Consider the following 72,089-nt stretch of genomic DNA (forward strand, 5'->3'; position numbering starts at 1 on the left):
TCTTGACATTGACATTATTGATTAATTATGTTCCATATTGACTGTTGAAATGGAAATACATCGAGATTCATATTGTGAACGGATACAGATATATATATATATATATATATATATCCAAATACTTGCTGCGCCAGGGTGAGGATTTGGCCTAGTTACAGGCTCGTGATCCGAGGTTAGTTCAGAAGCGAGTGGTACATGGACACCATAGGTCCCCTGCAGGTCATGACTATTAGGAAAACAATACCATTAGCATGTGTGTACGGATGCGATACTATCATTATTGCATTGGACTCATATTATTCCTGTGTTTGGTTGGTGACTGGACTTATAATATCCCCGTGATTGGTTGATGGTTGTACCTATTTGATGATGTTATTTTGGTTATGGGCGATTGTGTTTACGTGTAACTTTATGGCCCCGTTGACTAATGAGGAAATGTAGTGTCGGAGTGATTCCGGCTAGCCGGTTCGGGGAGTTAGAAGTACGGTTGAGATACCGTCATTGGTTGCGTTGCTTTTACTTAGTTTTACTTGCATTTGATAAGTGACTATTGACTAATGTCTAATGTGGGCTATTGTGTTGTTGTGTCTATTTGTTAATTTACGAGTCTGTTAGATTATGGTGGAAAAGGTAAGAATTAGTGGTTCCACTTGGTATTGGTTGGTATGGAGGTTGATGTCTGTTCTTTATTAATTGTTGTGGGTTAGCTGGTCTAGGAGTCTGTCTTGAATGTAACTGTTGTTGTCTGTTGGTGCTTACTTTCTATTGTTGCGTTGACATGGTAAAGGGATATGAGCATGTTTATGTCGAAACTTTTTAAGTATAGGTAGGTTTTTTTTAAAACTGTACTTATCTATTTATTCTGATTGATTCTATATCGTATTGCGTGAACTAATCTTAGTCAGACTTATGTGTGGTGACTAATACTACTCTTGCTACATCCTTTGCGGGGTGTGGATGTGTTTCAGATTATGGCTTGAATGTTTCAATAGCGGAAGTGGCATACATCTCCCTCCAGCTTCTGTGTATCTTATTCCAAGGCAGAAGTTGTGTCATTTTATTTTTAGTTTACTCCTCGGTATTATAGAATCTCTTGTACATGTTTACACTAGGTCCCGGGAAGTTATAATTTTTAAATTTATAAAAGTGTCATTTATGTTTTCTTACTTAATGTTCCTTTCTACTAGTTTTCAAATTGAAAACGAGTTTTAATAGTGGGTTGGTTGGTAAGGTTTCACCTACTAGGTGAGAATAAGGTAGGTGCCCGCACGAGCCATAAATTGGTTTGTGATATTTGGTATCAGAGCCCAGATTACCGGTCTCACAAGTACAAGAGTAATGTCTAGTAGAGTCTCGTGGAATGGTACGTTGATGTCCGTACCCATCCACGAGAGGCTATGGGGCATCTAAGAAATCTTCCTTTGCTATGGGGCATCTAGGAAATCTTCCCTTTCTTCTTTCCTATCGTGTTATCTCGATCACTCAATCCAATTAGTATCTAGGTGATTCAAATTAGTATCTTGATGAGTCCAATTGGTATCTGGGCAATTCCAATTGTTATCTAGCAGTAGCGTCCTGCTGATGATATGTGATTCATGTTTATATGTGATTAGTAAATCAATAAGTTTCGAGGACATAATCTCGCGTGGCGTCGGAAAACGCCACTCCTGTCATTCTATGCGCGGTACACTTTTGCCATAAGCGGGTTGGCCGTTTCTGGAATATCATCCGCCGCGACGGACCCTCGATCTCTTTATCCGCCATCGCGAGTCTTTCTTCGCCATAATGATTTCCGCACAGCGAAAAACACCATTGGCAGCTAAACGCACTTCAGCTGACCGTTCCTAACACGCAAACTTTTTCAACTTCGTGCAATTCAGAAAAACCCAAGGAAACCAGCAATTCCAAAACAAAAATTTCTTTAAAAAAAAAATAATAAATAAAATAGCCCAACGAGGGCAAAAGTCATCCAAATTTCAACAAAACATCCAAACCAAGATACAGAAATCAACAAAAAGCAAATTTTTCAAACATGCCAACTAAATAAAAACCATTATCTGAAGTAAAAGCCCTACAAAGGCAAGGAAAACCATGCTTAAAAAAGGAACCACTATGCCACTGCCCTGCTGGTTGCCTCATCACCTCCGTCAACCAACTGCTGGAAGCATTATTGTTAAGCCTGGACCCGCTCAAGAAGGAGAATTGCGGGGCGTCGCCCTTGGTCACCTTTGAAAGCTTTCCTTGGGGTTCATAGTCTTTATAAGGCCCTTGATTCCTTCCCATATCCTGGCAAACAGCTTGTCCCTAGACCGGCTCTTTTTCTTTTCCTTATCAAAGTCCTTCCAGAGCTCCCCATAGGCCTCAGACATAGAAATATAGATGCCCTGCAAGGTGTCCACTGATTCCTGCATCCTTAACTGAGCCACCATCTACTTCTTCACCTCACCCGAGTGAAACCACCAGCACCAGCAACAGCACTAGATGAACTAGCCTCCATGGAAGGTCGGGCTAAGTTCATCATCATGCTCTTCATTGATACCATCTCGGTCTCTATCCGCTCAAAAGGGCCCTGAGGTTGTGAAGTGCCGGCCCCGTCCCCTCCCTTCTCCTAAACATTACTGCCCTCATCATCGTAGTCAACTTTTTTTTTCTTGCCTTGGCTATTCGAACCCTTTAGCCTCAACGGGTCAAAGTCAACGTCGGAGTTGACCATAGTATCAGTGGGCTCCCTAGGCACCCCGGCTCACATGCACAATAAGGTAATAAGAGAGGGGAACATCAAACTCGGACCACTCCTGGCTAGGAAACTCCTCCACTCCAGGATCACTTGTCTACCCACGTTCACCGACACACCATCCAAAATAAGGGCCACTACGAGTGCCTGAGGGTGGGTAACGTCAATAGTGTTACTCGAGGGGAGAATTATGTGGGATACAATGCTCAACTACCTGCGGGCGTCAACGAAAAAGTAACGGCTCTTAATCACGGTCAGGCTGTGGACTCAAGTAATCTTGCCTCTCTTTGCCTCCGGCACTAGCATAGACACCAACCAAGGGCCATTCTTTGTCGCAATTCTTGGCGTTCATCTCATCATCTGGATGGTTGTCCTGCTCATAAATCTCATTTATCACCGCCGCCCCAATCTTCACCTTAACACTCCAAATCTGAATCTCCAAGTCTGGAGAGGAAAAATCCACAGTGCGGAGCATAGCATAAAACTCTCTAACCCAACTCGCATTGCATTGATCGAGATCCTCAACCAATTTGTTCCACCTAATAGCTTGTAGGCGGTTGTAAAATTTTGGGGCGAGTTCATCCACCCGATCCATAATAAAGCCTCTCTCTCACAACAGCACCTTATTTTTCTGCTCCAAGAAGCATCTTTTGCATTCAGTGGCGGAGCCAGGATTTTTATTAAGGGGTGTCAAAATATAAAGAAGTAAACACGCGAAAAATTCAACAAAATAAACTTTGTTAATGAAAGCAAAATGTAATTGCATTATCGCAATTGTACGACACGAGGTTTCATCTCCTGAAATGTTTTTACAATAGCATCATTAGAAATATTAATAAATACATCTTTTTCTACATAAGGAACTAAGCAGCCGCTCAAAAGTCCGTCATTCATCTGATTTCGCGGGTCATTCTTTAATAAACTTCATTGCCGAAAACGCCTCTTTCAACGGATGCAAGGCGGGCAAGTAAAAAACTTTCACTAAGCGGAATACGAGAGGAAAGTTTAAGTGCTTCTGAACTTGTTTTCTTGAGAACTAGTTTTCTTGGCAAACCTTTCATCAATATCACAGACATCAATAATGTATGTCGCAAGCTGATTCTCAAGAGAACCCATACTAAATTCATTAAAGTCATCAGGATATAATTTTCAGCCATTCTCATTATCTTCCTGATGTTAAAACTAGAATATGAGTCAATTGGATTCAAACAAGCAACTCCATGAAGCAAATCAGTAGTCACCTCGTTAAAACGATCACTGAGTTCTTGAAGTTGCCAATCAATAATTTTATAGAACATATAATAACGATAATGATGTAAGACCGTATGATCAGCAGGTTTACGCCATGATCTTCCAGAGTTAACATATGGCTCTTCAAAATTAGGAATCAAAATGTTATACTTTATACAAAATGTAGATACCTTATCAATAAGCGCATCCCAGGCATCCTCCCTTAACGATTGCAACATTCTCTTTGCTACTTTAACGAGTAGCATAGCATTTGCAATATCCTATTATTTCTTTTTTAACGATTTATTAAGCTCATCTGTGATTCCTAAGATATCTCTCATCAAATGCAACATAAAAGCAATCTTAAATGTTTAACAAGCTTCAAGATATCATGTTGCCTTAGCACTTTCATCTGGAGAACATGCATCAAGAACATCAATAATAGAGGCAAACATAAGAATAAAATTACAAAAGGATTTGTAGTGAGATCCCCAACGAGTATCACCAGATCTTATAAGACCAAGTTCTTGATGCAAGCCTCTACCTGTTGTAAGTTCACCCATATCTCTTGAATTCTTTCTTTTTAAGATTCTCGAAATTCATCCATACGCTTAAAAGAAGCTCCCAACACATTCAAAACATTTGAAACTAATAATACAAGTTCTCCCACTTGAATACATTTTTTAGAAATTGCAACAAGAGTTAGTTGAAGTTGATGAGCAAAATAATGAATAGAATGTGCTGAGAAACTTTCTTGCCTAATCAACTTTTTAAGGCCTTTTATCTCACCTTGCATATTGCTTGCCCCATCGTAACATTGTCCACGCACATAATATAGACTCAATGAATGTTGAGAAAGTAAATTGACAATTGCACTCTTTAGAGATAAAGCACTAGTATCTTGAACATGTACAATATCAATCAATCGCTCATCACAAATCACTTTCGATCAACATATCATAAACAATGCACCATTTGCTCCTTACGTGACACATCAAAATATTCATCAACTAATAAGGCAAAGTAGTCACCATTTAATTCCTCAATGATAGTTTTGATGATGGTCTCTATCTTATATGCAATCACAATATCTTTTTGAATCATTTGAGAGGTCATTCGTTCATTCTGAGGAGCATGTTCCAACACATAATCATGAATTTTATCATAGTGTTTCATATACCATGAGAGAATTCCAAGCAAATTACCCCAATTAAGTGATGATTTAGATTCATCATGACCCCGAAATGCAAATCCTTGATTCACAAGAAGTCTTAATACATCAATTGAAGGAGTTAAGCGAAGCCAGTACTCATGCTTAAATTGATCAGATTGCCCCTTCCCAAATGCAGATACAATAGACTGTTGTTGTCGACTTAGATCTTCACATCTTCTTTTTGCCTAGTTATGAATGCTATTTGGCTTACCAACATGTGTCCACAAACTTTTCTTTTTATTCAAACTCTTAAACCCTATGGTTGAAAATACATCACCTCCACCTTGATGAATGTTACTATCTTTAAATAACTAACAATACAAACAATCTTTAACGCATCGTTAATTACGTTTATACTCCAACCAATCGGGATATCCTCAAACCATTTAGGATTAAAGTACAAGATATCTCCATAAAAATCATTGGAGGAAAGATATGATTCACGGAGTTGACAAGGACCTTGTCGAATGTATGCTCTCCTAATTACATCACGATTGTTTGGATGATAGTCCAAGATTTGAGTTCTTTTCACTGGATCGTACTCTAAAGAATCTAAATCAATTTCTTGTCTTTGAGACGAATGCAATGGTACTTCCGATTGATTGGCATTCTCTAAATCAGTTTCCTGTCTTTGAGAAGAATGCAATGGTACTTCCAATTGGTTGGAATTTTCTTCCCGATTAGGTTGATTATGAGAGGCCAAATTTGATTTTGTTACTTTGAAAAAATACTTCTTCAGCGATTTTTGAGACTGAATTATAAAATAAAAATTAGTTAGAAGTAGAGAAGTACCAATATAGTAACAATCAACTCAAACAACAAGACCCTTTAAGCTTCATCACTTAAAAGGTAATATCAAACAACACCACAACACTTTCAGAGAAATAAACCAAACCAGATAAGATATTGCACAAGATTGGATAAAACCACAATGTCGATTAACACTTATGGCACAAATCAACTGCAATCAAATCAAAATAAACCGACTACAAAACTTAGAAGTTTTTGTTTTATATGCCAGTTAGAAGTTGGAACTTTTCTTGAATGTGTAGCCATTATGAGCTAGTCAATGTTGGGCCTATAATTTTGGATGGCAAGAAAATCCAAATCTAAACCAAACAGTAGTAAGAAATTAAGATCGAATTAATGGTTTTTTTTTGTTTCAAATTAAACACAAGAGAAACGAAAATCTACTTTGCAGTACAACACATTAGAATAAGCTTTTTTCACTCATTACAATATCACTCACCATGGAAATTAATTAGTGCAAAACAAAACTAACGTCAAAAACAAAAGGAAAATTTGACGAGAGGAGAAAGAAAAGGACAACAAGAAATAAAGGGTGAAGACTAACTTAACGTTGCCATGACGACGACGATTGATCAACGGTAGCCAGAGAGGTATGAGCACGAGCAGAAATTGGGGATTTGTTTAATCCCTAATTCAAACCACGTTTCTTTTCTAGAATTAGGGATTTGTTTAATCCCTTATTGATGCTCAGTAGTCACATTATTATTTTAAAGATAAAGTCTACGTCGTCATTTCAACTCACTTATTTTTTTTTTTTTAAAAAAAAAAAAAAACAATGACGGAAGTCAAAAAAAAAAAACTATGTCGCGAACTGGGATCGAACACGCAACCTTGGAAACCTTTGACACCCCCTAACCACTGGGCTGAGCCTTCAACTTATTACAAGAGGTGTCAATACTAGTACATATATGTATAAAACCAGAATTTCATATACCTATACAACGTAATTTTCTGGCGAAGGGGTGTTGCTTGACACCCCTGGGGACCAAGCAGCTCCGCCCCTGTTTGTACTGTGGGGTGACGAACCTTTCATAAGCGTGAGCTCCTTGATTCTGGGATATGGTGTAGTGTAAATGTATACCTATGAAAATAAATAGCGTTAGTTCAATAGTACACCGAGTTCAATCAGCAATAAGATGTTTACAGACCCAGGAAAACCAATAAAATCAACATAGGTATGAAGTTATTAGTGTTTTGTTTCTACCTCTCTCTTGCAGTGCTATCAGTACCATAGTAGCGAGCCCACAACTGCTACCGTGAAGTTCTCGACCCCTTGCGTTTCCATGCCAGCGATCAAGCGAGCGCTATGTAGGGGTCCGCGCCAGCGGAAGAATTTCCGATGCAGCGAACCCGTCTTCTTTAGTAGAAAACCCTTGTTTTCTCAAAAATGGTGCCTCAAATTTTTTTTCCAAACTTCAACAGATTTCGACATAGATCGGGTAGTATGTTAACATGCATGTCGTTAACACCCCATAGAACATCAATATAACAACAGATAGGCTTCTAATTTTGAGCAAATATTAAAATCCTTCTACCAAATGTACCCACCACCCCAACAAGGTTTTACCCCCATTTTCAAGCAAGTCTTAGGTAGTAAACGATGCTAAGACTTTGTGAACGTTAAATAACATACTATAATTCAAATTCTCCCTTCCCCAAAGTAGCCAAACCATTGTCTCAAAATCCTAAAATTTTGCATCATCCCACATTTTTAGGCATGAGAAATTCAAAATAAGGCTTAAAACCAACTTCTTAGTGTGATATGATGGATTACATACCTTGAAATAGCAGGAGATGGTGTAAGTTTCCAAGAAAGTGACCCTTCCTTTTGCACCAAAATTTTTGCCTTCTTTTGTTATGTGTGGGGAAGTATGGAGAATGAATGGGGAGTGTAGGGGGTTTAAAATAGGACAAGAGAGAAGATTAGGGGACTAAAGGGGAGAATGGGGGGAGAGAAAATCGTGGTGAGTGGGGAAGGAAAATGGTTAAGGAAGAGAGATTGAGGGGGGGAGTGATATGAATCACCCTCCCCATTTTAATTCTGTCTAGGTAGTTCCACGGTAGCGGTAACGCTACGGCGGAAGGCCCATCCGCTGTAGCGGCCCACGAGGTCTTCCAGTCCTCGCGCCCGCGGTCTCAAGTCGCGGCAACAGCTCGTAGTCCGGCCTTTTTAACCGTATTGTTTTGTCTGTGATATGCATTCCAAGTCCGCTTCCTGAACTGTGTGTGCAGCCTTAAAAGGGCTAACAATATTAAGAAAAGTCTGGTACCTCGTTCCTTCCTTAGTTTGGTTGGTCTAGTAAAGACGTTTTCAAGTAGCATGAGGTATTAATGTCCGTTAGTGGGTGATTTCCAGTACGAACTCAAATAATTTTTGGTTATTGTACTGAGACCTGGAGCAAAGATTTTAGAAATCACGATTTTAGTATGAGCCCCATTAAATATCCAACGCTCAGAATATAACCGTTTAATCCCATACCACCTTAAGCCGTTCGGGAATAGTAGTTTAATTGGTATCTGATGTAACGACCCGTCTACTCATTATTAGACTTTTCGCAGCCCGTGTATAAGAACCAAGTTGATTTGTTGTATGGCTAGTCCGTGGGGAAGTTTTACGTATGGTTTTAACTATAGTCGAGTCGGTAAGAGTTTAAAGTTATGTAGTCGAGCAGAACCGCTTCACCGCAGTGGTCGAAGAACCGCCTCAGCGAATCCGCCCCAACGAACAAGTAGACCACTGCAGCGGCCTACGTGAACCAGACCCAACTTGAAAACCTTATTTCGGGATTTGATCCCATTTTTCCATAAAACCTTATTCTAAGCCGTCACCGAAAAAGATTTCTGAACAGAGCACCTAGAGACTTGAGAAAGGTAAACCTTCAAACATCTTTCAGGCTATCTTCTTTAAAGATAATTCTTCTTATGCTAAGCTTTATCTCATATGATTAATAAATATAGGGTCCTTATCATTGTTTCCACCCTAGAAAAGTGTAGCGGGCAATCTTGACCAGAAATCTTGTACTTTCAAAAACTTCACATCGATTCTTGTCTTAGGATGATAAACTAAACACGAATAATGATTCTTTCAATATTTAGAGAATGGATTAAGTCTTGACTTATTGAATTGGGAACATGAAGGGAAAGGTTATTTCCTATAATTTATAAGGACCAGTAATTATGGAGTCTAGACTGTTATGTATGCTTATTTGACTCTCGTTCTCGGGTTTGTGATATTTCTAGACTTCTCCATCATAGCTTTCAATTGGAAACGGGAAAGTGAAGATTCCATGGACGTTCGTGACAGCTACTCGGCATCGAGGTAGGTTATGGTTTACTTGAGTTAAACTTTGATTAGTGAGTCGTATATGTGTTATAGAGTTGATTGGGAGAAAGCATGATTAGGTCTTCGGACACGGAGTTCGGTTGGATATTATCCAGGTTAGTATGAATGTTGTTTTTATGGACTAGTCGCTACTAAATGAGAAGTAGAATCAAGGCATGTATTTGTTATGTACAGAGATGGGATAGTATATATATATATATATATATATATATATATATATATATATAGGTGTGTGTGTGTGTGGCTGACGGTAAGGATGTTACAGGCTCGTGATTCGAGGTCAGTTCCGGAGCGAGTGGTACATGGACACCATGGGTCCTCTGCAGGTCATGACTATTGGGAAAACAATACCATTAGCATGTGTGTACGGATGTGATACTATTATTATTACATTGCATTGGACTCATATTATTCCAGTGTTTGGTTGGTAACTGGACTTATCATATCCCCGTGATTGGTTGATGGTTGTACCTGTTTGATGATGTTATTTTGGTTATGGGCGGTTGTGTTTACTTGTAACTTCATGGCCCCGTTGACTAATGAGGAAATGTAGTGTCGGAGTGATTCCAGTTAGCATGGTTCAGGGTTGGAAGTACGGTTGAGATACCGTCGTTGGTTGTGTTGCTTTTACTTAGTTTTACTTGCATTTGATAAGTGACTATTGACTAATGTCTGATGTGGGTTGTTGTGTTGTTATGTCTATTTGTCAATTTACGAGTCTGTTAGATTATGGAGGGAAAAGGTAAGGATTAGTGGTTCCACTTAGTATTGGTTGGTATGGAGGTTGATCTCTGTTCTTTATTAATTATTGTGGGTTAGCTGGTCTAGGAGTCTGTCTTGAATGTAATTGTTGTTGTCTGTTGGTGCTTACTTCATGTTGTTGCGTTGACATGGTAAAGGGATATGAGCATGTTTATGTCGAAACTGTTTACGTATGTGTAGGATTTAAAAAAAAAAAGTGTTACGACTGTACTTATCTATTTATTCTGATTGATTCTATATCGTATTGCGTGAACTAATCTTAGTCGGTCTATGATGCTTACCAGTACGTGTGGTGTACTAATACTACACTTGCTACTTCCTTTTTGGGGTGTAGAAGTGTTTTAGGTTATGGCTTAAATGTTTCGATAGCGGATGTGGCATACATCTCTCTCCAGCTTTTGTCCGTCTTATTCCAAGGCAAAAGTTGTGCCATTTTATTTTGAGTTTACTCCTTGGTATTGTAGAAGCTCTTGTACATGTCTAGACTAGGTCTCTGGAAGTTGTAATGTTTAAATTTATAAAGAGTGTCATTTATGTTTTCTTACTTAGTGTTCCTTCCTACCAGTTGTTAACTTGAAAACGAGTTTTAATAGCGAGTTGGTTGGTAAGAGTTCGCCTACTAGGTGAGGATAAGGTAGGTGCCCGCACGAGCCATAAATTGGGTCGTGATATTTCCATTATCCTTATCCATTACTTGGTCTCATAACTGAAATCATCACCTAAACAAAGTATAAAAGAACCAGTTGAGTCACTTACTCAGATAAACAAATAGTCAAGTAGTCGAAGAATCAGATACGAAGTCACTCACATAACCAAATAAGGTAAGTAATGAAATGTAATATGCTCCTTATACATACAGAGCTTTGGGGACTGTACAGAAGGTGTGACCCATGGGGGACCGCTAAGTCCATATACCACCCGGAATCATCAGACCTTGCATTATAATGCAACCTGTTGCAGGCTTGCAGCCCGCTTTTCATAACCACATGCACAGTTGAATATATAAGAGCATGAATAACTCAATCTCTGGACTTAATAGCCAATAATTCACATAAGTTCATCATCATCAAACTTAATAGCCACAATTTCGATTTGTATTCATCGACAGGTTTACAAGAGTGTACAACGTTATTAAGGATTTCAGCACAATCCAATCAAGTATAAACACGTAGCATTATAACAATTAATGACCATATGCTTTGGCATTCTTGGTTCACGGCCCGTATCTACAAGTACATTACAACCTAACACAATACACCGGTACTCGAATGCCAAGCAAACATGTCACGAACCTCAAGAGAGCGTCTTTCATTTCCTCAAAGCCTCAGATTGATCCCAATCTATCAATTACATAGTCTACATGAGTATATGAGTCCGTTGACACCTATATTGCTGTAATAATACCAGGAACCCAAAAACGAACCCACAGTAGTCAAACCCGAGCCCGAAGGAAAAAATTGCAATTTTATATTAGAAATAGTTTACCCATAACCTAAATAGTCTAAATCCATAAAATCATGCAAAACTAACCATGGTTTTACCTCCAATTTTAAGAAAAACCCAATTTCAACATTGGGCTAAAACTCCCAATTTTCCAACCCAAACTATGGATTAAATCCTAAATAAAGGAGATTCACGAAGAAACATTGAACTGAGAGTCAGAATCTTACCCTCGAGCTTTAAACGAGCAAAAGGCCTTGAAATCGCCTAAACTGAGCTCGAATGCTCCCAAATTGAGTTATGAACAAATGAAATCGAATTGGAAAAATAAAAGGTATTCTGCCCAGTGATGTCACACCTGCGAAATATCCCTTGATGATACGGCATCACACCTGCGGAAAAACCAACACAGGTGTGGGCGTCATTTAACACCTGGGAAGGAACCTCGCACCTGTGGGGTCGCAGAAGCGATTAGCCATCCGCAAATGCGAACCAACACCACCCTATAACCCTTGCACCTGCGGCCCATCCTGCGCAGGTTCGAATGCACCAGAACCAGCTGAAGCTCAACTTTTCCTAACACCCCGATTTAACCCTCGGAACTCATTCAGAACCCCCCCCTCCCCCCTCCCCCCTCCCCCAACAAAACCAAATATGCATTTCGATCATAAAACATACTACAAACCTGCTCGTACACTCAAAATATCGAAAAGAGGTCATCTTGACTTGATATTGACCGTGGTCAACTCTTAACTTAAAGTTTCACTAGTTTCCAACCAAAAACCCAAATCATGTCCGAGCCTCGCTGGACCCGAACCAACTACCTGACTAAGTATAAAACACATTCCAGACCTAATGGAATCTATGAAACTTCGATATAGAACCATTTACCCCCAATGTTGACTTTGGTCAAACTTCCTCATTTTTCTTAAGGACTTTAAAATTTGCTAATTCTAATTCGAAACTCACCCGATTTTCTCGGGAATCGCGTCACTCATCTCCAAGTCAATAAACACCAAGATGAAACTACTAAAAGGTTATTTGGGGGAAAGAGAGTAAAAAAACATAAAACAACTAAGCGGGTCGTTACAGTGAGAACGAAATTCCATCATTCATTGAGGGTAAGTGATCTAAACGTTGTCTTATGATTATATCTTAATTAACCATTGAATTTTAGTCTTTAACATGGATTTACAAGTGGAATTTGAGGATTTTGACTAACTCCTAAAAATGATAAATTGATGACTTAAGCTAGTAAATGAACTCAAAACGGAAATCTAATAATGGATCTGAACTGGTGGGCTTATGGGTAACACGGTATGCATTTTATTTTGAGGTTTGACTATGTGGGTTAAGGGTTGACTTGTGTTTGACTTTGACCTAGACTGCATATTTTTTTTTTTATCAAGTAAAGTATTTCAATAATAATAACAAGGCCTAGATTGTCATATACAAGATATATACCCAAAAAAGGAGAACCTTACAAAAATGGTTCTCTCCAAAAGATACCCAATCCTCTATACAATTAGGAACTACATGTGCACCAAAAGAAAATAATGGAACGAAGGCTACTCCTCACTTGAGGAAAGCTCAACTCCACCCCTTCAAAATTTCTCTCTCCCCAAATGACCCACATTAAAGCAAGAGGGCTAACATTCGAAGCCTTTTGCCTTCTTCTCCTAGCTCCAGTCTTCCAATTGAACATCAACTCCTTCACGGATCTCGGCATCACCCATGAAACATCGACCCTTAACCTAGACTGCATATTAAATTATAGATTAGAGTTTAATAGAATTATTTGACCCTGTTAAATATTCTTTTGTCTAGAGTTGAGTGATTTTGACGTATTTGGGCGTGGAAAAGCGGTGTTGGAAGGTTGAAAGCTTACTAGGACTGGTATATATTAAGACTTTGACCTCAATAAGAAAATTTTCTCAAACTAATGAGATTTTATGTGCATACATGTGTGGGGGTAACGTATATACGGGAGTGACGAGCATATATACGTGTTTGGGGTAGCTAAATAGCATACTTGATTGTAATACATTACTAGCTTGTCATTTATGTGTTGTGATTATTTGTTCATATCAGACCTATTAACAAGCTAGAAAGCATAATAGATCTTTGTACACGTTGCTTTTCATATATTGAGTATTACTTTGTCATGTATTGTGGTATTTTATCACGATTCCTTGTTTCGTGTTATGATGTAATTGTGGATAAGTGTGATATGGATCTTGAAAACGGAAAAGGGCCAATTATTGGAAAAGGTCCAAATATACCTCTCGTTATACTTTGGGTTCAAATATACTCCTATCGTTATATTATTGGATCAAACATACCCCTCCTCCGTTAAAGTTGTCCAAGGTGGACATGCAATCCTACTTGGCACTTACATTTGATGAGGTGAATGCCACGTGGCATGCCACCTCATCACCCCAAATCCAATTTTACCTCTCCCTTCTATTTGTTCTTCCATCACTAAAAATTCCTTCCCCTCCACCGCCACAATGACTATGATCTTCGTGAGGTTGTTATGGCATTCATAGAAGTTTAAATCAGACAAGATCGAACTTTTTTTATTTTACCATCGGTGATGTTAATTGAGAATTGGAGTAGAAAAGATAAATCAGTGTTGAAAACATGCATTTCGGTAAAACTGGATGACTCTCCCATGTTCCGAGTTTGTTCTTCCTCTTCTTAATTCTTCTCTAATCACAATCGTCTCTCTCCTCGTTACACTCAGCATTAGATTTAAAAAAATACTTTAGAAAAAAGGAAATGGATCTATTGGTTTCTTTTTTGTATTCATTTTCATCAGTTGCCATTTGCTTTAAAAGTTTATTACCAAGTTTACTAAATGGTTGCTAAATAGTGGAAAGATTAAAATGAGAGATAGAATCACCCTGTAACCTTATAATTTACCCAACTGTTGAGTTTGTTGTTGCTGACAACAATACCTTTCATTCAGTGGTGGTAATGGCGGTGGAGGGGGAGGAATTTTTAGTGGTAGGAGAACAAATAGAGGGAAAAAGTAAAATGGGTTTGGGGTGATGAGGTGGCATGTCACATGGCATCCACCTCATCAAATGTAAGTGTCAAGTAGGATTGGATGTCCAACTTGGATAACTTTAACAGAGGAGGGGTATATTTGATCCAATAATATAACGGTAGGGGTATATTTGGACTCAAAGTATAATAAGGGGTATATTTGGCCCTTTTCTAATAGTTCAGGGGTATATTTGGCCCTTTTCCGTATTGAAAATTGTGAATCCGATTGTGGTACGGAGATGGAGACTATTAAGAGTCTAGTTTGATATAGATATGGGGACTATTGAGAGTTTAATTGTGATATTGATGTGAGATTGTTGAGTCCGTGAGATCATTGATATGATCGTGATGTGCACATGAGTAATTAATTGACTTGATACCTCCCTTTTGGTGTGCACACTAATTCTTGTTATGATTGTAGTTGTGTGCACTTGGGTTCTGAATGAGAATATTATTATTGAAATTCTCTCTCCTTCGACTGTATGGTGAAAGATTATGCAGTGTTTGAACATCATCCATGTGCTCTTCATACAGTCAAAACGCTGCATAATCTTCCACCATAAAGTCAACAAATATTGCAAAGTCTACCAAAGAAATCCAGAACGTTAGTTCCTCCGCACCATTAATTTAAAATATTTCAAAGCTTGCTGCAATCATCATTGAAAATGAAAACTCTGAAACTAGTCAATTACATTCTATGGCAATTATTGCACAATCAAAATCATCTCCACTTGCAGGTTGTGGGAGGGTATCATATTTACACGTAATGTCAAATTCAAACCTCTATTTACCAAACCCACAATATAATTTTATTTTTGTTTAGCATAATAACTAAAGACTAAACTATGCAGCGACCTTCTTTCCCACTCATTGTGAATTTTAAGAGTGGACTTCGGAGAAGATGATTGGCAATGATGAACGAAATGGTCGATGTAACTTTTCTGGTTCTCTTTTAAATTCTGATACTTCTGAAAAACAATTCATGTCTACCATTTTCTGATAAGATGGTGTGATTTTATGGCACAAACGCCTTGGTCATTATAGTTTTCATTATTTGAAACTTCTGTACCCAAAGTTATTTACTAGTAATAAAGATATCTTTGTGTTTCAATGTAAATTATGCATGTATCTATGCGAGATAACCAAGAAAAACTTATTCTAACCATTTTTACGATCCTCAAAACCATTTCATCTTGTTCATAGAGATATTTGGGGACTAGCACAATTAGGCATTATAGGAGCAAGGTGGTTCATTACTATCATTGATAACAATTCTATCTGATGAAACAAAAATCATATGTAGTACTCCTATGTTTAAGCAATTTCACAAGATAATTAAAAATATTTTTCCAATCATGCATTTAGATTCTTCGAACTGACCATAATGGAAAATAATATTCCCCACATGATTAGAAGGACTATGTTATTGAGCATAGTTGTTCTTACGTATCAGACATTATACTTAAGACTCCTCAACAATACAGTGTAGCTGAAAGGAAAAATATTCATATTTTGGAGGTTGACCATTAACTTATGTTCGCTTCAATGTCCCTCAATTTTTTTGGTAATCATACTGTGTATTGGGCTATCATTTGATAATAAATTTGATCTAATTAATGTTTTGGGTATTTTAACTTAAAGTGGGGTCAAATTTTATCGAATTTTTTTTTTGGTAATCATACTGTGTAGGAGTTGTTTGGTTGGGAAACAAGTTATCCTGAGATTATAATGATGGAACTATAATACGGGGACTAAATAGTGATGGAATTATTTAGTGGATATATTTTATTGGGAGATGTTTGGTTCATTAGACTAAAAAATGGGATATACATAATATAATATAAAACATGTGTTCGGTGTATCCAGATAAATTGGGATAAACTTTTATTTCCGATTTTAATCTTGAAATTTGCAAAAGACTTTGGGGGAAAAACCTTGGAAAAGGACATCTTTGGGTTTATCTCGGGATTAAGCAATCCCTAAATTATTATCCCGCCCTTAGGGGTCGTTTGGTAGATGATTTGAAAGTGAGTTATGCAGTAACTAAATCATGCATAAGTAATATTACGTTTGGTAATTGGTCAGGAAATAAGTTATTCATTAACCAAACGACCCCAAGCCCAAAGTTTTATAAAGGGTAGGACAAACCAAGCACTTGCTTGGGCACTTGTAAAAAGGACCAAACTTGGCATCTGGCTATTGTAGCAGCGTACAAGTTGCGATAGTTTTTTAAAAAGGGGCAACACTAATAAGAGACTTCAGAAGAATCATTATTTCAACAACTCCAAAGCCTAGTAATCTTCATTCAAGGTAACCCATTTACTCTCTCTATGATTTCTTTTATTCTTTGATGATATATGGTGTTGCTATGTAAAGTTTAAGATGAAAGATTGAGTCTAGAAGATTATTTTGAGTAGAAGACATCACTGCATTGAAGTATTACACAAATCCATTAGACTTGAATGAAGAGATGACGAATAGTGTTTCCAAATTTTAGAAATTAATTGTTTAATGGTATAAATGACCCAAATTAGTATAAATTGGATTGAATTAAATTTGATTTGAGTATAAATTGATGGATATGATCTTCTTGTTGTAGATTGATTGTTTTTGAACGTGTTTGGATGTTGTTTGATTAATTGGAGCATACGTGAGCTCAATTTAAAGAAATTGAGGTAAGTTCAGATGTACCCTTTCTTGAATTTCGTTTACTTAAAGTCATGCCTTCCATGTGTTCATGAAAATGTCCAGAAAGTGAATGTGAGCTTGTAAGGGCGAGCAAACGATAATTCTCCATGTCTTTCATGAAAATTATGATCTGTGCTACCTTGAGTATGTCATGACATGTTTTTATGAATGTTTGAGCTTATGATTTAAATTGTGAAGATAGCACTATATGCCATGTTTTAATCAAGTTATGAACTTGTTTCCAAAAATAAAGAGCACGTTTGAAATAAAAGTCATATTTACTGCCTTCATTTAGGTCTGGAGCTTTGAATTTTGAATATGTTTAAAAATGATTTATTTGAGAATAATAATATGTTGGGTTATTAATTCACTATTGAGATTGATTTTGAGGGTCAAAAGTGCCAAGAAAAAATTTGGGAGTACAAATGGTAAACTGAGAGGGCTTAGGCCTAGAAATTGCACGCCTCAGTGTAGGAGTTTGAGATAGAGAAATACATGTTCCTGGCAACCTTTGATATTCATTCATACCATGTAGTGAGACGGGTAATTTGATCGAGTCGATACCCAAGGTCGGATATGTCATACCATACGTCACTATGGCATGGCGGTTCTTCTAGTCTAGTCGTTATCCAAGACTGGACACCGTGAGTCAGTGAGCTTATGTACTCCCCAGTTATTGAGATACTTTATGATGAGATGAAAATGTTTAAGTTTAAAGTTCCCTATCTGATTTCAAATCTTTAGATGTTTCGGAGATTTATGAAATGTCTTTCTTGATTTGAATTTCATATACATAGCTTGATGTTTTCTTTAAAGTCTTGCCCCAATCTTGAGTTAGGGAGTCGATGTTACTTGCTAAGTACGATGTTGGATGTACTCAGACTTGCTTGGCAATATTTCTATTTTTCCCCTCTAGGTGCAGTTGAGTTCAGGCACGGGGATGCAAGCTAGACATCAGTGCTATCAAAAGCGAAAAGTGCAAAAAGCTCTAAGGTCCTTTGGGGCTTTAAGCGCAAAGCCCAAATAAAGCGTGGGCTTTAATGAAAAAAGATGCAGATGGAGCCAAGTAGTTTTAAAAAATAATTAATAATCACATTGCACAAGCTAATGGGTATATATCAGTAAACAGATGGGGGAAGGGAATTTTAGAAACCATTACTATACAATTGTGAGTGAAACATTTAGGTAGATTAGCACCAACAGGAAAAAGGCTCTCATAGCCAGAGTAACATCTGGCCAACATATCATGACTGTTCCTCAATGCTCCATTTTTCAAGTGATATCATGACTACTTCTGAATGCTCCATTTGCTTGGAGGTTGTTCTAGATAACAATAGGAGATCCATAACCAAGCTTCACTGTAGACATTTCTTTCCTATGGTATGTAACATAAATTTTAAATTTCGCAGATATCTAATAGCTAGAACATAATTGTATACTTCATTCATGTAAAGGTTACTAGATCTGCTGCTTTTGGGGGGCTTTGCTTTATAAAAAAAATTATTTCTAGTTAATCACTTTGTTTAGACTTGTTAATATTTGTGGTGTTATGAACTATTTCAGGTATTTGTTTGCCCAATTCTTTTTTTCGGTAAGTCCAATTTTTTTTTCCTCGTAAATACAAATCATAAACATACAAAAAAGGAATAAAGTAGGGCGAACAAATACCTAGAATTAATAGATTATTTAAAACCAATGATAATTATTTATTTTTTTTAAATCAAATCTCCAAAAGCAGCAGATCTAGTAACCTTTACATGGATGAACTATACAAAATACGTCCTAGCTACTAGACAATCTTTCAAAATTAAGATTTATGTTACATGCCCAAATGAAAGAATGACCACATTAAAGTTTGGCTACTGACCTTCCATTGTTATTTAAAACAACTTCTAAGCAAATGAACGTCGATAAGCAATAAAATATATCACTTGAAAAAGGATTATTGGATACAAGCATTGAAGATGAAGAAGAATCGGCTATGGTGAATTAAGAGTTTACAAGCTTGATGAATGTCGAGTTGGACAAACTAAGCCTTGTATATAAAAAATGAAAGGAGTCAAGACCGAAGTGAGATACTCTAAACACAAACCCTTTTATAGGATATGTTTTAACAACCTTTTATAGATAATAAATCGGAAAAATGGTGGAACAAATGAAAAAACTATTAATTTCAGGATTTTTAGTAAGTCAATAATGGTCATATAGAATCATTTGTTGCAGAAAGTTTGTTATATTACGGAGTATTTATTTAGGTGTCAAGATTTTTTTTAATCTTGGTCCCAACGTAATCATTATTGATTGACCTTAAGTGCTTAATCTGGTGTTAGATTCTCTATTCAAACAATTTCTCAAGTATCTTCATGGAAACAAAAGTTTATAATATTAATAAAGTTATCTTTATTAGCAACAACAAATAGTTTAGGTATCAAACTGTTGTAGTGGTGAGTGAATATTGGATTTCAATTTATTTAAAATTGTTCATATTTTATTTAGTTCTTGCAACTCTATAAAATTATACCGCAATATCAGTCCTTAAATTCTTGGAGTGTTGCAAGATAACTAAAAATTAGTAATTAAGCCTCCAACTTGAGTAGTGTAGTCATGAAAATTACAATTAGTTAAAGATGAAATGGTATCGCCTGTTTGAGGACAAACAAGGTACTTGTTTATTGAAACATCTCTAATGAAACAGTTGTAAGTGTAACAATCCAACCCCTCATTTTTAATTTTAACATCTCATTTTATATTTTGCGTCTCATTTATATTTTGAAGCATTGGATAAGTTGATTTTGTGTTTTGAAAGTTGTTGGTATAATTCGGGTTGAGACTGAGGAGCTTAGAAAAGTTTTGGCACAATTTTGAACTCAAAATAATGTTGGTGCAAATCTAGTATTGGTGCACCACAATTGTGGTCACCGGATTGCAATTGCGGACTTGAGGTGTCTAGTGGGGGTTTGCTTCTACTAGGTACTCATCACATTTTCGATCCTTGGGTCAAACAATGACTATCGCAATTCCGAAGGTTAGGGTCGCTTTTGCTATACTGGTGATCTGGCGGCCTTCGCTTTTGTGAAGCACCTGGCCACATTTGTGAGCCTGGTGACGCATTTGCAATGATTACCCGGGATATAAAAGGCTTTCTAGGGATTTTTTTTAATTTTATTTCTATATTTTTCAGTATTAGGAACTCATCTAAAGAGATTTTTGTCACGACCCGAAAATCATGTCATGATGACACCTATTCCCCAGCCAATAGGTAAGTCAACCCCTACGATTACGATACAATAAAGTATGTACGCGGAAGAAGTAAAGAGAAGAACTGATTACCCATCATATTAAGTCATAATAGAGAATGCGAAAGAAACATTATCCAAACCACCCAAGGTTGGTGAAGAGCCTCTGGAAATTAGGGCAATACAAGTCTAAAACTGCGAATACATCATCTGAACAAACAGAAAAGACAGAATGCTAAATGATAGAGGAAGGAGGGGTGCTGCGGAACAGCCAGGCTGCTAACCACAACCTCCAGAATAGGCTTGGCACTGAATGCGCACCACAAAAAGTGCAGCAAGTGTAGTCTGAGTATGGGAAACACGTGTACTCATTATATGTCATAAACCGACAACAAATGAAGCAGTGACGAAGTAAAGTAGAAAATCTCCGTTTTTCCATTATCCTTACCCATTACTTGGTCTCATAACCGAAATCATCACCCTAACAAAGTATAAAAGAACCACTTGCGTCACTTACGCATATAAACAAATAGTCAAGTAGTCAAAGAATCATATACGAAGTCACTCACATAACCAAATAAGGAAAGTAATGAAATGCAATGCAATGCAGTATGCTCCGTATACATACAGAGCTTCCGAGACTGTATGGAAGGTGCAACCCATGAGGGACCGCTAAGTCCATATACCACCCGGAATCATCAGACCTTGCATTATAATGTAACTTGTTGCAGGCGTGCAACCTGCCCTTCATAACCACATGTACAATTGAATATATAAGAGAATGAATAACTCAACCTCTGGACTTAATAGCCAACAATTCATATAAGTTCATCAATCATCAAACTTAGTTGCCACAATTTCCATTTATATTCATCGACAGGTTTATCAAGAGGGTACGAGGTTATTAAGGATTTCAGCACAATCCAATCAAATTTAAACACATGGCACATAACAGCTAATGCCCATAAGCTTTGGCATTCTTGGGTTGCAATCCGTATCTACAAGTACCTTACAACCCAACACAATACACCGGTACTCGTACCAATGCCCGTCACATCACGGGTACGAGACCTTTCCGTTACGCGCTTACCTCTTTATTAGTCCATTTTTAGCCTTTATTTAACAAAAACATCCCTCAAGTGAAGTCAAGCCTTAACATCCCTCGAATGCCAAGCAAACGTGTCACAAACCTCGAGAGAGCGTCTTTTCTTTCCTCAAAGCCTCAGATCGATCCCAATCTATCAATTACGTGGTCTACATGAGTATACGAGTCCGTTGACAACCATATTGCTATATTAATACCCGGAACCCACAATAGTCAAACCCAAGCCCGAAGGAAGAAACTGCAATTTTATTTTAGAAATAGTTTACCCATAACCTAAATAGTCTAAACCCAGAAAATCATGCAAAACTAACCATGGTTTTACTTCCAATTTCAAGAAAAACCCAATTTCAACATAGGGCTAAAACTCCCAATTTTCCAGCCCAAACTGTGGATTAAATCCCAAATAAGGAAGAATTGAAGAAACATTGAAATGAGAGTCAGAATCTCACCCCCGAGCTTAAACGAGCAAAACCCCCTTGAAATTGCCTAAAATCGAGCTCCAATGCTCCCAAAATTGAGCTATGAACAAATGAAATCGAATTGGGGAAATAAAAGGAATTCTGGCAAGCAACGTCGCACCTGCAAAACTCCCTCGCAGATGCGGCGTCGCAGAAGTGGGTAACCTTGACCGTGGTCAACTCTTAACTTAAACTTTCACTAGTTTCCAACAAAAGCCCAAATCATGCCCGAGCCTCTAGGGACCTGAACCAACTACCTGACTAAGCCATAAATCCCGTTGCAGACCTAATGGAATCGACGAAACTTGGATATAGACCCATTTACCCCCGATATTGACTTTGGTCAAACTTGCTCATTTTTCTTAAGGACTTTAAAATTTGCTAATTCTAATCCGAAACTCACCCGATTGGCTCGGGAATCACGCCACTCATCCACCAAGATGAAACTACGGGAAGATTATTTTGGGGAAAAAGAGTTAAAAAAACATAAAACAACCAAGTGAGCCGTTACAGATTTTGAGAAAGGAATTCGATCATACATTGCAGATAAGTGATCTAAATGCTCTCTTATGATTATATCTTAATTAGCCATTGAAATTTAGTCTGTAACATGGATTTACAAGTGGAATTTGAGGATTCTTAGACGAAGTCCTAAAAATGATAAATTGATGATTTGAGCTAGTAAATGAACTCAAAGCGGAAAACTAATAATGGATTTGAACTCGTGGGCTTATGGGTAACCCAAATATGCATTTTATTTTGAGGTTTGACTATGTGGGTTAAGGGTTGACTTGTGGTTGACTTTGACCTAGAATGCATTAAATTATAGATTAGAGTTTAATAGAACTATTTGACTCTCTTAAGTATTCTTTTTTCTAGAGTTGAGTGATTTTGACGTATTTGGGCGTCGAAAAGCGGTGTTGGAAGGTTGAAAGCTTACTAGGACCGATATATATTAAGACTTTGACCTCAATAAGAAAATTTGCTCAAACTAATGAGATGTTATGTGTATACATGTGTGGGGGTAACATATATATGGAGTGACGAGCATCTATACGTGTTTCGGGTAGCTAAATGAGCATACTTGATTGTAAAACATTACTAGCTTGTCATATATGTGTTGTGATTATTTGTTCATATCAGACCTATTAACCTGCTAGAAAGCATAATAGATCTTTGTACATGTTGCTTTTCATATATTGAGTTTTACTTTGTCATGTATTGTGGTGTTTTATCACCATTCCTTGTTTTGTGTTATGATTTAATTGTGGATAACTGTGATATGGATATTGAAAATTGTGAATCCGATTGCGGTACGGAGATGGAGACTATTCAGAGTCTAGTTTGATATAGATATGGGGACTATTGAGAGTTTAATTGTGATATTGATATGAGATTGTTGAGTCCGTGAGATCATTGATATGATCGTGATGTGCACATGTGGATTTGGATCCATTCCTCATGAGTAACTAATTGATTTTGGTACCTCCGTTGTGGTGTGCACACTAATTCTGGTTATGATTATAGTTGTGTGCACTTAGGTTCTGAATGAGAATATTATTATTATTGAGAGTTTCTCTCCTTCGACTGTATGGTGGAATATTATGCAGTGTTTGAACATCATCTACGTGCTCCTCCATACAGTCAAAACACTGCATAATCTTCCACCATAAAGTCAGCAAATAAGGCAAAGTCTACCAAAGAAATCCAGAACATTAGTTCCTCCGCACCATTCACTGTTGAATAATTTAAAGTATTTCAAAGCTTGCTGCAATCATCATTGAAAATGAAAGACTCTGAAACTAGTCAATTCCATTCTATGGCAACTATTGCACAACGAGATGATATTCAATCATATCTTGCATCATAAAATAATAATTTTTGAGTGGATCCTTGACACTGGTTTCTCAGATCACATGTTTGGTTCTTCAAAACAATTGGAGGACTGTAGATACCATGTTTAAGTGACACAAATGTCATTGTGGAAGATAGAAAATCATCTCCACTTGCAGGTCGTGGGAGGGTATCATATTGTCACGTAATGTTAAATTCAAACCTCTATTTACCAAACCTACCATATAATTTTATGTTTATTAGCATAATAACTAAAGACTAAATTATGCAGTAACCTTCTTTCCCACTCATTGTGAATTTCAAGAGTTGACTTCGGAGAAGATGGTTGGCAATGATGAGGAACGAAATGGTCGATGCAACTTTTCTGGTTCTCTTATAAATTCAGATACTTCTGAAAAATAATTCATGTCTACCATTTTCAGATAAGATGGTGTAATTTGATGGCACAAACGCCTTGGTCATTATAGTTTTCATTATTTTAAACTTCTGTACCCAATGTTATCTACTAATAAAACACTGAAGTCTTTTAGTGTTGCCCCTTTTTAAAAAACTATCGCAGCTTGGACGCTTCTACAATAGCCAGACGTCAAGTTTGGCCTTTTTTACCAAGTGACTAAGCAAGTGCTTGGTTTGTCCTTCTCTTAATAAAACCTTGGGTTTGGGGTCGTTTGGTTAATGAATAGCTTACTTCCTAACCAACTACCAAATGTGGCATTACTTATGCAGGATTTTGTAACTGCATGACTCACCTCCAAACCAGCTACTAATCATTCTAGCCTAAAATGCTTGTCTCCAGCTATTTGAGTTAAAAATTTATCTTTTTGATACATGATTCCTAATATGTTGAAGCACATTAGGCATACAACACTAGAAACTACATTTCCTTAATATTGACCTTCAATATTAGTTCTCTGTTGTTAAAGTAAAAGTCATGGACAGCAAACCTTGTTAGTTTGATAATGATAGAAATGCAAGTTCCCTTACCAATTTTTGAGAATGTATCTTTTTCATGTAATGTTTGTCTTTGGTGAATGCTAATTGCTGGTGCTGTAACCTGACTTTAATGTCCATGAGATATATTTTACAACACAGCAGCAACAACAACAACATACCCAGTATATTCCCACAAATGGGGTCTGGGGAGGGTGGGGTGTACGCAGACCTTAACCTACCTTTGTGGGGTAGAGAAGTCGTTCCTGATATACCCTCGGCTCAAGAAAATCGTTTTTCAGAAAATAGTTTGAAGGAATGGAAGAATAAAAGCTATAATGAAAATAGTGAAGAAAGAAAAGTACTAACAGTACAAATATTAGAGGTAAACGAAGCAACAGTAGTAATAAAATCAAAACATAAGACAAAGCTAGCATAATAGTAATAATACTGGTAAGGGAACAGATAGATGCTCCATACTAGAACCCTGCTTTACCACTGTGAAGGGAGAAAACGTTCTACTACCTACTAACTATCTACCCTAATCCTTGACCTCCAATATTTTACAACTCAATTTACTTAAAAAACCAAGAAGAGATATCACTAGCATCAATGAATTTAATATCCATGGTGACTGGTTCTCTGTAATTTGACATTTGTTCTCTGTAACATGACATGATGGTATCTTTCCTTTATTTTTTTTATGGTTAAAGTTTCTTAGCATCAGTGAATTCCTTGGATAAGTTATGGTGTCCAAAAATTTGACTATGTAGCAGGGCTATAACGTAGCAACAAGGCATGAGTATGAACTAGTTGCATGAAAGACAGTTTCTCTTTTCTTTATTCGTTTCTTTCTCTTAATTGGTTTCATATTTGATACATCTATGTTTCTCTTCTTTTCTCATTCTTTCTTGTGTTCATAGTAAAGGTCTCAAGATTATGTTGTCATGGCCAGTAGAGTTGTTTTTTGCAAAATTACTAGTCGTTTTATAGCGTGAAAGAGATAAACAGTTTTGAATATTCTACTGACTATAATTTGACCTGACATATCCGCATACTCTTCAGTGTTGATGCAGTTTATGTGATGGAAAGTAAATGGTGAATGATTTATACAATAGATGAACAATTATGCAGTTTATGATTTTCACAATACATGCATAGTTTGTATGCATTTCTTATTTCATTTCAGTTGAATCTCTGATGTAGGTAATATTTCCACAATCACAGCAATTGATTTCTATAGTTTTCAATTGGGAAAACTTGCTTCTGGTTGTATTACAGCAAACTGAACTGAGAGGATGAAAAATACAGTGAATGTATCTCCAGAAATCATTCACATACCTGAAAAGCCATCCTTTCTTCCTCACCTCCAACCCACAGTCAACATGCTTGCTGCTGTCATTGAACCCAAAGATGCCAATACTCTAGTCAGGAAGTTGAATCACATTGCTCCATTGGAAAATTTGCAGCATGTGAAGCGTGTGCAGAAGAAGTGCATTGATGGAGGGAAACCTCAATTATCTCTGCTGTTATCTGTGGCTGCTGAAACTGATGTTGTGGTTCTTGAGCTTGTCAAATCGTACCAATTGAGTACTTTCATCACAAGAGTTTGCAAATATGCTGCAACATCAAAAGAAGAATGGGAAGAACAGTGCAAGCTCTGGCCTACTTCGTATCATCCGCCAACCTACAATATCAGTGGCATAACTGGATTTAGTGAAGAGGACTCGCAATCAATTTTCGGTTTCATGAGACATACCATTGATTTGGCAACATCTTCTGTTGTTGGTCAGGTGGTCAACGCTGCTGTTATTGTAGATCCTTCAACTAAGCAGGTAATTGCAAGTGCTTGTGATCAGGTAATATCCTCAGCCAGTCTTGCAAATGAGGTCAGCAAGGAACGTAGCTGCTGTAACTATCTAGAAAATCTCAACCAGCAAAGATTGCTTTTGGACCGTTCAATTGGTGAATTTAAACATATAATCAATAATGTTGCTTGTGTACATCCTTGGCGATGGGCACTGCAAAGCTCTGGTTGCTGGCATCCTTTGCGGCATGCGGCTATTGTAGCCATTGAATATTCTGCTGCCAGGGATCGACAACTTTTTCCTGATTACAAAGCGCTATGTCATTTGGAGTCTGACATCCAAACTAATGGCCATAGTTCTGAATCCCTTAGACCTTATCTATGCACTGGATGTGACATTTACCTGGCTTGGGAGCCATGTGCAATGTGCGCAATGGCGCTTGTCCATCAAAGAGTTAGACGGATATTTTTTTCTACCGCAAACTCCAATGCTGGTGCACTAGGAAGTGTTCACAGATTGCAAGGGGAGCGGAGCTTGAATCACCATTATGGTGTTTTCAGGGTACTGCTGCCAGAGGTGGTAAAGTTGGTAGATTCAAAGACTGCTGGAAGTGGTTGAAGCAAATACTAATCAGCTTTTCAAGAGGTTAGGTCTTATGAGACTTAGTTTAGTCAGATAAATATTAAAGGGCAGCGGGGTGCACTAAGCTCCCGCTATGCGTAGGGTCCGGGAAGGGCTGTACCACAAGGGTCTATTGTACGCAGCCTTACCCTGCATTTCTGCAAGAGGCTGTTTCCACAGCTCGAACCCGTGACCTGGTCACATGGCAGCAACTTTACCAGTTATGCTAAGGCTATATTAACGTGCATAATTCTCCATGACATGTACTCGATCTCCCTTCTTACATATGTGCAAGTAAGGATGCTACCCATATTACTAATATTACGTGTGGATGCAATGATCTGCTCCCTTTCTGGAGTAAAAATAAAAATAAAAAATGATAATATTCTATCCTTCACTATAATTTTCTCAAGCATTTTTTTTAACAAAATATTTTGAATCATGAGCTATATTTGCTTGTAGTATTTATTTATTTATTTATTTATTTTTTTTTGGTGATTTTCCAATATGTAAATTTTGTTTTAAATTTTTTAAGAGTCTATGCATGAAATCATAATCAAAATTGACTGTTCTGACCCTCGTACTCCGAGCCCCTTCACATAAATTGGGACATAGGGAGTAATAAATAGTAGTAATTCATGGTTATATGGTTACCATATTACAAATAAATTTCATATTTTACCTTAGGAATTTATTTTCGAAGAACTGCTGAAGATGTGAATATGTATACCGAGAATAGGGAAGGAAAAGTGGAGTCATGATTATAAAATGTATTGCTTCTTGGTATCTTCCAGCTTCTTGTTTTCTGTTATTTGTTTTTAGCTTTTCCATCTTTGGAAGAAGGATTGGATAGTATAGTGATTAAGTCACTAGAACTGTGAAGGGCATGGATCACCATCTGAGCCCTACAGATTTTTGCTTTGCTTCTTTTATTAAAAAAGAATACCTCATACTACTTCCTTTGGGGCATTCGACAAGGAAAATGATAGTATTTTGTTTATTTAATTGCAATGTTCTTGAATGAGTTCTTAATTATTGTGGAATCTAATTGTTTTCATGTTATTCGTCCTTTAATATCACTTCAGTTCTGTTCTGTTGTAATCTTAAAAAACTAAAGATGAATGGCAAGTAGCATGTTGCCAACAATTCAGCAGAGAATGGTTCTTTTATGGATTATCCTGAGGGAAAATTTACCAAGTCACAAAAGAGAAGAAACTGTTCAAATGAAAGAAAATTGGGTTCGCCAATGCTTCTTCATGTTTATAACATACGCTGAATTGAGGATGAAACTGAGTTTGATCCCAATACAGATGAAACTTTTGAACATTAAGGTTCTATAACATATTTGGATAGTGCATTTAATTGTGTAGCCATCAGATTACTCCGAAGATTTTTTCACCTGAATAGTTTTCTGATGGTTCTGAAGTGGGTGATATTAACATGCATATAAATATTTCACATGTATTGATGTTGTTGAACAATAATATGATGACTAGACTTGTTTGTAGGAAACCAATTTCAGAGAGCCAAGAAGAAGATTGGGAGGACAATAATAATGTCTAGCAGATTTTGGTAACTATATCTTTTACTGGATATTTTTAATGGATATTGTTTGAACAAGCTGTTGGATTGTTTATGTTTTTGTGATGAGGTTAATTATGATAGGCAAATTGCTGTTTAGCTTCCTAATTTGAGCCAAATAAAGAACGAATATGAAGATTTTGATTGAATTAATGCGAGGTGGAACAATAGAAGCATTGGAAGTCACTTTAATTAAGATAATACCATGGATACTTAATCATAGGAGTCGTTATTTTTTGGATATACTACCTTTGAGGTCCAGGTAATAGTAGTTTAGCTATACATCTTATCTTTGAGGGCAAAAGGTAGAACATAGGTAGTAGTATGTAAGAAACAGCTGGGATGATAAGTCTTGGACCTCTTATTAATATTTAGTTATTGTTTGAAATGTAATTGATAAATACCATTTTTTAAGACTGGAAATAATATTTGGGCAAAATATTCCTAGTTAAAACTTGGAACAACCCCAGCACGGCGTGCTGAAATGTGAAGCTTTAACAAATGGAAAAGTGTTGGCGTTTGAAAAAATTCTGAAATTTGGACTGTTAGGGAATGTCTGAAATAGATATCGTGAGTGATTAATTTATTTATTTATTTCATTTAGAGCGTGCGCCTCTTCGGGAAATTAGATGTCACGTCGTTATATTATATATTAATATACAAGTTATCATAAGAGATTTGGTTCTGTAGGGAATGGTAAATTCATAACAAATGTTATTTTAGCTGTATAACTATTTTCACAAGAAATAAATAAAATATAATACATGAGGTTTGTAAAAATAACATAAAAGTTTATAGGATCATTTTGTTACATCTAAGCGGACACAATAGATCATGTCCTCGTCAGCTACAGCCTACACGTCACTCCGGTAAAATTATTTTTCTTCGCTGTAGATGTAACCTCCTGAGTCATATCCCTTTAGAATTGAACCCTTTGGGTGCTTATCAGTCGGTTCGGTCTGGTTTTGTGCATTATCAGTTTCATTTATTGATTTTTAATTTTTAATTTTTAAGCACGCTTAACCAATAAGATATTCGTTATCGGTTTTCGCTTAATAGACTTAGGGTCCATAACGGTTCGATTTTTGGTTTAACCGATAAGAAAATGGTCTATGTTTATTTGATGTTTCTTGTTTTCATTTGTTGATATATACATTGCCTTCATGCATTAAAGTCTACACAAATTACAAGTAAAAGCAAATTTAAAAACATTATTGCTAAAGTAAACTTGTTTTCTTTCTTGTTGAGAGAGGCAGGGAGGCGAGAGCCCTAAATTGAGAGAACTAAAGTGTCGCCTGCGGCAATAGGGCCCTGGAACGAAAATAAGAATTTAGGAAATAAGGTTTGTATTTAAAATCTAAAGCTAATAATATAATTAGAGATAAAAAGGTAATTTTAATATATCTTATTGTGTTATCGGTTTACCCATTTGCTAAAATAGAAAATCGAACCAATGGTTCAATAAAAAATTTACAAAACCGTTTAAAGACCCTTAATCCAATAACACGATATCGATAAACCAATATCATTTTCTTTAGTTGATTTATTGGTTATACTGATTTTTGCACACCAGGGTTGGGGGGGCTAAGGGGGTTGAGGGAGCTTCTAGGTTGAGAGTAGGGTCTTGGAATATTGGGACGTTATCGGGAAAGTCCATAGAGTTAGTTAAGATTCTTAAGAAGAGGAGGATTAATATTGCTCGCGTCCAAGAGACTAAATGGGTAAGACCTAAAGCTAAGGATGTGGAAAAGTACAAGCTTTGGTTCTCGGGTAAGTCGAGGTATAGGAATGGGGTAGGGATCTTAGTAGATAGTGACCTTAGAGATCAGGTGGTAGAGGTTAGGAGGATCAATGACGGGATGATGGCGATTAAGTTGGTCGTTGGAGGGTTCACCTGAACATTATTAGTGCTTACGCGCCATGTCGGTTTGGACGAGGAGGAAAAAAGGTGCTTTTGGGAGGACTTGGACGAAGTGGTGGTAAGTATACCGCCTACTGAGAAGTTATTCATAGGAGGAGATTTCAATGGGCACATTGGGTCTGTTTCGAGGGTCTATGACGAGATGCATGGAGGATTTGGCTTCGGGGACATGAATGGTGGAGGAGTCTCACTCCTGGATTTCGCAAAGGCTTTTGGATTGGTGGTAGCCAACTCGAGTTTTCCGAAGAATGAGGAGCACTTAGTAATCTTCCGTAGCTCGGTGGCTGCGACGCAGATAGATTTTTTACTCCTTAGAAAAGATGATAAAGGCCTCGTAAGATTCGAAGGTCATCCCGAGTGAGAATCTTACGACCCAACATAAGTTATTGGTGATGGATTTGGAGATAAGGAGGAAGAAGAAGAAGAAGAGGGTCGTGGATGACCGACCGAGGATTAGGTGGGGGAGTTTGACTTCGTCTAGTGCCCTAGAGATGGGGGAGAAGTTGATGGCTATGGGAACGTGGGATAGTAGGGGGGATGTGAGCAGTATGTGAGATAGGACGGCCAGTTGCATTAGGGAAGCAGCTAGAGAGGTATTGGGGGTCTCAAGAGGCCGCCGTGGTGGGCACCGAGGGGATTAGTGGTGGAATGGAGAAGTCCAAGGGAAGGTGGAAGCAAAGAAGCAGGCATATGTGAAGTTGGTAGATAGCAAGGACGATGAAGAGAAGCGGACGAACAGGGAAAAGTATAAGATGGCGAGAAAGGAGGCGAAGTTGGCAGTTTCGGCGGCAAAAACGGCAGCCTTTGAACGCCTTTATGCAGAACTAGAGGACAGAGGTGGGGATAAGAAGTTGTTTGGGGTGGCGAGGAGAGAGAGAGGCACGCGACTTGGATCAAGTGAAGTGCGTCAAGGACGAGGCCGGCAAGTGTTGGTACGGAAGCCCACATTAGGCAGAGATGGCAATCATACTTTCATAAACTCTTGAACGAAGGAGGGGACAGAGACATTGTGTTGGGAGATTTGGAGCACTCTGATAGGCGTCACGACTTTGGATATTGTAGGAGTATAAAGGTTGAGGAGGTTAAGGGAGCGGTTCGTAGGATGCGCGAAGAGAGCGGCGGGACTCGACGAGATTCCCGGGGAATTTGGAAGAAGTACGGTAGGTAAGCTTGGAGTGGTACACGATTGGGTTGTTTAATGTCATTTTCAAGACGGCGAAAATGCGGAAGAATGGAGGTGGAGTGCAATGATTCCCTTGTACAAGAACAAGGGCGACATTCAAAGCCGTGAAGAACTATAAAGAGGTATCAAGTTGCTAAGTCACACTATGAAAGTATGGAAAAGGGTGGTGGAAATGAGGGTGAGGAAAGGTGTGTCTATTTCAGAGAACCAGTTTGGATTCATGCCAGGGCGCTCGACTACAGAAGCCATTCATATTATAAGGAGATTGGTGGAGCAAGATAGGGAGCGGAAGAGGGACTTGCACGGTATTCATTGACCTAGAAAAGGCCTACGACAAAGTGTCAAGAGATGTTCTATGGAGATGCTTAGAGGCTAAAAGTGTACCTGTGGTGTACATTAGAGCGATAAAGGACATGTATGATGGAGCTAAGACCAGGGTAAGGACGGTAGGAGGAGACTCGGAGCACTTCCTATTCGATGGGGTTGCACCGGGGATCGGCTCTTAGCTCGTTTCTATTCGCCTCTCTTGGTGATGGATGAATTGACGCGACAAATACAAGGTGAGGTGCCTTGGTGTATGTTGTTCGCGGATGACATAGTCCCGATAGACGAGACTCGCGGCGAGTTAACAATAAGTCGGAGGCACGGAGACAAGCGTTCGGGAGTTCAAAGGATTTAAATTGAGTAGGACCAAGACGAGAATACTTGGAGTGCAGGTTCAGTGGCGTACCGCATAAAGCTGACGAGGAAGTGAGGCTTGGTACTCAGGCCATTCAAAAGAAAGGAAATTTCAAGTAGTCTTAGGTCTATTATACAGGGAGATAGGGATATCGACGAAGATGTTTCACATCGTATTAGTGCAGGGTGGATGAAATGGAGGATCGCCTTCGGAATGTTGTGTGACAAGAAAGTGCCACCAAAACTTAAAGGCAAGTTCTACAAAGTGGTGGTTAGACCGACTTTATTGTACGGGGGCGGAGTGTTAGCTTACCAAGAACTTTCATGTTCGAGAAGATGAAAGTCGCGGAAATGCGAATCTTTGCGATGGATGTGTGGGCACACTAGGAGGGATAGAATTAGGAATGAAGATGTCCGGACAAGTTGGGAGTGGCATCGGTGGAGGACAAGATGCGGGAAGCGAGGCTGAGATGGTTTGGGCATGTGAAGAGGAGAGGCACAGAGGCTCCAGTGCGGAGGTTGGCTATGGACGGTTTCAGGAGAGGTAGAGGGATGCCAAAGAAGTATTGGGGGGAGAGGTGATTAGACAGATATGGCACGGCTTACTTACCGAGGACATGACCTTAGATAGGAGGTTGTGGAGGACTCGATTAAGGATAGAAGGCTAGGTTGCTTATCCTTTCACCATAGTAGTTGTAGTTTTGCTCATTCGTTTATTGCCATTTGATTTCTGCATTTGATTTCTGCTTATATTTGTTGGGCCTTTGTACTTTGATTATCTTATTTATCTATGGTAGTTAATGCTCCTTTCTACCATGACTTTTTCACTTTTGTTATTCCTTGTTTTCATTTTGTTTTTTATATGCTTAGCCCTATTTGACCTTTTGTCTTGTTTTCCTCTTATTTTCCTCTTGTTTTCCTCTCTTGAGCCGAGGGCCTTTCGAAACAAATGTACTCGCCCTACCTTTCAAGGTGGGGGTTAGGTCTCGCGTACACTCTACCCTCCCTGCATCTTACGGTGGGATTCCACTGGGCTTCTTGTTGTTGTTGTACCGATTTTTGCACACTCATAGTGTTATGTATATTGGATTAATGGGTGAAAATCCCAACTTTGCTTTAAAAATCAAAGTGCCCCTTTAACTTTGAACAATAGACATTCTCCCACCTTTACCCTATGCAATGTCTATTTCACCTTGTTATTTCAACCCTCCATTTATGTTATATATATATATATATATATATATATATATATATATATATATATATATATATATATATATTAAGTACATTAATATTATAAGAATAGTACTTTTACGAATTTGTCACAGAATCCAATGCTATTTTTTATGATTGTTATTTCAATATTATATGCATTAAGTATGTATATACGTATGTACATGCATGTGTGTAAATTTAAGTTTCACTTCTCTCTTATTCTTTATTGTCTATATAAATAAATAAGTTTTGATAGTCATTAAAGGAATATTTTCTAAAATTATAATTTAAATTTCATTTACAATATATACAAAATATTTTTAAAGATTTGTCTCTATTTTATTTTTTTTGTATTACCCGCACAGGAATATATTTATAAAGTTATTATTATTTGTTATTTTCACTTGTATAAATAGATATTAGAGTTTGATTATTATTATTCAAATTAATTTTTTTATTCTGCTAATTTATTTCATTATAGAACATTATTAACTTATATACTCAATTAGTATTTCTCATTTTTTTTCTTTGCCCAAAAGATAACATTTGTTTGTTTTATAGGAAATTTGATACATAGATTAAAAAATATAAAAAATATCATGATTTTAAAGAAGCAAAAAAAGAAGATAAAAGTTGATAATGTAAGGGTAAAATAGGCATTTATAAAAGTCAATTAGGATAAAGTGGGGAGATTGTCTAGTGTTCAAAGTTCGGGCCGGGGGGGGGGGGGGGGGGCTTGATTTTTAAAGCAAAATTGGGGGTGTAAATGATTTTCACACTTGCATTAATATTTCCATTTTCTTTTTCTTTTTTTCCTCGTATGATAAAATCTAATTAAAAAAAAACAAAATTCAGCTATTCCGCTAATTATCTCATCCACCATTTAGGATAACAATATAACATTATCTGCACTTTTTACATGGGGATGTATAATTGGAAGTCTAATTGCCACATGTGAGATACTTGACCCTAATTATATAGCGTAGTCAAATTTTCAAAATATAACAATTCTTTTATTGGCTTCAATCGTCCTCATTTTCTCTTCTCCCCTCTCCCTCTCTTTCTCACGCCTCTGTCCCAACTTGAATCACCTTTTTTTATTTTTAATCCAATCATTTGATAATTTAGGCCAATTGGTGTGGTAGAACAGCTAGACCATTCAATCCAATTTTACCGTCCTTCAACTATGAATCAAATTGGTTTCATCCTTAATCTGTACGGAAGAAAAACAAGACTTGAGATTAAAGTCGCACCAAACAAATTCAAACTATAAAATGATAATGCTAATCCAAATTATATAATTATATAGGGTTATCTATAGGTCATTAATTTATTTCTATCACTTTTTGTTGATGGTAGAGAAATATTTTTTGCATTGTTATGATGAAGAAATGATGGTTATTTTTCGGTGATGAGTATGGTGGTTTTTCTTGCGATGTCCGGTGGTGGAATAGTCATATGTTGTACGTATGTCGGGTATATATTATTTGTATGTCCAATGTACTAATGGACATAAAATGACATTTAAAATACATACAACCACATAATTGTATATTTTGTAAATGTCATTTGTATGTTTTTATCGGATATATACAACAACGTAGTTGTATGTTTTGTTTATGTCAATTGTATTTTTTTTACGTGTTTGTATATATATGTTAAGAACTATAACTAATTTTTAAAAAGGAAAAGATGCAAATATACGTTTCAACTTTGCGATTTAGACCAGATATATTCATCTGTAAAAAAGTGGTGTATATATACCCCCGCCATTACAAAATGGAAATATATTTATTTAAAAAATTAAAGAAAGAATTTGAGGGGAAAAATTAAAGACCACCCTTGAATAAGGACAATCGTGTAAATTGGAATTTTTTGTAAAAATCATTTAGCTTAGCCTTAAGTAGAGTTTACAAACACGTTAGAGTAAAACTTTGCCTTGAGAGAAAAAAATACGCTATATTTTTTTTTTAATTACAGAGAAATACAAAGAACGCGAGACATGGTAGAGTTTGAATTTGGAAACCTATATTTACAACAACAAAAAAGATGAGTTTAATGCAAAATGGAAAAAATTAAAGACCTATATTTGGAACATTCACTACATTTATTTGATTGGAAATAAAAATTAAAATCATCTTCCTCACTAATGACCAATAAGGACAATCGTGCAAATTGTCCGTAATAAATTATTGATGGATCACATTGCACGGTTTGTCCTTCAAATAGGCCGGTCTTTAAATTTTGCCCAATATAATGTTAACATCATGGGCTAGAACTTATGAATCGCCGAGAAATCACTATGGAGTTCGTATTTGAAAACTAGAACATTAAGTTGAGTTCCTGAGACTTTAAAGCCCTGGTGGTGGAGATAACTTTGTGAGGGGAAGGAGAGATATCGTGGCAAGAAAGAGAATTATTTTTTAGTGGTTGGAGAAATGATAAATCGCAAATAGAGAAAAATATAAATTTATATTTCGAAAAATAAAGCTACAAAAAAATTAAATGAAAAAAGTGATCTACGAGGGACAAAAATTAAAGACCAGCACAAAATAAGGCATAAGTTCTTTAAAGGCCTCAGCATAACTTATGAGATATCATGATACAAAAATATAAAGTTATATCCTGCAAAAAAGTGATCTAGGAGGGACAAAAATTAAAGACCAGCACAAAATAGATTAAAAGTGCAAATGACCCTATGCCCAACTCAGCCCAAATATAACCCGTGGGCCGTGAGACCCACAAATCATTTCATGACGGACGGGTCCGCTTGAGCTACTAAATTCTTGCCAAATTTTCATAAAAAGAAGATTGATCATATTTTGGTTTTATTTCTTTCCACTCTATTGTAGGGCTTATTATTATAGTTAAATTGATTTAAATTAACTACTTTGACCTAATTACTGATATTTATTAATTATCTGAGATCGAAACCTATTAATTTAAATTAAAATACTGATATGTGTTTTACTTTTTTTCGTAATTGATATTCATTTTATTTCCTTTATAGTAATAATTTACTTGATCTAAATTTCGAAAATGAAAAGTGACAATAATTTGTAATGCTAGGACTCGTTTAAGCCCCCACACTTTCTTTGAAACTCTAGATAAAAGTTGTATATTTCAGCAACAATAAAACCATGAAAAAGTCCAACGAAACTGTCAATCCAACATTAATGAAGTGAAGCAAACAAGGAACACATATGATTTTATTTCCCATCAAAATAATTAGAGTTCCTTGAGGAAATTAAATCGACAAACAACAGAATTCAAACAGTGAAATGCAGATGCTACTACCACAGGATTTTAAAATTAAAAAAAAAAACACTTGGAATGAGCAACTTGGTGAATTATAAAGCGTACTTATCTTATCTTCATTTACCTCATTTTGACTCAAGGAATCTTTGGACGAGTTGTATCGTGAACTAAGTTAATGACTTAACTCATTCAATTTTAATTCAACACACCTATTTACCGGCCCTAATTCAATCCAAGGTTGTTGGGCGCATTGTACGAAGACATTGACACAACTGTTATCAGGGGTGGAGCTACAGCCCACCAAGGGTGTTTAGGTGAATACCCTTCGTCGAAAAATTATACTGTGTATATAGGTGAAACACTGTCGTATATCATGATATATCATATTCTGAACACTCTTGAATCAACTAGAGAAGTTGGTCCAACGGTAAAGGCTATTCAGAAGGTTGTGGAGGGGCTAAGTTCGATTCTCAGCAACAGCAGCTTTACTCTTTTAAAGAGCAAAACTACCGGTATTCACAACATCTCTGTTTGACTTTTCTTTTTTTACTTTTTAATTAATCTTATTTCAAGTAAACAAATCTTAAAAGTCATTTTTGAACTAAATATTGTATAGTTTGAGAATTTTTATTCATCTTACCATTTAATAACTCATAATCAGATCTTAGTAACTAACTATTTGCAACTTGACAATTTAAAACAGACTTTTCAAGTGATTAAATTTAAATATTATTTAATGGATGAAAATGGAAAAAATTTTAATCCGATCCATGTCGTAACATTATTTTAAATCCATTCAATTAGAATTGGTATTTTCTCCATCACAATTATTGTGAAGAGACATCTAAAATAATTAGTCTTGGACGGTTTATTTGTGAAAATGTATGTATAGCCAAAAACGGATCGCCCCTCAAATCGGGTCAAGTTATACTTGTTCAAGTTGACCTCCTTCCGGGGGGGCCCGAGCCATCAGTGAGATACCACTCTGGAAGGGCTAGAATTCTAACCTTGTGTCAGGACCTACGGGCCAGGGACGATCCTCGGTAGGCAGTTTCTATGGGGCGTAGGCCTCCAAAAGGTAACGGAGGCGTGCAAAGGTTTCCTCGGGGAGAAGGAGCCCTTGACTGCGGGGAGGATTTATTCAATCACATAGTTTGGGCTCTAGAGAATATGGCGCCCTTGGGGCTTTCTATTTGATTGTATCGAAAGGCCCAATGAATTGGGATTCCCTATGGTCCGGAGTCATTTCGGGGCAAGCGGATCATTTATGAATAGCTCGACGCCGGGATGATAAAAGCTTAACACCTCTCATTCTTATTACTTTTTCAATATGAAAACGAAAAAAAAAAATGAAAAATCAAAAGGTCGTTTTATTCAAAACCCCAATTGTGACATACCTTCTCTCCCACTTCACACCTCGGAACGCACAGTTTGAAACCAAACTCCTCCTCAGGAGGATAGATGGGGCGATTCGGGTGAGATCCAATGTAGATCCAACTTTCGATTCACTCGTGGGATCCGGGCGATCCGGGGGGGACCACCACGGCTCCTCTCTTCTCGAGAATCCACGAATACGATATTGAGATTTTTTCACGGAACGCGATTGGTTTCTAAGATCACTTCCGGTCCTAGGCTTTTTATTAGTTAGTCTGGTAAAGCCCCCGGGCGGCGTATTTTTTTTTGAAACGAGGTCCTCGGTAACGCGACATAAAGACTCCTTATTCTTATTTCTTATTTAGTATTTCGAATTAATTCTTATTTCTATTTATTTTCTTTTTATTGAATTTTTTTTTACGAATAAACCTAAACTAAAACTAAACTGAACTAAATGAAGCGAAGTTTACCGAAATAGTGTACTTGTACTATTACTATATATAAAGAAAAGAAGAATGGGATGAATTGGATAAATATACAGAACCCCTTCTATTATATATATAATCCTTTCCTGACATAATTGGAAGTTCCTATAATAAATTGATAGCTTTTGGAAAGGGAGGAAGGCGCTATTTTAATATTCTTTGATTCCAAAGGAACATTATCAATCATCTAAAAATTAAAAAATTTGGCGCACCCATTTATTCTTTTCAATTTATTTTTTTACTTGGCTAACTTTGAACTCCCTTAGCAAAGTTTCTGGCTCTGCCACTGACTGTTATGTCCAAAAAGCATAATTGACGCAAAGTTGATACTCCTTGCATTATGGCCTTTGTTATGCAAATTGGGACATTAGATTACTCGTCAAAACGAGGATCATAGTGAGGGTGGGGATGAGTCTAAATCAATTAACATCCATTAATAAATGTGTTAGTACTTCATTTTATTCTAATAATGTCCGACAAAGTTAACTGCTATAATTATAACTAGGTTTATCAAAAAAGTACAAAGGTTGAACTGCATGATGAGAAGGTAAAAGGTAATTCTCTTTCAGTTGTTAGGTCAATTTCTGTTTCAAATAAATGTTCAACTTAAAGCTGACTTGATTGATCTTTTATTAAGTTGAAACTGAATTACTCCTAGAACATAATTACACACACAAAAACTGCAGTCTTTCACCTTAAGAAAGAGTGAACAACATAAAAAATAAAAAATAAAAAAGATTTAATTTTGAACTGTCATTTTTTACTCCCCTTCCCTCTTCAACCTTTAGTTCGGATTAATTACACATATGGTTAACTAAACTTTATTCAATAGAACAGTAACTCAAAAAATTATTGTTGTCACATTAAAATAATTAAATTTTATCCATTATAACAATAAAGTCACTAAACTTAACCCACTTTATTAGTAAATTAATAAAGCTATACTTTGTTGCACTAAAATAACTGAACTCTACACATATAGTGATAAAATTACTAATTTTATTCACAAACAAAACGTACATAATATATCAAGGTAACCTTATTGTTACAGTGGCTAAAGTTCCGTGAATTATTATTATTATTATTATTATTATTATTATTATTATTATAGTGGGTAAAGTTTGGACATTTTAATACTACAAAAAATATATTTATTTACACCTATAATTACAATAAAATTAGTGATTATACGCCCGTTTAGTTCATGCTTTGACCTTAGAATAGAATCTAATCTCCATAAACAGACCCTATAGCCACCAACGCAACAAGCTTCCATATATATTTTCCCCAAATCCATTAAGGAGAGTAATCAACTGCATGACCTGTATTTTCTTGAACTTTATTCCATTTTCGAATCATATATTATAGGTAAAGGAGAATAGAATGACGTCGAAGGAGCAAATACCTGCAAATTTGCAAGGCTATTTAATTCCTAAGGTTTTATAGGATTGTGAATCAGCGTGAAATTTATGAATCATCCCTCTAGTTTGGTACATTGTGCATGGTCCATCATAGCCCACGCTTTCTCTCATTCTATTTTACCTACAAATCCAAAATCCAATAAATCTCATGGATTTGTACTTGTATAAGTAATTAATTGACCGAAATATTGTTTAGTCTAACATTTGTTTACTAGTTCAGTTAATTAAATTACTTAGAATGAGGTCACGACCAACGTAATTAATACATAGCGTGTTACTCCATTGTTAATGACATAATGTGATACTGTCAAACCTCTTTAAAACAATGTCATTTATTCGTATACTTTTTGGCTGCTATAATGAAATATTGTAAAGAACTTATTATATAACATAACAATATATGAAATATTGGTTCCAACAAAAACTTGATCGTTATAGTGAAATGTTGTTATAGAAGATAAGTTGTTATAGAGAGGTCTGACTTATAAAGAAAGTGACGTCACTCGAACAACAAATTATACAATCGAAGTAAAATAATTGAGAAAGCAAGAGATATAGAGAATCTTATTGATTCTCCTGTCTGATGATGAAATTTTTTGAAGATAGGTGATGAACAACAAAGTTGACAATAAATAAGAGTAAAGTCGAGTATAATGAGGTGAAAATTAGATGGTTACAATAAAATTTATAGGATGGCTAGAATTAATTATTTTTGTGACTCTTGCCTGTTTCAATCATTACATGGCTAAGATCCTCCAAAATAAATGAGATTAAGGGCCCTTTTAGACATGATTTTAAATGATTTGAAGTTAAAATTTTGTTTGGACATGCAATTGGATTTCTTAAGTTAAATTTTTTTTTTAATAAACATGAAAATTCTACAATTTGTGAAAACTATCAATACTTCTCAAATGCTTATACAATCTTACCAAATGAGCAAATCACAGTTCATAAACAAGCTATCTGAATATCCTAAGAAAACACATTAATAAATTACATATCTTCATATTCCTTTTATAAATAAATGCTCAATTACATGATATTACAAACTTTCAAATACGCATAATTTTTTACAAAGATCCATGTTCAAAAAATCATCAATAGTAGTAACTAATTACTCTTTAATATAATCCTTCCAGATGACACCGAAAATCTCTTCACGTCGAGCATGTGTCTCTTTTTATAAAGTATAAAATGATGGGTTTTTTTTTTACAAAATATGAACTTATAGGTCATTTTTCATTTTAAAAAAAAAAAAATTGAAATCACGATTTTGAATTCCAAATCCTACTTTTTGGAGAATTTGGGATTTGAAATTATGATTTGAAGTTGAAGTTGAAATTTTGTGCCGATTTGATAAGCAAACGATGATTTGAAATCAGACTTTCAAATCCTATTGCCAAATACTTACTAAATGGAATCCCTGATATCTCGAGATCTAGCCACGTTGTTTGAAATCTTTTGCCTGGACACTCTAAACCTTTCCGGGTGAATCCTCCCGGGCTCCTATTGTTCGGTGTGAGTAAGGCGGGTTCAGGAAGCTAATTTTCGGACGGTTCAACTAGTCCTCGATCCGGCTGGCGTGGAGTGGTTCAACGGTCGACTGTATTGTCCTCTCTACGACTACCACGTGTCCAATCAAATAGTCTTTGCTTACCAATACACATCAATAGAGGCGTATGTAACATATTAGTTATGGGTTCAATTGAATCCCTAAATTTCGATGCGGAGCATAAATTTATGTGTAAAATTTACTAAAATTGTAACAAAGAGTAGATATGAACTCATAAAATTTCTAAATGTCAACACTAATAATCCTAAAATTGAATCATATAGAGTTAAAATTATGCATCCGCCTACGCATACCAATGTATTTTCCATTTTCCACCTAATCAATTCTCTCTTGTTAGGTGAAAGCAAACTAAAGTTCACTCGGTTTAGTTATTTATGTTTCATTTATTTCTCTGTATTCACATATTTCTAATCTTTAACATATTCACTTATTTCTAGGAGGAGTTCAATTCTAAGAAAGTGGCGTCAGTCTGTCAGATTAACAGATTGGCCGAAATGTTGAGTTGTAGTAATACAAGAGATGAAATAATTTGCCAAAAGTTTTCAAGTGAATATGAGTTTTGCTCAAATATTACTGTATGTAGAATAACATATCATAATCAAACTCAAAAACCACTTTTCAAACGAATTTAATTATTATCGGTCAAAAAAGATTTTGATAAAAATAAGAACTATACATTGTTTGTTGTTTGTTCTCTTTTAAAATTTTTGTTTTTTAGTTAGAGAATTGAGGAACTTATACTGGGTATTTTTAATTTAAAACTTCAAATAGCATTTACATATTAACTTGTCGGGTTGCAATCTTCTCGCCAATTTTAGCACAATGGTCCCAAGTTTAATAAATATATATAACTGCCCAACGCATCATTAGACAAGTTGGGTGGGTTGTATTAATTTATGCTAATTTTGACACTCATATCTAAAAGATGAGTATTAGCAAGTTTGCATTAGATCTTCAATTAGAATGGGCAGGTTTAAAGTTTCACAAGCTTTGATCAATAACTTCAAACTATTGGAAATTTATGGAGTTCTTGATTTGGAATGACCCTAATGCGTTCTGCTAATTTGATCATTAGCTTAGATACATAGTACTAATTAATACACTGCACCTCGTATCCCTATTTTGTTCATTCAATATTTCACTGTTTTCCCAATATATACATTGTGGCTTTGTCACTAGGATTAAAAAAAACTTGGAAACATGTAACATACACTATAACTAAACACTACAACTAAAAGAAATAAATTATTTTATCTATTTAAATGCTATATGATTAATCCCCATCTGTTTAAGCTTTAATACTCAAAATTATATTTCTCGATATTTGTGCTGATAGAAACTATCATGGACCTGGTGTAGATGTGCAATAGTTGACCTATTTAATCACAAACGAAACAAAAACATTTACCTATATCCTTTACGTACGAAATTTTAATTATTTAACATTTCACGAAAAAATAACGTACCTCAATAAGATCTACGATCAATTATAACCTACCTCTTATTTCAAATATGCTAATCATAATTAACGTTTTCGGAATCAAGATTCTCAAGAGATCATTGCAATGCGATCACAAGGAGACCAGTTTAATTCAATCCTAAAATGGCTCTATGATTGCCTTTGTTGCATAAAGGCTTAATGCATACGTGGTCCCCCTCTTTTTTTTTTCATTTTAAGCCTCAACTAAGTGTTGTTCCTATTGAATCCCCGAACTCTTCCTCAAGTTTGTCTATCAAACCCCCTAAATCTGATTTTTATTAGAAGCAGAAATTAAATTGGGGAAATGAAGGTAGAGTAATATTTTAGACATGTAGTAAGCTACTCTTTAGGTCATGGATGTGTCTGTTTCTGCTGGTTCGGCTCTTTTACCGCGAGCTTAATTAAGAACTACTCTTTTTTTTCCCTCTCAATTGCTGCTAATCTTAGCTAAAAGATGACATAATTAAATTAGAATATATATTAGCATGTTGCTACAATGAAGATGGAATACTTTGTAAGTCGAATTGTGTTTAATAGACACACTTGATGACGAGTTTAGGGGTTCAATAGGAACAACACTTAATTGAGGTGCCAAAATAGAAAAAATGGGCAAGTTTAGGGGGCGCATATGCATTAAGCCTCAAATAATCAAAGTAACGGTACATTATCGCATTGCAGTGCGTGGACTCAAATTGTTGACTGCTGTTAGTGGAGTATATTGTTTTCAACCATAATTTATTTATGTGAAAAATTAGTTCATTCATTAGTTTTAGTTGACATGCAGAAGTTAATTTAATTATCGCGCATTATGATGAATTGGTAATATATAAGTTAAACTTAGTAATTTATTTCGTGTAATTACTAATTTAAAAATCGCACACTTAATTAAATTCACAAAAACTTACTATTGACTGTCTATGAATTAAATCCATCTCTCTATGTATACATATAAAAGGTTAATGCCAAAACTAATATGTGCATTAAAGAAAATTTTGCATTTATATTCTACTCGTAAGATTGAAAGTTAAGGTGAAACCTGTTAGATTTAGTTTAAAGCCCATCAAAATATATAAATTGTGTCCACAATTATTGGCGATTTCCATAACCATGAAGTTTTAGCGGCCAATCTATGGCGATTTTTTGCTACAAATTTATTTTGTATTTCTTTTGTGAAAAAGGGTCAAAAATACCCCTTTACTTTGGAAAAAGGGCTAAAAACATTCTCCGAATTTATTTTGGGTCAAAAATACTCCTCCCATCCTTAAAGTTTTCAAATATCTCCTCGCTTGTGACGTGAAATTATCCCCAAAATAACTCAAATTATTTTTAAACCGCTCCATCATTTAAACCGACCCAACCAAATAATAACCCATAAGATCCTCTTATTCCCTCAATACATAAGTTTGAAGTTTGAGGAAATTGGGGGAATAAGGGGATCTTATAGCTTATTATTTAGTTGGGTCGGGTTTAAATGATGGAGGGGGTTTAAAAAATGATTTCGGGTTATTTTGGGGGATAATTTTCATCAAGACAAAAGTATATTTGAAAACTTTAAGGATGGGAGAGGCATTTTTGACCCAAAATAAATTCGGAGGATATTTTTAGCCCTTTTTCCGAAGTAGAGGGGTATTTTTAATCCTTTCCCTTCTTCTAAATAAGGTTAAAATTTAAATGGTGACACTAAAAGGTCATATTTGTGCAACTCGCCTTTTCTTTCTAAGTATGCGATCCATAATCTATTGTTCCGATGATCCAGATTCACTCATTATTATTCCACCGAGTCTTTCAACGATGACAAAAAAATGTAGAATTGACGAAGTAGAAAAGATAAGTTGTTTGATGGTTTCGAAAGTTGAACTACTAAAGCATGTAATGGAATGATTAAAGTCTATTCCTCTAATTTAACAGTCTCGAATTTGAGTCTTGAACATAATGGTTTTTGAAAAGGAGCGCTACAATACGTTATAGTGGATGTGTATAGTGCGAATACAGATTAATCAGATCATAGATTTCAACTACTGAACATAGCCAAAAAGTCAGAAAAAGAAGAAATATAAAGATAAGTTATCTAGTTGTTTCGAAAGTTGAATCACTAAAGAGTATAGTGGAATGATACCAGTTTACTAACATTAAGTGTCTCAAATTTGAGTGTTGAACGTAGCAACTTTTTGAAAAAGAGCGGTAAAATTCGTTACTGTGAACTTTTATGTACGAACACAGATTAATCGGATCATAGTTTTCAAACATTGAACACAGTCACAAAGTCAAAGAAAGAAGGAAGAATTATAAAACAATCACAAAGTCAAAGAAGGAAGAATTATAAAGATAAGTTGTCTGATTGTCTCGAAAGTTGAATCTCTTGAGAGTACGGTGATATGAGAAAGGTTTACTTACGTTGAGTGTGTCGAGTTTGAGCTTTGAACGTAATGGCTTTTCAAAAAAGAGTAGTAAAATTCGTTATAGCGAATTTTACGTTGAAACACAGATAGTCGGATCATAGGTTTCAAACATCGAACATAGACACAAAGTAAAAAAAGGAAGAAGTATAAAGATAAACTGTCTGATTGTTTTGAAAGTTGAATCACTAAATCATATTGTGGAATGATAAACGTTCGCTGATGTTAAGTGTCTCAAATTTGAGCGTTGAACATAACAACTTTTTAAAAAAAAGAGCGGTAAAATTTGTTATAGTGAACTTTTACGTACGAACACAGATTAATCGGATCATAGATTTAAAAACCGAACATACTCACGAAGTCAAAAAAGAAAAGAAGTATAAAGATAAGTTGTCTGATTGTTTCGAAAGTTGAATCACTAAAGAGTATGGTGGAAATGCTAAATGTTTACCTACGTTAAGCGTCTCGAATTTGAGCGTTGGACGTAATGACCTTTTGAAAAAGAGCGGTAAAATTTGTTATAGTGAATGTTTATGTACGAGCACAGATTCATCGAATCATAAATTTCAAACATCGAACATAGACACACAGTAAAAAAAGGGAGAAATATAAAGATAAGTTGTCTGATTGTTTTAAAAGTTGAATCACTGAAGAATATGATAAAACGATAAACGTTTATTTACATTAAGTATTTTGAATTTGAGCCTCGAACATAATGATTTTTCAAAAAACGAGCTAGTACTCGTTATAGTGAATTTTACAGCGCGAATATAGGATTATCGTAACTTAGATTTCAAATACCGAACATAGTGACAAAGTAAGAAATAGAAAAGATAAATTGTCTGATTGTTTTGAAAATTGAATCACCAACATTAAGTGTCTCATATTTGACCTTAAACATAACGATTTTGTGAAAAAAGCGCATCAAGATTCGTTATAGTGAATTTCTACGGCGCGAATACGGATTAATTCGGACAGTAAATCTTTGGTGTGGCAAAGAGAGTGTGTTTCACTCTCTTTGAGAGAGTGAGAAACATAAAAAAGGGGAAAACTTAATTTTTTTTTGCTTAAAAATCTGCATTTTCTTAAAAATTTGAAAATAAATCTAGTCTTCCACATTTAGTTTTAAAAAACGGGTTTTCCACATGTTAAGAAAATAATTAATTTTTTCAAAATTTTATAAAAAATCAGTTTTTTTCACATTTTGGCAAGAAAAACATTTTTCCGATTTTATTTGAAAAATAAAAGTGTCCTAAAAAAATGAAATCATGAAAATCAAGATTTTTTAAGACATTTTAAAAAAATAATCAAGTTTTCCATATTTTTAACAAATCCATTTTTCCATATTTTAAAAAAAATCATTTTTCGAGCTTTTTTTTTTCTTTTTCAAAAACGGGTTTTCAAAAAAAATCAAATTTTCAATTTTTTTTTTAAAAGGGTTTTAAAAATCATTTTTTTAAAAGAAAATTCAGTTTTTTAATCCATGTTTTTAGTTTTTTTTTTTTAAATGGGTTTAAAAAAATCAAATTTTCAAATTTAAAAAAAAGACGGGTTTTAAAACTCATTTTTTTTAATGAAAATTCAGTTTTTTATTTTTATTTTAAAAAAAATTGACACGTAAGTTCGAAAAAAAATTAAAAAAAAAAAAACAAATAAATACACATGTGGCAAGGAGAGTGTATGTCACTCTCGTATGAAGTGGGCATCGGCGTTTAGGGGTAATTATTCCGTTTTAAATAAGTTTAGGGGGTAATAGAACCCTGGGAAAGGTAAGGTGTGTTGTAGCAAATTCGGGTATAGTTCGGGGGTAATGGTGCCTTATCCCAAAGTGAATTTCTACGGCGCGAATACGGATTAATTCGGACAGTAGATTTTAAACATTGAACATAACCAGAAAGTCAAAAAAGGAAAAGAAAAGTGAGACACGCGCCGATAAGCGCGCCAACTCACGAGGTCAGAAATCCAGCGTGGGGCGGACATCTCGAACACCCTCTTTAGGAATTTAGGGGTACCCTACCCCCCCAAAGTGGGTCCCTATTTTCACCCTAGCTAACTCTATAGACCATGTAGCCGTACATAGCCACTCCTACTTCTCCCCACACACTATTTATTTCCTCTTTTCTTTTTTACTTTTTCTTTACTGTTCTTAAGAAAAACCAAATGCAATAAACTAAACTCATTATACATTGGATTAGTTGAGAAAGAATTGCATGGAATATAACTTTTTTTCTTAGGTTGTTTCCTTTGTGACTGGTTTTGTATTATATTTCTGTTTATTGAAGGGAATCGAGACGTGGAACAAATTAAACAATTGTATTGACTAGCGTGCGATACCACTGAAGGTCAGCTCTTAATCTGCTAAACACCATTTTTCATTGAATTTAATTCTTGTTTCATTAATTTAATCACCTTCTCGGTAACCCTTTAGCGGGGATCCCAACATCAGCATCTGAAGTTATAAACTCTTGGAGAAGAGAGAGAAAAAGTGTGTGTGGATTTTAATAGGTCCACACAGAATCTGAAGCTTTTTGTATTTTACTTTACACAGAAATAATATTCTAAAGTCTTTTTTAACTTTTAGTGGATGAGAAGTTGTTTGATAATTATAAAAGGTTATGCACTTTTCTTGGATTTTTTTAAATCCGTACAAGGCCTTTTTTTTTGGTTCATGATCTATGAAAAAAGGGTTTTTCTGGAGAGTCAACACAGTCTTTTCAGCAGTTTTATTTTGTAAGGTATTGAAAAGTCCACATTTTTTTAATAATTTTTTCTTTCCTTTTGGCCCTTATCTGGTTTATTAGTTTTTTTTTTTTTTCCTTACACCCTTTTTTTAAAACCTTTCATTTTCTTCTTTTATGGTACTGTGCTTCACTGTTTCAAAGTGACAGCTATAAGGGGTCAAAACCCATATCTTTGATTGAATGAAATATTAGGGTTTCCTTTTTATTTTAGGCCAACCCCATCTCTCACATTTGCTTAAAAAAGAGAGAGAAAAAGAGTTGTAGAAGGAAAGGTGCAATAAGGGTTCTTGGTTGTCTTGTACCAAACTCATTTGGTTCTTCTTAAATTTTGTGGGTTTGGGTTGGTGAGTTGTGTATATGTTCATCACTTTTTATTGGGCTTAAGGCGGTGCAAACTTGCTGTAGTAAAATCTTATATAGACTTTTCCTGAGTATTTTGGTGTATATAAATATGAAAAGTTTCTAGGTAGTGTCCAATGGGAAGTTGAGATCTTGATAAAAATATGATCTTTACCATTTAGAAAAGAGTGGTGTGTGTTTGTGTGTAATAGGAAGTTACAGTCTTTTCATACCAAAGCTTTGATCTTTTTACCATTTAGAAGAGAGTGGTCTGTGTGTGTAACAGGAAGTTACAGTCTTTTCATACCAAAGGTTTGATAGTTTTACCATTTAGAAAAGAGTGGTGTGTGTGTAACAGGAAGTTACAGTCTTTTCATACCAAAGCTTTGATATTTTTACCATTTTGAAAAGAGTGGTGTGTGTGTGACAGGAAGTTACAGTCTTTTTATACCAAAGCTTTGATCTTTTTGTTTTTGGGGTTTAGTTTGTGGTTACTGGCTAAGTTTTGATGAGTTTTGGAGGCTTCATTGGTGGCAGTAGTAGTAGTGGTGGTAACGGTGGCGGTGACAGTGGTTGTGGGGTTTCAAGAGTGGTGGCTGATAGTCCATTTGAAGCCATGCCCATTGCTACCATTGCTCAGTCACAACTTATAACATCACCTTTACCTCAGTCTATGTTTAACTCTTCACCACTGTCTCTTGCTCTTGTAGGCCTCCCTTAATAAATATTTTGTTTTTGTGTATTTTTGTTTACTTGGGATTCTTAGTTGAATTGATATGTGTCTGGATTTATTATTTGCAGAAACCAAAGATGGAAGGTGTAGGTGACATGGGTATGATAGGGGAAAATTTTGATGCTGTTGCAATGGGAAGGTCTTCTAGAGAGGATGAATATGAGAGCAGGTCTGGCAGTGATAACTTAGATGGTGGTGGATCGGGCGATGACCTGGAAACTCCCCTTGGTAAATCATCGAGAAAAAAGAAATACCATAGGCACACCCCGTACCAAATTCAAGAACTTGAAGCGTATGTATTCGACTGCTTTGTATTGTTATGTTCTTGTTTATTTGGATTATTTCTGAATTTATCTGTCTTGTGCTAACAGTTCTTTTAAAGAGAATCCACACCCTGACGAAAAAGCAAGACTTGAACTTGGTAAGAGACTGACATTGGAGAGCAGGCAGGTAAAGTTTTGGTTCCAGAATAGAAGAACCCAAATGAAGGTAAATGCCGCGTTTTACATTATTTTCTTGAATTCATTCTACCCTTTGTGTGAGATTGGTCTTGTTTGTATAAGTGAAACCTATGTTGTTTCAGACCCAATTGGAACGCCATGAAAATGCAATCTTGAAGCAGGAAAATGATAAGCTTCGCATAGAGAACATTGCGATGAAGGAAGCTATGAGAAGTCCAATGTGCAGCCACTGTGGCGGTCAGGCAATTCTTGGTGAGATACACATTGAAGAGCATCATATAAGGATTGAGAATGCCCGGCTGAAAGATGAGCTCAATAGGATATGTGTCCTGGCTAACAAGTTTTTGGGCAGGCCTTTGGGATCTTTCCCTGGCTCAATGGGCCCACCCGGCATGGTTAATTCTGGTTTGGAACTTGCGGTGGGAAGAAATGGCTTTGGTGCTATGAACTCCGTTGACACTGCATTGCCAATGGGACTTGATTTTGGCAATGGTATCTCAAGTGCTCTAACAGGGATGTCCCCTAGGCCCACCCCAAGCATGACTGGTATGGATGTATCCTATGATAAGTCCATGTTAATGGAGCTTGCCTTTGCTGCCATGAATGAGCTGCTTAAGCTGGCTGAGATTGGTGATCCTCTTTGGTTTAGAAACTTTGATGGAAGTGCGGAAGAATTGAACCTTGAGGAGTATGCTAGGTCTTTTCCTCCATGTATTGGCATGAAACCTGCCAACTTCACTGCAGAAGCAACAAAGGCAACTGGTACAGTGATGATCAACAGTCTGTCCTTGGTGGAGACTCTGATGGACACAGTAGGTTCTTTCGGCCTTTGACCCATTGTTGAATGTGAAAAGTGTTTCTCCAATTTGCTTCTTGACATATGAATTTTCCTTTTTATTTAAGGGGTATTGCATTAATGGCTGCATGTGTTTTTTGATTAAAATAACTTTAACTTTCAATGGAGAAGAAAGCACATTTTTGGCTTTTCTTCATGATTTCCATGTAATATGCAAGTTCCACAAATGCAGAGTCGATGGGTGGAGATGTTCTCATGCATTGTTGGCAGAACCTCTACAATTAACGTGATCTCCAGCAGCTCAAGTGGAAGCAGGAATGGCAATTTGCAATTGGTACGTTTTCGTTATTTTGGTGGAAGTCAGTCACCATCCTGTGTTTCTTTTCTCGTCTTTCCTGCAATAGAACTTTGAGAGTATTGATTTGCAGATCCAAGCTGAGTTCCAAGTTCTGTCTGCTTTAGTTCCTGTACGTCAAGTAAAGTTTCTACGCTTCTGCAAGCAACATGCTGAAGGTGTCTGGGCAGTGGTGGATGTGTCTATTGACGCAATCCAGGAAGGTTCACAACCACGTGAAGCTGGAAACTGCAGGAGGCTCCCTTCTGGATGTATTGTGCAAGACTTGCCCAATGGTTACTCCAAGGTAATTAGTCCATATATGTTTTTCCATTTAGTATTCCACGCAGGGCTCCATAAGTTGCTGAAATTTAACGAGCTAGGTGTTCAATGTAGATTTATTTTTTGTTGTTGGTTTGTGTACTTATTTATTAATCTATTCTTAATGAAGGTTTATCTTGTCATTTTGTTTGCGTAGTTTTTCTTGATGCACTGCTTCATACCATTTGGTTTTGGAGTGTTGATTCTCTTGACCTTTGCTTCTGAAATATATTTTATCCTTGGCATTTTTTGGAAGTGATGTCAGTAAAATAATTTGACAGTTGTAGCCTAAGAATCTGAACCTTCTATAGTTATTTTATTCTGTAGATGCTTCTGTAGATTATTTATGTTATCATCAATTCAAGGCTAGGTTTTTTCGTATTTCCTTGATTAGGCTTCTGCCTGATTAGAAAATGGGTAAATCGAGGATATCAACCTTATAATATTGCTAGATGCCTCAACTCCCTTTTCTCCATCTTGAACTTATAAATTTATGATCATTGTATGAAGGCAAAGCCTCGGTAGTTTCATCTTTACTGTATAAGCATTATAGTGTGATGCTTTTGTCCCCCCTCTCTCTTACACGTGCTTGTGAACCTAATTGCTACCACTAGTGTTATTTGACCTCAATATGGACTTGTATTGTACTCTTCCAATCTAGAAATTAAAACAGTGATGTTAGTGTGTAATAGTAATTTTCAATTTTAACCTATCCTCTTATCTCTTATTTTTAATTTTTTTACAAAATCACTTTACACATTTTGCACAAAGTTTCGAACCGTGTACCACTGCCCTCGGGTATTTCTCAATTTTTAAGAGGATCTTTTACACTTTGAGATCATTTATGCTCTCCTTTGCATCCTATCTTCTTGAATGATTAAAAACAAGTAACTAATAAACTCCTTGCAAAAATTAAGATTCATTTTCTTGGATTTTTTTTTTTGACCCTAACTAAAATTATGAGTGTACCTTGCAAAGCATGCACATTCTATTGCGGCCTCAATGAATTAAGTGCACTTTGGGCGTGCGTCACTAAAGCCTTTCAAAATATTGAACGTAACTGTCTATGGGGACAAAAATAGAAAAAATATAATTGTTATAAAACTTTTTTCGAAGTTAGTTTTGGTGAGAACTCTTCTCTGGCATGCTCATTTGTTTTTGCGTGTGAAACCAAAATAATCCTTAGTGTTCACAGGTGCATTTGCATCGGTAATGAATTCGCTATGTTTCCTTCTTTACGCTTTGAAGACCAAATAGGTTGCTTAAGTTTTTTGTTCTCTTTTATGAGATTCTTATTTTTTATCCCAAACAGGAATGGAGAGATTTAATACAAAGTGCCAATGCATCTAATTTTGCTATGAATTTGGACATGGAATTCTTGTACTTTCTTGAAATAAAATTCTCATATTTAAAAATGATATAACTACTGTAATAACAATTTTTAGTTAAAAATATGGAAAAGATGTTCAAGAAAGTCAAAATAAAGGAAAAAAAATATATGATTCTTCAAATAGTGATAGCATCATTCATTTTTATTCCCAGTATATTTCATGAGTTAGGATTTTCATTTACCTTTACTCTATGTATTCTCACGGTTTGTGCTTGCTTTCTGCCTCACGTGCACAGTAAGTGGGAGCGGGAAGTGTTTCCACAAATTTCAACCAGCTGCATGTGAGATTAGGTTTAGGAAAATTTCAGTAATACTTTTCCTATTTTACCAATACATACTCAACTTATTTTCTAGATCAATGAATATGTTTTTTAATAGTTTTACAAGGAAATATGATATCAGGGGTAAATCGTCAAAAAAGTGGGTGGTAGGATTCAAATTGTGAAAGGGAGCATTCACTAAGTCGGCGAAAAGCAGATCATGAAGAGGATAAGCAAATCGAAAATGAGGCATACCTAATATAGACAGAAGTTGATAGGGGAACTTTTTGTTGACTATTTACTTTTTTTTCAGTAATGCAGCTATTGTCTAATTAAATCAAAGGCGGTCTTTCTGAAACCTTCTACTTTGCCCTGGAGTCCTTATTTAGAGTTCTTTTATTCTGGAATTCCAACTTCATGTAAACTAATGCTACAGGATGCACAGATTGATCTATGCTCTTTTGAAGCATATAATCCTTCAATTGTCTTAAGTTGCTGGTTGAGTTACCTAAGTTGCCTCTACTCAGACCACTTGATGGCAAAGCTATGTTCAACTACTCAATTTCTGTGTACAAAACTGCTAGCAAAATCTTGACTGGAAAATTTCAGGTTATTTGGATTGAGCACATGGAATATGATGAGAGTACCGTCCACAATTACTACCACCCTTTCATCAGGTCTGGCCTGGGCTTTGGCGCCCAACGGTGGATTGCTACCCTGCAAAGGCAATGCGAGTGCTTGGCAGTCATCATGTCTTCTGCTGTACCCAGTGGCGATAACACAGGTACCACGTTGTACTGTTCATTTGACAATCTCGAATTGTGAAATGGTAATCATTTCTTATAGAGTTCCATTACTGGCAGTTGTTAGTCCCAGTGGTCGGAGAAGTATTGCAATGCTGGCTCGACGCATGACTCGCAACTTTTGTGGCGGGGTTTGTGCAACCTTTTACAAGTGGGAAACAATCCAAACAGGGACTGCAGATGAGACTAAGTTGATGATGAGGAAGAGCATTGGTGACCCTGGTGAGCCTCCTGGTGTGGTGTTGAGTGCCACCAGGACCATCTGGCTGCCGGTAACACATCAACGTTTGTTTGACTTCCTGCGAAATGAACAAACTAGAAGTCAATGGGATGTCTTGTCCCATGGTGGTCCCATGCACCAAATAGTCCACATTGCAAAGGGTCAAGATCTCGGGAATAGCATCTCTCTCTTTCGTGCTAATGTGAGTGAAACTGCCGTGGCTTTTGGAAATGTGGCACTAAACTACACAACTTAGTGCACTTACTATTAACCACTGAATTTTGATTAAGTTTTGGTTTAACTTGCAGGTGGCTGCCGGCGATGCTAATCAAAATAGTATGCTGATCTTGCAAGACTCGTGCACGGATGTATCCGGTTCAATTGTAGCATATGCAGCAGTTGATACTGCAGAAATGAATGTTGTGATGAGTGGTGGAGATTCCTCCTGCGTGGCTTTCCTGCCATCTGGATTTGCAATAGTTCCAGACTGTTTTGAGAATTCTAACGGGGTTACTAACAATGGAATGGTCGAAAAAGAGGGCAATGGGGGTGGCAGTAATGGATCTCTGTTGACTTTGGGATTCCAAATATTGGTAAATAACTTGCCTGCTGCAAAGCTCACTATGGAATCCGTCAACACTGTAAATGCCCTCATCTCCCGTACACTGCAGGGCATAAAAACTGCTTTCCAGTGCAGTTAGTTCCCAATCCAAGTTGGTAACGATTGGTTTGGCAGTCCATGTTTTTACTCTTTTGCTTTTCTGGGTATATCTTTTAAGCTATATAAGTCTGAGAATTAACGTGCAACGAAGTGTGGTGCATGTTAAGACTCAAACTGTACAAGGTGATATAGAAAAGGGGGGGTTTTAGTCAAGAACGAACCGAGGTGGTTCCTCAGGATGATTAGTATTTTGCATGATTTATTCAGCTTTTTGACAAGGCAGTGAGGAGATTGGTGGTTCGGGTATTGACTCTGGTGCCCCTTGAGATAATTGTGTGATCTTCTGTAGCTATGTGTTTTATCTCTTGTTGAAAAAGATGGTACACTACATGGTTTGTTTTTTGTCCCTGTTTGAACCAGATATGTTTTTTGGGTGCTATATGGTGTAATCAAACAGTCTAAACTTATTTATATGGTTTAATGTATTGCTTTTTTGTTCACCTGAATCTGCTTCTGATCCAAGGATTGTTTGATTTCAGTTGTGCTCTAAAAGATCGACACCTTTGGTGGTTAACTCTGATTACATGTGAATCAAATTCATAAGTCAAATCATATGCCCCTAGTTGAAATTCAAGGTCAATTTATGGTTTACTTCGACCCTTTGTATATGGTCATCTTAAATTGAAATTAGCCTTGACGCAACGGGACCCAAACTTCACTAATATTATTAGCTCTCATGTCCATTTAATGTTGATATTCTACGTAAAAATAATAACGGTATGTTTGAACCATTATGTCACAGAAAAATATCGTCCAGGTGGAATTTGATCCGTTCTTTCTTTCCCAAAGTAAAACAATAGGCCGCTCGGATTTTAACCCATTCTTTCCCAAAGAGTCTCATTTGTGACCATTAAAAAGAGTACCAAATCTCACCAAGATAAAATTATGGCAGGCAAAAGAGTTGAAAGGAGGATACCCAACATGACATGTGAAAACTGTACCACAAACTATATAGTCATTTAACGTTAAACTTCAATTTTGTACAACATATTGTGAAATGACTCAAAATGGTTCTTACTTCTTACCTCAGTCACTACTGAATCTAGGTCTCCTTGCCATTCTCATTATTTAAATTTATTATTTACTTTTCTTAACCTACGGAAAGGATTACAAGTGACTTTCACGTGTGGTTGGTTGCTGCACAGGGAAAATGAGGTTCTACGCATGGGAAGGAGATATGTAACCTGTTTGGTATAGGCGGATTCAGAATTTTAGGTTCGTGGGTACTCACCTTTTTTAATATAAAGTTACTATAAATTACATAGTATAAGTGCACAACTATTTAAACGTGATAATTTAAAAAATTAATGAGAAAAATACGATAAATATTACCATTACAATTTTTTTTTTAAAAAGACTTTTCACTTTTTGAAAAAAGAAAAAGAATTAGCTTGAAGGATTTCTCAGCGAAATTGCCAAAATTTCTCAAGCGGAAAAAGAAAAGTGATTGGAAAATGATTTTTCTCTTTTTCTATGTCACAAGAAATTACAAAAATGTAAAATGAAATTAAAAACTAAACGTATAAGTTAACAAAGAAAGCAAAAAGGAAGAACAGGGAAGACTATATTGGGGGTAAAAGGAGGAAAAGAGAAAGTGTCAGCTAAAATGAGTCTGGTTTATAAAAACATTTATGCCAGCTGAGAATCGAACTCTCAACTCTTCACAAAGTACAATCTTTAAGCCAATCACCCGACCAAAGCACCCAATAGGCTTTTCGTTCACTGGGTGCTGTTGCGTCAACCTATATCTTTTTCCATCAGTTTCTATATAGATATATATATAATTTACGTCTGGGTTAATGGGTGCTCGAGCACTCGGTCGGTAATACGTAGGTCCGCCCCTGCTGTTTGGCCTAACTTTCAAAATCTCCTTATTTTGAAAAGTATTTTTTGTCTGGACTGCTTTTCGACTACTTTTGGCGATCAACAGTTTATGTTTGACTAATCAAATTTGAAAAGCACTTTTGTTAATATTAGGGCATTAATTTGTGCTTGACCAAGGTTTCCAAAAGTGTTACACCCCGTAGTTTCGTACGTTAAGATTTATCAAGTGTTGGATATTTCAAGTCTGGATACTGGAGTTACTTTCAAGGATATACGAGAACATGTGCACCAATTTGGTTATGAGGGTTTAAGTTCATATAGTAAGCTATGGGAAGATTGGAGAGCAAGTAAATTAAGGGAATTAAGTTTTTAGAATTTTGGAGAAAAATATGAGGGGCAATTTTGGCCCAATTTTGGGGAAGAATATCTTTTAGTATATGAAGAGTTTTGAAGAGAAGCAAAAGCCTAAATTGAAGTTCATGAAATCTAGTTTCCAACGCAACAAACCGCTCGTCGATACATCGTCGGAGTAGAGAATTATGGACGTTACAAGTTAGGCCGGCAGAGCAGGGGACTGCACTGCGCGAACGCACAGTGTCGCCCGCTGCTACAGTGCTACAGTGCCACCGACTTTGATCCACTATATAAGGGCTAAAATTCATCTTTTTCTCCATAATAAACTTCATAAATACTCTAGAAAGCCCAGCCAATATAAGAGAGCTTATATACACCACAAAGTAAGGATTTTACATATTTTTCAAGTGACGGAGTATTAATCGAGGTCCGAGTAACGTATAGTCACGATTATAGTTTGGTTTTGTGTTGGAGTTGATTTGGATTCAAGTAAACATTGAAGATTTTGCTATTCTAGCAAAAGTAAGGTATGAATCTCTTTTTATTAATATTGATTTAGGAATATTTACGAGAATAAGAGTTATAATTATTGCGTTGGTATTATTGGCGTATCGATTGAGGTTTGAAGAAAGTTTTAGATGAAATTGTGCATATTTATCTTGTAGAATCTTGATGATATTGTTGTTGATGTTGGTATGGTTTTTGTTGGTTGTTGGTATTGTGATTTCGGGTTAGGCATATATACAGGGGAGATACTGCCCGAATCTCGGCAGATTCTAAATGGATTTGAATTAAAAGATTAAGACGAACATGTGAGGATGAGTCTAATAATAGTGTGAATTGTTTTATATGTAGATTTCGGAATTGCGAACGATCTTAAGTAAATTTCAAGACAAGAAATAAGTTGGAAAGTTGAGAAATAAGCCTCCAGGTATGTTAAGGCTAGTCCTTTTCTTTCTAAAGGCATAATCCTTTGGTTATAAACCTTTGTGTCATACCCATAATATCCTTGGTTCCACAAATGCTAGAAGTCCACGAATCTCATGATCCTTATGATGTTATTGAGCTTCTAAAGGCATGATTCTTTTCCCACCAACCCATGCATGAATTCCATAAAAATCCTCATTTCCAAGAATGTTAGAGATTCATGACTCTTAAAGTCTTTATGATGCTAAAGATGAATAATTTTTTTTATGATAACGATGACTATGAGTTTGTCACACCCTAACCTTAGGGGTGTGGTCGGCACCAGGCACCCGAAGGGCCGAGCGAACCAACTGTGATATCTAAACTCTGTAACGTGAATCATAGGCCGATGAGGCCGTTGAATAACAATAGTAAGAAGTATATCATAACAACCTGCAAGCAGAAAAGGCCCAGCAACACATATATGCATAACTAGGGCCGACAAGACCATAACCAAGAAAGACAACTAGTCAGAAGGCCGGAAAGGCCAAACACAATACTTGTACACTGACTGATAGTCTGTAAGCCTCTACGAGCACTAATATGCATCAACTGGTCGGGACAGTGGCCCCGATATACCCATAGCCATACTTTCTATATATATACTTTCTATTTAATGACTCTGACCAACAACTCCGGAGAATGGAGTGCGAACATCCCTGCTGAACTTTGGTATCCTATTGAGAAATGTACAACAATCCGTCAACCGTACCTGTGGGCATGATCACAGCGCACAAAATGCGTCAGTATGAAAGATGTACCGAGTATGCGAGGCAGTAAGCATAAACATAACATAAGCATAAGAGATACAGATAACTTGGGAAAAGATTTAAAGACAACCTGAAACTCTGAACGAGGCCACTGAGGGCGACCATAATCATGACATAAATGTAAATGCATGCCCGTAAAATCATTCCTCACCGTGGAGGCATATATCATATCATATAACAATAATAAATCCCTACGTACGGGGTGAGCTCATCATCATAACATCATCTCTGCCCAACTGATCAGTGGCAATGCACAGCTACGTGCCTATCCGGCCGCCTACAACACGGCTCGATAAAGAAAGAAATACATCTAGGTGCACATATAAGTGCCTACCCAGCCGACTATAGCGCGGCTCGGTAATGAAAATAAATACATATATATAAGTGCAATGAAAGACTGACCTCAGAAGAAATATAATGGAAAGAGTCGGAGTGACCTATCGTCGTTATCCTTCGACTATCATTATTGTCCCTACGTTTATCATTATTTGATCATTAGGCCAAAGAAGTAAAAGTACAAGAAAACATCTTGTTATGAATTATTCACGAAGCTAAAGTTAGCCAAACTTTTATGAAATATGATCGACACAACTTTTATCGGAAAGAGTGTGCCAACGAGAGGTTCGTCACCTTGGAGCAATAGAAAAGAAGATAAGGATTAACTCAATTAAAGGAAGTACAATCAACTCAACTTTGATGTGAAGAGTACCATAACTAATATCATTCTTCATTCGATAAACAAGAGGGATACGGTATGTGAAAGGTACTTCAATACAAGCTATTCATGAGAAAAGGGTAAGCTTAACCATTTGGGGACATAATCAATACAAGTTGAACGGAAAGTCTTTTAATCGATGGCTAAAAGGAGATGTGGACCATAATTTGGTACAAGTCGTAGATGAAGTATGTGTCAGCTCAATTATCACGGAACGCGATCGATCCAAGTTAACGGAACAAATTTTTCAATGAAAGGTCATTTGAAATCTAGTCATGCCACAAAGAGAATAGAAAGCCCTACATACCTCGTCGATGGAGTTATATATGTTTCCCGAGTCCTCGAGCACCTTATGAACGATTTCCTACATAATACGGACTGTTCAAGATCAAAACCAAGGTCATAGCTTATAGAAATCTTCATTTAGACATTAAATCGAGCAACTCATGGGCGTGAATTTATAGGCCTTTTTGTAGCGTAATTTCCTCGTAAAACGCTACCAAATTCTACTTTTCTACTCCTCCTCGTCAATACGATCCAATCCATATCAACACAGCTCCAAACAACACGTTAAAACCACATAAAACAGCCCAACTATCAAGCCAAGTCCATAAGAGTTCACAAGAATTGTCAAAGCTTATTCTATGGGGTTTTCACCAAATTTCTAGGTTTAATTACTTGTAGAAGTTCAAAGAGAACAAAAGGAAGTTAAAATATACCTTAGATGATCAAAATCACTCCAAACTCCAAGTTACTTCAAGGTGAAGTTCTTATCCAGAAGCAAATTAGCGAAGAAATCACAATTCCGTAATTGCCATGGTTTTCTCCATGTTGAAGTTGTTTGATTTGCTTTTAGGAGTGTTTGTGATTGATGGGAGAAGGTTTGAGAATATTGCTTAGGGTTTTCTGTTTATGGTGAAGAAAATGAAGGAAATTTCGTCCAAGGTATGTATATATATATGGGGGCAAGATAAAGGCACCGACTATGTTCACTGTTCACGCAGCAGTTTGCGTCCTTGGACGAAAACGCGAATATCTCTCTACTCCGATGTTGTATTGATGAACGGTAAAATGCGCTGGAAACTAGACTCGTAGAAATTCGATTTGGTAGGTGGATCACCCCGTAACTCCAAGTATATTGAGAGAAAAGCTCCGAGACATCTGACCCAAATTTCAGTGAAATTTACAAACTTAACTTGCGACGCCCTTTGTCGACTTTCGTATTAGAACTCGTTTGACTTCCAAACTTAACAAGAGACCATTATACAATTCAAATACTTCATATTATTATTTTCTTAGCATGTGAAGAGCTCCTAATCTCATCCAAAAGTACAAGTTATCATATTCCCAACTTGCCGACTTTTGACGAAACTCATGCTTCTTTGATTCGTTCGCCCTCCAAATCTTCCGCCACTTACTAATATTATTTATATACTCTTGTAACCATTTATATTAATAAGTTCAATCCCTTTTATACTAACTCGTGATGCGACTTTAACGTGCGAAAATCCGGGGTATAACAGATTATGAGGGATTTATTTATCAAAGCTCCAAGGCATACGGGTTTCATGTTATTATGAGATGATTTTATTCATAGAGATTTCCAGGTACATGAGCTTTATATTATTATGAGATGATTAAGCTTACTTTACAATTTCTTAATTTCCTTCATTGTTGGTAATCTCACCTTATGACCCTTGTTCCTTCAAGGTGGGATAAACGATGACGATTGATTCATAATATAATCGGAGGCTACCAACCTTACGTCACTCCGATATAGTTGTGGCTTTTGATTGAGCTCTCATGCATGCTTTATATATATGTATGTATTTTCTTACACCGCGTCGCGCTATAGTCGTTCGGGCATGGCACGTAGATGTGCACACCACTGCAGTGGACATGTTATGATATCACCCCGGACGCGGGCTAATGATGATAACACCAAGTCTTAATGGCCGGGCATGATACTATATATAACACCGAGCCTCAATGGCCGGGCACGGTACTATATATATGTATAAAAAAAATGTCTTTTTTTTTTTTTGTTAAAGTTAAGCATGCATGACATCGGCCTCATGAGGCATCCAGACGTACAGGTTATCTCTCTCTTATTTCATGTTACTTTTCATATATGTATTATGTTGTTATCCATGCCTTACATACTCAGTACATTACTCGTATTGACGTCCCTTCTTGTGGACGCTGTGTTCATGCCCACAGGTTTAGGTAGTCTGGCGAGCAGCCCAGCGCAGTAGGATCTTCCCTCAGCTGCAGTGAGTGCGCTCCATTTGGTTCGGAGCCGCAATCTATTTTGGTATGATATTTTGATTTGTAAATATGGGTATGACGAAGCCTTGTCCCGTCCTTCTTACAGTTTATATTCCATAGAGGTCTGTAGACATTTGTACGTAGTTAGCAAGTTATGTAGCCTTGCTAGCTCTATGATACTCGTGATGTTGTAGCGACCTTGTTGGTTCTCATATACACATATATGTTGGATAACCGGATATTTTTATGTTGGGCCCTTTCTGCGTGCAGGTATTCTTTGAATTATGTTATATGTTGTTCAAGATAATTGTTAAGTCAGGTGGTTCCCGGCCTATGGATCGGAACCCGTCATGCCCCTCGTTGGGGTGTGACAAAAAGTATATTGGAAAAGTTACTTTTTTCAATTTCTAAAAAGTAGCTTCTGCTTCTAGTCTTTTCTAAGAGCCTGGCCAAACACCTCACTGGTATAGCGGTCATGGTAGTTCCAGCTCCCAGACACCTTTGTAGTAGTGCTGTTTCCACAAAAATATCTGTATGTGTATATGGAGATGGTGCCACCAAGGACAGTAATTTAACGCTTTGAATGAACATGGATGCATTATGGAATTTGTCTGCTTTTTTAACATGCCAAAAATTGCCACTCTAACAATTGAACAATCTTTCCTTTTCCAGAGGGTTCAAGCAAAACGGTATTAAAGAAGTCTCACACCATCACTTCATAGTCCATTTGGTGAAAGTGAGGGATTTTTTTTAGCTTTTGCTATACTTATTTGAAGGGATCCTCAATTGACATTTCAACTTATAAGTCATATCTACATGGACCGGGTTGGTTTGGATTTTTTAAACGCCAAACCAAACCAATTGCGTCGGATTTTTAAATTTATACATCAAACCAACCCAATAAAATTCGGGTTTTTCAACCTCGGGTTTTCTAGGGTTATTCGATTTTCTCAGGTTTTTCGGGTTTTTTTTCGGAATAGTCTTGATACAAAACATATAACTTTTACTTCAAATATTTCTTTAGTTCTAGTAAGATACAACTATATAACTAAGGTGTTTCTTAAGAAAATAACACAAAATATGAGAAGAGTGATGACATTGTATTAAAATATTCAACAAAAGCTAATAAATTCGGTCAAAATTAATATTGCTAATTAACAAGCCATAAAGAAAATGACCATAATCTAAAAATACTAAGTCATGCTAAAATAAGTAGGACTAATAAGTATTAATTACATGACAAAGAAATAAAACTTAAGTTATGTTTTTTTCACTCTCTAAATAAATTATGCAAAACTGAAGAATAGATATCCAACATTATTGTCATTCCTAGTGGTAAAATGAATTTCTTTTGTTAGCATTAGTGTTGAGTTAGTTTCGGTTTGGACTTTATTTGAGTTACCAACATCCATAGGATATAAAACTTATTGACATTCAAAACTCGAAGTTCAAGCTTGAATAATATGATAATAGTTAAAGAACTACGAAAAAATTTAAGAAATATTTATAAATTACATTACAAATAAATATTTTTATGTATAAAATATTTTAAAATTTGAATACATGTAATGTCGGGTTGGTTTGGTTCGGTTTGACTTTTTTTTAGTTAAAACCAAACCAAACCAATTATGGTCGGGTTTTTTTTTTCCAACACCAAACCAAGTCAAACCAAACCACTAGTCGGGTTTTTTTCTCGGTTTGACTCGGTTTATCGGTTTGGTGCGGTTTGTCGGTTTACTTTGTACACCCCTAGAGTACGTAAGTGAATAGGAACCTGATTTTTGCATATCCAATGGAAGATATAACTATTCTGGTGTAGCACAAGAGGGCAATGGGATGATAATGATAACTGTCTGAATATTGAAGTTGATGGGATTTTGATCAATTTCGGTTGCAATTTTGATGATTTTGGACTGAAATGTCAAAGCATTTGCGGGAGGATACAACTACAAACCTATGTATATCAAGTATACTGTGAAAGATGGGCATCCACCATTGATAATGAACAATGATATGTGTGTGTGATTATATATCAAGTTCAAAGAAACGTCCATAATTGAAATCATATCCAGTCTGTAACCTTAATGTCATTCAAGGAAAAGGCTATGCATGGGAGCTTTCAATGGCCTAAAGCTGAAACCATAATAACTGAGCTTTAGGATATAGTGTCCTATGTTCAAAGTACTATAATCAAATTTTAGGACACTATGTCCTGAAGTTCAAAGTACTACAAGAAAACCGCTACTAGTGAAGTTCAGGACAATGTGTCCTGATGTTCGAAGTACTACAACAAGATAGCGTTTCCCCAAGCTCGAAGTACTAAAATCTATAATTTATTTGACAAGTATTAAAAATTCAAACTCAAAATTCGAAGATGATTGAGCGTTCCAAGTTTGAGATATTGTGAGAGAATATAGAAAGAAGAAGAATACTCAAGAAATTCATATTGAGAGAATGGAGAGAATACATGAATCTAGTAACCGCGAATGAAGAGAACATGTGCGAAGTGAGAGCGTCTATTTTGGACGTTAAGGGGTTATTAAAATATATTCCCTATCATAAGGGTATTAGTCTAATAACGGTACTAATTTAACAGTAATATTGATGAGACTCCTATGAAGATTTTATTGTGCACAACTCATTTTAAGCCAGAAATTGAAACATCAATTATGCCAGAGTCGATTCATATACACCAGCTATCCTGACATTTGTTCAGTCTATAGGGGTTTCCATCCTCACCTGTTGCGATCCAAAATTTAACTAAGTCGTGATGTCACCTAACCTAATTACCCGATAGGCGAACCAATCTAAAAGTGACGGGCAAATATAAAGAACAACAGAATAACATACATAAAGAATTTTCAAGTTAATACAACACAGAACTATACTCTACAACCCCCAAGAACTGGTGTCACAATTCATAAGCCCCTAAGAATGGAACCTACAACTCTGAAAATGAAAGGTACATCATCTGCTCAGAATACAACACAAGTAAATGACTTTAAGCTACCAAGACTAAATGGGAACTTAACTCTAAAACGCAGGTATGATCTCCCACAAACACCGCAACAGTTCAATCCAATCCTGCACACAAGGGTGCAACAAGTGTAGCCTGAGTTCAAAATCAACACGTACTAAGCAAGTATCATTAATCTACCCCAACAAGGTAGTGACAAGAGTTGACCTTTTAGAAATACTTGCTTTCAACCTGATTAGTTTATGAGACATCAACAGATAGAGGATATCAACAAATAAAGGATAGTCAACAAACTAAGGATACTTAATTACAATGCACATCCTCTACTAAATCAACTTAGCATTTAGGACCAGATACAACATATGAAATATTATATATGCACAAGTAGCAGTCAATGGATCAATGACACTGCATTGACTTTATACCCAACTCAACACAACACAACTGGTGTGCATACTAGTTTAGCTGGGGGTTGCTTGACCAGTGAACCATGGGGGACAACAACATTATTCATACGCTGCTCGGACAAACTCTACGTGCATATCATACAACCGGCACAGATGGAGTCAGTATGCATATCAAAACAACCAGCACAGACGAATTCAATGTTTCTTTCTTTCATGGAACCACACTCTCTAAATTCTATACTCATACGTGTAGTCATGCTTCCTAAAGTAGACTACCCACAAGATTTTTCAGACATCAGTCCTATTAGGCTTTGCAATGTTTCCAGTAAAATCATTGTTAAGCGCCTCAAGGCCAGACTTAGTAACATTCTTCCCAAAATTATCAGTCAGAACCAAAGTGATTTTGTTAAAGAGAGAGCTATTACAAACAATATTATGCTTACTCAAGAAGTTGTCAATGATATCATGAAGCTTATGTAAAGTGACAATGTGGTTATTAAACTAGACATGTCCAAGACCTATGACAAAGTATCATGGCCTTTCTTATGCTTCATGTTAAGAAAACTAGGATATGCTGGATCCTGGATTGACCTCATATATCGGTATATTTCCAATAATTGATACACTTTATTAGTTAATGGCAACAAATATGATTTCTTCAAATATGGGAGAGGACTAAGGCAGGTTCCCCTTCTTTCTTTATTATTTGTGTTGAATTACTCTCTTCTTCTTAATAAAATCTTCATAACAATAGATTCAAAGGATTTTTCATGAATAAGGAAGGACCAAGAATTAATCAGTTGGCCTTTGTTGATGACACTATTATTTTTAGTAGTGTCGATCCTTATCACTTTGTCAACTTATGAGAAGGCATCTGGCTAGTCTATTAATATGAACAAACGTTGTTTCTCTTTGACCCTTAATGCTTCTCCAAGATCTATAAGAAGAGTGGGTAGGATTCTTAACATGAGATTTGATAAGCTCCCTATGAAATATCTTGGGTTTCCTAATTATGCTCAACAGAAAAAGATTGAATTCTTTTCTGGCATTGTTACTAAAGTAATCAATAAGATTAGAGGACGACATCTCAAATTCCGAACTTCTAGGGCCAAAGCTGTTCTCATAAGGCGTGTCCTTCAGGTTCTCAACGTTCATACATTAGCTGCTGTTCAACCGCCGCCCCCCAAACAAAAACCAAGGCACTATTGAATTCATTAAACGTTCATTACCAAATTCTTTTGGTCTTGGAAATGAGAATGGAGGAAAACATCACTGGGTTTTTTGGTACAATTTGTGCTTCCCTTATAATGAAGGAGACTCTGATTTCCGGAGCTTAACTGACACCTGTAAAGCTTTCACTGGTGGAAGTTGAGAACCTCTAATTTCATATATGCTCAATTTGTAAAAACTAAATATTGCACCGCTGACCATTTAATTAATATTCTTTGGAAACTTGGTCAATCACATAGTTGAAAATCTATTTGCGAGATTAAGACCTTATTGAGTGGTGGAAATACTAATTTTTGGTATGATAATTGGTCTTCCCATGGACCTCTGTATCATACAGTTGAGAATGAGTTTGTGCAGCAAAATATCATGAGATCTATAAAGATAGACAATGGCATTGGACCTACTTAAGGACCAATTCCCTATGTCTGTCAAGATCTCCATTGGCAATATCCCTCTTAATCTCCTACTTGATGGTGAAGATACTCCTACCTGGACACCTGTTGAGACTGTCAATTTTTTTGTTTTCTCAGCCTGAAAACTGTTGAGACAGAAAAGAAACAAACGCTCACTTTGAATCTAAAATTTGGCACAAGGATGTTCCTTATAAGATGTCATTCATCAAATTGAGAGCCATTCACAATAGACTCTTCACTTATGGTAAAATCTTAAAAGTTTGGCATTTGACATTCATACTAATTGCAGTTGTTATTTTGGTGCAGGTATGGCACTTGTATTGGAGACTGCTGAACACCTCTTTTACCATCGACCATTTGCACAGAATATTTGGCAAGTTTTTGTAGGGAGGATAGGCATCAAACACAAAAACATAACTTTGAGAAACTTGTTTTTTGGGCTGCTGGAATTTCAAGACTAATAAATCAGTTGCTATATACCTCCTGAAAATCATGCCACCCATAGTGATATGAGGTCCATGTATAGCCTTCTATCATCAGGTCCACTGCTCTTATCTCCTTCAATATCTATCATCTAATCAAAGCAAACTTAAAAAAGATCTCAGCTACTGAAAGCAGGGGTGAAGTTTGACAGATTCTTGATAAGAGAATGGTTGAAACATCCTCTATTGTGGTCAATAGACCAACCCCTCTCCACCTTTCTTGAAACAGAACACTAATGGATCTTGTGTCAATGGTGTCTGTAGAGGGGGCGCTGGACTTAAGTATGAGCTTTGTAAGGTCATCATGGATTTTAGCATCCCTCTAGGTCCGGGAACAAGTAACCAACCAGGCAGTGACTCTCCTTTTTGGTTTGAAGTGATGCACTAACAATGGTTTCTACTTTATCATTGATGACTGACTCACTGCTCCTACATAAATCCATCAATGAGATCTGGACTACTCCCTGGAGAATTGAAGATACTGTCAAAGAGATCGAGAAGTTAAAAGTCATCCACGAAATCACTACTCAACATTGCTTCAGGGTGGCTAATAAAGTTGCAAACAAATTAGTCTCCTTAAGCCATACTCTTGGCAATGTACAAATATACTCCCAATTCAATATAATCCCTGGAATAGTGAAGGGACTCCTTAATATGGACAAGTGGAAATTCCCCTCCTTTGGAGTCAAGAAATGTGATAGAATATACGAGTCCACCAAACAGAGTAGAGAACCAGGTTCTCTATAATGTTCTCTTCGAGTAAAACGGAAAGTAAATAACATGAGATATTTCACGTGGAAAACTCCTTGCTATAGGATTTCCCAAACTTCGCTATCACTGAGTAACTTCAAATTACAACCTATTAATTAAACTCTTAATCCCTTCCCCCTTACAACAACTCTATTGTAAGAACTTTACAATAACTATATTGCAAAGAACACACCTTGACTAACTCTAGCCAAGTAACAACTAAGAAAAGGTTGACAATCCGTCCTACTATGACACTTCTTGAAGTAGTGTAGGAATACAAATAAAGATCAAAATACAAAGACTCAACAAACCTAAGGATTTAAGACATCTTCAGTGATTGGGATCTGGTCCTTGTGTTTGTCGAAGCTTTGTTCTTAAGAGTACCTGGAGAGCAACGGCGGCTAGCACTTGGAGTGTATGATTTTCAGATTTGTAAAGTGTTAGGGTTACACTTGTAATATGTTGTTTATATAGGGTAGCATGTGAGATGATATGAAAGAGACATTTCATGTAGTCTTGGCCTCTAGCACACTATAGTTGTGCTACTACACTGCTGCTAGTCGGTATAGTGAAACAGCAACAGCTGTAGAGTTGACCCTGCAACAGCTACGGGACTTGATCGTATCTGGTACCTATCTGGTTCCTCGAGTATCAAAGCACGAAATAGCATAACTTATTAATTTTCCCTTTTTTTGATGATGACAAACCCATAATTGATTTCCCTCGAGAACCAGATTCCTACTTGTTCCCCCTAAGAATCAGACCTATTTTTCAACACAACAACATGTTAATAGCAAAAACAGTAGCAACATGTATCAATTAACCTGACCTTATCAATCAACCCCCTGAATAATTTCCATCTTTTGGCATCATTAAAAAGAGTTAAAAGAGTAGCACAAGCAAAAAGAATTTCAACAACATTAACTCATAGCCACTGGGGCAACACAACATAAGCAATAGTACTAACAGACAAGTTAAATAACATTGCACAAAAAAACAGAGAAGTTGCCGAATATTGATCACAGCAAAATAACTTAGTAGTTTTAACAGTACATAATGCAATAGTCAAATAACCAAAAGTACCAATGTCACAGAGATAGATTCAAAGGATGTAAATTCAAAGGAATCGAGGGCGTCATGGCACGGGGACGGAAGTTGGATGGCTTAATAGGGAAGAGCTTAAGGAGCCAGAGCTTTAAAGAGCTTATCCATCCTCTCGTTTGCAGTCCTCTGATCATGGATCAGTTGCTCCAGCAGTTCCTTCACCTTCTACTTTAGCAGGTCATTTTCAGCCTTTAGCTAAGAATTAGCCTCCTCCAAAAGACCACTGGAACCTGGTTCCCTTGCTCTCCCACATGCTGCTTCAGTTCAGATTTTAAAATGGCCTTTTATGCCTATAACCTGTGAATCTTTGCAATTGCTTTTTTCTTGGGCCTCAATCAAGCTCGAAATTGTTGAGTTGCTGCCAATTCCTCCCGGCTTGGGCACAGACTCACATTCTACCACAGTTGTCAAGGTGAACATTTGTTTTCTGGTTCCCATGGTTGCTTTTCCCACTTTGACATCAAAGTATTCAAACACTTTTATTAGGAAGAAACCATAGGGCTGCCTATGTGTTACACCCCGAAAAATTTCGCGCTACTAAGATTCGTAGACCGCGTGGTACGAGCTCGGAGAAGAGTAAAGTCATACAAGGATTAGGGATGAAGATTAGGTGATCTGAGTATAAGAATATATACGACATTTAGAGATCATATGGGGTGAATCGGTTCATATGTTACTTGATGAAAAACCCTCATTATTGTAAGCCAAGTGGGGCCCACACACCAGGATTTCTATAAAGGACACATGAAACATTATATGAGTAGTACATGGGAAGTTGAGCAAGTCCTAAGAAGGACCCTTAAGCCGAAAAGGGACATAAGCCCTTCAAAGGGATGATTTAAGTAAATGTTCTCGGATGATCTAAATTGAAGAGGACAAAACGTCATTATAAGTTTGGAATTTGGAAAAACACCAAGAATGAAAGTTGTAGATAATTGAAAGAGATTTCCAACCATAAGTCGTGGTCTCTCATGTGATATCAAAATCAAAAGTTATGCGCGTTTTAATATCGACTGTCTGGGCAGAAGAATAACCCTGCGCGAACGCGCCGGGCGTGGACCAAACGCGCTAGGTCGGACCTCGGTAACTCGGCCGCGATCCCGCTGGGCAATTTTTAAGTCGGTCCAGGCAGAACCTGGACCGTTATAAAAAGGGGACATCCCCCTAATTTTTCGTAACCAAACACACCCACTCTCCATAATTTTCCAGAAAATTCCCCAACATTCCAACATCAACTTTTAGCCCAAAACCAGGTATAATTCCCAAATCCCAGTCCAGACGGCGCATAGTTGCAACTACGAGACTGTATAGCAGCGCGTTATGGCTTAAGCTCAAGGTGGAGAAGTGAAGATACGGCAATATTATCGAGAGAAAGGTATGAATCTCCTGCTATTAACGTTAATCTTGGTTTATTTAGGGAGAAAGAGTTGTAAAATTGTTATGAAATGATTCTGTGGTGAAAATATGGGACAAACACCATATGGGATGTTTATGAAGTATTTTGGTATTGGAAATATTATGGTTAATATTGGTATTGTTGTGGTTGTTGTTAGTTGTTGAATTCGAGAATCTCGGCATATAAACAAGGGGAGACGCCGCCCCAATTTTCGGTAACATGAATAGTTTGATTTGAAACTTGGTACAAGTATGCGATAAAGAGGCTAACGTTTGTGTAAATCCTCTTAAAATGTAGACCGCGAGCTCGACGAATAAGCATAGCAGAAGGTCGACATGTATGTTAAGGCTCGTCCCTTTCTTTCAAAGGTACGATTCCTATGTTACGATTTCATAAATGCTTCCATAACTTCTTTGTTTTCAGAAGTTAGAAGTCTATGTTTCCAAGGCATGATTCCTTTCCCGATAACCCGTAAATGTTTTCCAAAATGTCTGTATTTTTTCCAAAACAAAGGTTTATGATTTTGTAAGCTCTTATGACAACAATGATGGACATGTTTTTATCATGATGACAATGATGCCAAAGATGAGAATATTTTCTATGATGACTATGATGAGAATGAGTTCTTGTTTAAAGGTTCCAAGTTTACGATTTCAATGACGATATAAGAATGTTGAGCTATTTTTTGATTTCTCAATGTTATTCATGGATGGTGACTATTTTTTTTTAAGATTCCAAAGTATACGAATTGACACCTTATGAGATTTATGATCTTATTCTATGTTTTTCTCGATGTTATTCTTCATCGATAGTCTCACCTTATAATAATTGTTCCTTCAAGGCGTAGACAAAAGCGATGATGATTATTTCATAATACAACCTGAGGTTACCGACCTTACGTCACCTCGATAGAAACATAACTTTTTTCGGGGCTCTCATGCACGTCGCTTATACGTATATATGTATACATATATGGGGAATATGGGAAAAAGGGCGTGGCGCTATAGACGCATGGCCACCTGATCAGTTGGTGTAATATGATATCATCCCGGACGCGGGATGCCCGAACGCGGGATATATGTGGTTAAATGGATCGGGCCGACGTTCCTCGGCAATATGATATGTTCTATTTTATGTATACGTGAACAAGAAATATTTTTCAAAGAAAGCTAAGAATGCATGGCATCCCCCCTAAGAGGCATCCTGATGTACAGGTTATTCCCTTATCTCATGTTATGTTTCATATGTCTTATTATATTATCGTTCATGCCTTACATACTCGCACACTACTCGCATCGACGTCCTTTCGTGGACGCCGTGTTCATGCCCGCAGATCGTGTAGCCCGCCGCACGATTCACGCAGTAGGACCTCCTCGGGGCCGCGCCGCACGCCCATCGACCTGTAGCTTCAACCCTTTTTGGCATGCTATCTTGTCAGCGTACATATACGGGTACGGGTGGCCTTG

The 72,089-nt window shown here is 36.5% G+C and overlaps 3 protein-coding genes and 1 long non-coding RNA gene across 15 annotated transcripts; 2 read left to right on the forward strand and 2 right to left on the reverse strand.

Annotated features, from left to right (window-relative positions):
• Positions 1 to 3,648: 3,648 nt before the first annotated feature.
• LOC132043904 (uncharacterized) lies at positions 3,649 to 4,527 on the reverse strand. The gene is made up of 2 exons (XM_059434368.1): positions 4,363 to 4,527; positions 3,649 to 4,245 (listed from the first exon to the last, which is right to left on the reverse strand). The coding sequence occupies exons 1-2, from the start codon at positions 4,525 to 4,527 to the stop codon at positions 3,649 to 3,651; spliced, it is 762 nt and encodes a 253-aa protein (XP_059290351.1).
• Positions 4,528 to 16,756: 12,229 nt separating this feature from the next.
• Positions 16,757 to 28,812, forward strand: LOC132043902 (tRNA-specific adenosine deaminase TAD3-like). Of its 9 annotated transcripts, none has more exons than XR_009411953.1 (4): positions 16,757 to 16,893; positions 17,183 to 17,258; positions 26,061 to 27,577; positions 28,792 to 28,812. XR_009411953.1 is itself a non-coding variant. In XM_059434361.1 (4 exons), the coding sequence occupies exon 3, from the start codon at positions 26,153 to 26,155 to the stop codon at positions 27,278 to 27,280; it is 1,128 nt and encodes a 375-aa protein (XP_059290344.1). In that variant the 5' UTR covers positions 16,757 to 16,893; positions 17,183 to 17,258; positions 26,061 to 26,152; the 3' UTR covers positions 27,281 to 27,307; positions 28,369 to 28,478. The 9 variants fall into 9 exon arrangements, 7 of the variants coding, with proteins under 7 accessions (XP_059290344.1, XP_059290346.1, XP_059290347.1 ...); XR_009411952.1 differs by lacking the exon at positions 28,792 to 28,812 and adding an exon at positions 28,369 to 28,478; XM_059434361.1 differs by lacking the exon at positions 28,792 to 28,812 and adding an exon at positions 28,369 to 28,478 and having other exon boundaries at positions 26,061 to 27,307.
• Positions 28,813 to 47,987: 19,175 nt separating this feature from the next.
• LOC132043900 (homeobox-leucine zipper protein ANTHOCYANINLESS 2-like) lies at positions 47,988 to 55,413 on the forward strand. 4 transcript variants are annotated; one of them, XM_059434357.1, is made up of 9 exons: positions 47,988 to 48,190; positions 49,730 to 49,953; positions 50,033 to 50,150; positions 50,245 to 50,934; positions 51,151 to 51,252; positions 51,347 to 51,559; positions 53,833 to 54,007; positions 54,087 to 54,448; positions 54,555 to 55,413. In XM_059434357.1, the coding sequence occupies exons 2-9, from the start codon at positions 49,739 to 49,741 to the stop codon at positions 54,945 to 54,947; spliced, it is 2,268 nt and encodes a 755-aa protein (XP_059290340.1). In that variant the 5' UTR covers positions 47,988 to 48,190; positions 49,730 to 49,738; the 3' UTR covers positions 54,948 to 55,413. The 4 variants fall into 4 exon arrangements, with proteins under 4 accessions (XP_059290340.1, XP_059290339.1, XP_059290338.1 ...); XM_059434356.1 differs by lacking the exon at positions 47,988 to 48,190 and adding an exon at positions 48,462 to 48,583; XM_059434355.1 differs by lacking the exon at positions 47,988 to 48,190 and adding an exon at positions 48,712 to 49,634.
• Positions 55,414 to 58,541: 3,128 nt separating this feature from the next.
• Positions 58,542 to 61,029, reverse strand: LOC132043910 (uncharacterized). The gene is made up of 3 exons (XR_009411954.1): positions 60,316 to 61,029; positions 59,904 to 59,960; positions 58,542 to 58,823 (listed from the first exon to the last, which is right to left on the reverse strand). It is a non-coding gene; the product is annotated as an uncharacterized LOC132043910 (long non-coding RNA).
• Positions 61,030 to 72,089: the final 11,060 nt, after the last annotated feature.

The sequence above is a fragment of the Lycium ferocissimum genome, unplaced genomic scaffold, assembly GCF_029784015.1.
Source record: "Lycium ferocissimum isolate CSIRO_LF1 unplaced genomic scaffold, AGI_CSIRO_Lferr_CH_V1 ctg300, whole genome shotgun sequence".
NCBI lineage: Eukaryota > Viridiplantae > Streptophyta > Magnoliopsida > Solanales > Solanaceae > Lycium > Lycium ferocissimum.

Coding starts and splice junctions, on each gene's coding strand:
- LOC132043902 (XM_059434361.1), top strand. CDS start 26,153: ATGAAAAATACAGTGAATGTATCTCCAGAAATCATTCACATACCTGAA.
- LOC132043900 (XM_059434355.1), top strand. CDS start 49,437: ATGAGTTTTGGAGGCTTCATTGGTGGCAGTAGTAGTAGTGGTGGTAAC. Junction 49,954..50,032: donor CAAATTCAAGAACTTGAAGC/GTATGTATTCGA, acceptor TTGTGCTAACAG/TTCTTTTAAAGAGAATCCAC. Junction 50,935..51,150: donor TGGAGACTCTGATGGACACA/GTAGGTTCTTTC, acceptor CCACAAATGCAG/AGTCGATGGGTGGAGATGTT.
- LOC132043904 (XM_059434368.1), bottom strand. CDS start 4,527: ATGGGTGAACTTACAACAGGTAGAGGCTTGCATCAAGAACTTGGTCTT. Junction 4,246..4,362: donor CTCCAGATGAAAGTGCTAAG/GCAACATGATAT, acceptor AAGAAATAATAG/GATATTGCAAATGCTATGCT.